This window comes from Lactuca sativa, chromosome 1, assembly GCF_002870075.4.
Source record: "Lactuca sativa cultivar Salinas chromosome 1, Lsat_Salinas_v11, whole genome shotgun sequence".
Lineage (NCBI taxonomy): Eukaryota > Viridiplantae > Streptophyta > Magnoliopsida > Asterales > Asteraceae > Lactuca > Lactuca sativa.
Genome location: NC_056623.2, coordinates 75,434,996 through 75,507,084, shown reverse-complemented (window position 1 = coordinate 75,507,084; position 72,089 = coordinate 75,434,996). Strand labels below are relative to the sequence as shown.

The following is a 72,089-nucleotide window of genomic DNA, read 5'->3' as shown; positions in this document are numbered from 1 at the left end:
TCTTATGGGGCTCCTTATAACACTCTTCATGCGTCATCTGAAGAACGATTTAAAGAAGTAATGATAACTTCATCTCTTCAGTCTTCCGTCTCCACTCTTCATTCAAATTAAACCACTTTCGAGTCTTTCTTCTTCATTTTCTTTCTTTAATTGCAGATATTCTAGTGGAGATGAAGAACAAGATAAAGAAGTGGGGTGGAAGTATGTTCATAGTGACGTGTTCAGATGTCCTCAACGAATGGCGTTGTTTTGTGCTGTTTTGGGAACTGGGACACAATTATTCACCATGTATGAACATATTAAGTTATTAACTCAAGATTACTTCATTTTTTATTTAAATTAAGCCAATAATGTTTATGTTTTTTTGTAAACAGTGTTTGTTTCTTATTCCTTTTGGCATTTTTTGGAGTCATATATCCATATAACAGAGGAATCATTTCAACTTCTCTTGTGGTGTTTTTTATACTTACATCTCCAATAGCTGGATACACTTCTGCTTCATTTTTTAGTCAATTCTCAGAGACTGGATGGGTAAGTAACAAGTTACCATATTTTATGTTGACTTTCAAGGTCAATTTTGACTAAAAGTTGACTTTTTGCAGGAAAGATGTGCTCTTTTATCTGGGATTCTCTACACCGGGCCACTTTCTATCACCATGTTTCTTCTCAATACAATTTCCATGTCAATTGGAGCTACTTCATCACTTCCATTTAGCACAATAATCATGATCATACTTTCATACACTTTGATTTCAGTTCCACTTCTTGCATTTGGTGGAATAATGGGATACCGATTTAGGTCAAAGTTTCAAGCACCTTCAGCTACAAAGATATCCCCAAGGGAGATTCCTTTGTTGACTTGGTATAGAAAGACTCATGGTCAAATGTTGATTTCGGGTCTTTTACCATTTAGTGCAATTGTTCTTGAGTTGCATAACTTGTATGCAACTATTTGGAGCTATAAAATCTTGACTCTTCCTAGTATTTTGTTTATAACTTTTCTTCTTCTTCTTGTTCTTGTATCACTTTTGAGTGTTGGAATGACCTACATTCAACTAACAGTAGAAGATCATCAATGGTGGTGGAGGTATATGTTTTGTATCTACTCATAGAATTCACATGAATTGTGTTGACTTTAAAAGTCAACATAGTTTGCTACATTTCGATAATGGTTGTTAAATCTTGATATTGAATTAACTAAATTCAAATTTTGGGCTTGTGAAACAGGTCTGTTTTTCGTGGGGGATCGGTTGCTATCTTTATGTTTGGGTATTGTGTCTACTACTATTTAAAGTCAAACATGAATGGGTTCATGCAGTCAACGGTTTTTTTCTGCTACAATTTCCTATTTTGCTATGCGTTCTTCCTGATGCTTGCTACAATCAGTTTTCAGTCATCGTGGATCTTTGTGCAGCATATTTACAATGCTATTAAAAGTGAATGAACTTTCATTGTCTTTATCTTTACAACATGAACCCTTATTTATTTTATTTTTTTCTGATCTTCCATTGAATTTTGTAAACGTAGGCCATGAGATTGTGTATTGAGTATACACATTGTCTCTATATCTAAGTTTTGGACTTTTGGTTAATGAAATGAAAATCATAATGTCAAAGTTAGGTTATGATAGTATTGTGCAAATGTAATTTTAGTTTTTAGAACTTAGAAAGGACTTTGACTTTAGCCTAATGGCACTTGGAAATGTCGAAGATATTGTTGGCATATCCAGGTACATTGGTTTTTGTTCGAAAAAAATATCAAAGTATATTGTTGACAATGAACTGATTGAAGTCTTTAGTGAACATGGAACTACCAATTTACAAACTTATTTTGTGAAACCATCTAAGTTTAATAACATAGAAATTGTAGAACTTGATGCCCTCACTCCACCAAAATTGAGCAGAATAATGGGTCATAACTCATAAAATGAGCATGGGTGGTGTTCATCTTGGCCAACAAATTTGTTATTAGAATGGGGTGAGAAATGTTGAGTTGTGGAGTCTGATCTTCCATTTGATCTCATTGTGGCTACAGAGACTAAGCATTGAAGAAGAGTGTTGCTCTTTCAGCCACAAAAGTTGAGTTCATGGCTCTAGTAGAAGCAATCAAGGAGCTTATTTGATTGTAGAACATCCTATCAGAAACAAGAAGATCATGTCATGCATTGTGATAACCACTGTGTTGTTCACCTCGCGGAGAATCCAGGATTTCACAATAAAAAGAAACACATGCATAGGAGGTGTTGCTTTATCATAGAATTGATAAGTGATGGTATTTTGAGCTTCAAGATCTTTGATACTAAGAATCCAGTAGACATGTGTTACCAATGTTGTGATAGCGATGACAAGAAAGTTGAAGTTATGAATGGCTTCAACTAGCCTTCCAGATACACGAAGAGAATACATTGGCCAGAGAGATGGGTGTTACTTAGTTCGAGTTTGGATGTCAGTGGATTGGTTTATCAACCTCAAAGTGTGAGATTATGAAGTTGTGGAGTGGGATCAAGACTACAGGGCAGATGTGGAGTGACTATAGAGTAAGCATACGGGATAGACTGAGGGCAGTTATAGGAATTTCAGAGTAGGTCAGGTTATCCAGCATATCATAATTGTGGTGCTTAATGAGAAAGGATGCATTGTCCTACATGTCGCAACTACAGTATTCAAGCAATGAGCTAGATGAGTCGGTGATGTTTCGTAGCCCTAACCTATGACAAATTTTTGGTTAACTCGTCTATATAAATAGATTTCCTTAGTATAGATGTAACCCTAAGCATAAATCGTTTGTTTTGAAGACTAAATAAATAGTTTATGCGTATAGTGAAGCAAAGTGGGTTGGATATGGTGCTGAAGGAGATGAAGGTTGACATAATAAGTTCTTTGAGGTACTTGACAATGATGAATTTGATAGTCACTTTCACATTAATGATGATTGTGGGAGTCGAAGGAAGAAACATCAAAGCAGGGATCATGATTTTCTTGTTTTAGATGGACCTTAATGCTGTGTAATGCACTAATGCTAATGACAATAATTATTCTTTTATGTGATTATGTTCATTAAACTTAAACAAACAAACACAAACAAGCCCTTTCATGTCCATTTACATTCCCTATTAGAAAACCATATTGAGAAAAATGCAACACTTGATGAATTTGATAGAACAATCTCTCACAACATCAACCAAAATAAGCTTTTATGCAGAGTTGATGAACCTAAATAATACTTATTAAAAAAAAAGATTCAAATGGTTTGATCCTTTTAAGATCCCAAAAAGTTGACAAAACAATCACAGAAAGTGATTAAGTCGTATGCTAGTTTCATTCGGTTGGTCTCTGTCCCAAAACAGGAATGTCCTCATATCGCTTCTGCATAATGATAACAATGTATTAGATATACATATTACATACACATACATACATCTATATATGCACCATATGTACATATGATCATGTGTATATGTGTGCATACATGTCTATGTGTGGAATTTGGACCATTTTGCATTTGAAAAAACAAAACAAAATACAGAAAGTCAACCAAGAAAGAACTGGGCATTACCCCAACATTGTTGTTCTCCCAGAGTTTATGAACTCCATAGTCCACTGCCTGAAACATGTAAATCCACATAACTAAATCAGTCAAGTATATAAAATAACAAATGATTAGATACAATTATACAAACAACCTACGCTAAAACTCAGTAAAAAGAACTTGAACATGTAATTAGACCCATTGATTCAACCAAGTTTTTCTTGCAGAAAATAAAGATCGTATTGATGTGGTTAATAGTTTCTCCAATGTCTGGTGATAATTTTACACTCTGTATTAACATTTTTCAAACATCAAAATCGTAACCATACACTATTTCCTCAATCGTAGGATTCTTAAGAGAAAAATTCATTAATTTGATATGGAGGACGATTCTGTACATCTCCAAAAGAACGATGGCAAATCAGATTCAGGATTCGATTATTAGACACAATCAGCCGTATGGATATATGAAGAATCAAAACTAGTAGCAGGAAATGAAATTAAGATATATGTAAAACAAACAAAAACATAAGGAGAGATCGGAACCCTAACCCGTTCACCGATGAAAGCGCCGGCGATGACGAACGTGACATAGACGGAGTTACGGCGCATAAGGACTTTGTATAGCCCTTCGAAGAGACCTCCGCTTCTGCGAGCTGCCGAATTCATGGCGATGGCGTTCTCCTTCTCTCACGCTTGTTGACGAAATGGGGGAGAAATGCTGTTTCGCCTTTTGATCAGAATGGCGATGGCTCTCGTTGTTCTCTACTTTTAGTTTTACTTTTTTACGAGTATTTTTGAATGATTAAATCATTGAGTAGTATAACTATTTCGGAAGTTTTTACAAAATATAATCTATTTTTCTATTTTTTTTTTACAAAATAACCACATATTCCGGAATGGATCGTGGAACGTATTTCGGATTATTTTTTGGGTGGTCTGACCCATTTCATTGGATTCGGAACGCTTACTCCGGATCAACCGTATATGTTCCGGATCGAAATTTTGAATTTCAAAATCCGGAATATATTTTAAAGCGGCGACTTCATTCCGAAAAGACGCATTCCGATTTTGACGTTCCGACTCGATTCTGACACGCAACTTCGATTTCCGACACCCATCTCCAACACGCAACTCCGATCTCCAACTTGGAAGACGAGTACTACGACCCCATTATTTTATTGGTACGTTATTCATTTTCTCTTTACATAGTTTCCTTGTTTGTTTAAGATGTTTATTTTTCTATTGTTATTGTTCTAGAATTTGTATAACACATCCAGAATGAACTGAAAACGTTCCAGAGTTTAAATTAAAGATGTCATTGTTATAGGACCAACTGAAAAGTAGTTTAGATGTTTAGGTATTGTTGATTTACATCAAAATATCGTGTTCCATATCTTAAAAGTTCAATCCATAAGTCTCCTGAATGCGAGGAACTGTTCCTGAACACGATGAACTCGTCCAGAACATGAGGAACAAGTCCAAAATTGATCCAGAATATTGGTCATTTCCGTTTTGGAATGAAGTGATAACATCTTTTTATTTGTGTAGCACGACATGGTTTTTTATGCATCAATTACACTCTCGTGTAAACCCAAAATCGGTGGCAAATTCTTGCGGCATTCAGAGACAAACCCGAATGCGAGACTATGTTCCGGAATACATGTTTTGGGAGATGGTTAGACATTCATAATGTAGATAGGGATCATTTTCTTCTACATTGCGTCTTTTGCCACGAAGTCTTCACTGACCCCCGAAGCCAAGTACAGGAAATGGTTTTTGAGATTGGGGATTTCGAGTTGTCTTTTGGGAAGAAGAATTTTGTCTCATCATCGGCCTTCGGTTTGGTGTTTAAACATTTACTTAATGAGTTATCGGACGAGGATGCAATACGTGTATGTCTTCTATACATGTTAGAGGAAGGTTTTGATGGACGATTGGCTAAATAGTTTGTTACAAAAGAGTATTTCGCTTTGCTATCTAACCTTGATGAATTCAACAAGTATAATGTTGTCTATTTTATAATTATTGATTATATTACTTATCGTTACTAATATTTTTTTAGAAATTCAATTGTTAACTAATTTTTTATGTGTCAGATATCATTGGGGGAGGATAATTTGATATTAGTTGTACAAACAATTATTTACTATATTCAATAAGGTTGACAAGTTTATACATCTAGACGAACCGAAAGAGAACCAACCTCAAAAATTGACCTACACCCTACAATGGTTTTTATACGCTTTTAAGGTAAATATATGAAGAAAATTTTATTATTTATTTTTGTTTGCTAACATTCTAACAATTTTATTTATTTGTTTGCTAATATTTAGATATGAATTCTTGAGACTTTTCCAGTGAGCAGTTTGTTTGGTACCCGACAACAGAATGTGATCCCTCGTGTTGTTGCATGGTCAAAACCGAGGCCTTTACAAAAGACTCTCTGCGACCAATTTTTACAAATCGACGACATATGGTTACTTTATTATTTAAATATTTATTTATTTTATAATTTATGTTTATTTATAATTTTATAATTTGTTAGCAGGATAATAGACTCGTACATAAGTTATTAAGTTGGAGCCGACAGAAGATGAGATGCGTGCTGAATGGTGGATAGTTAGCTCGACATGGATTAATGGCCCTGATTTTCCCGACGCTGAAGTTCATAGGGCACCTTCCCTAACACCATCACCCAAAAACTCCCCTACCCATGAGCCTCAAAAAAAGAAGGCACAAATAGATGATCCATCTTACCCGCCACCACCACCACTGTCGGTTGTTGACCCATCAACTGACAAGGACCAAATTCTTAGTGACTTGCAAAACGAGGTCCATCAATTGAAAAAAGAGGCATCTGAATGTCGCGGGCAATTGAGGTATCAGGATGAGCATTTAGCAGAGCATGACGCTACTTTAGCCATGGTTAAAACTTATCAATAAGGCTCCCGGAGACGATGATGGTATCTCAAAGGGGACGGAGGTATATTTTTAATTATTTCATAATTTATGGTCGTTATGTTTTTCACCATTTACAAGTATACATTATTGAACCGTACATGGATACTATAATGACAATGACTTATGGGAGCATTATTATGCCTTAAGAACCCCCAAACAGCCATTGAATGAAGGCCTTGAGCAGTCGTAACCGGTTATTCAATCGTCAGATGTAAAAGAGATTTCATAGGATGAATACAAAACACCTTTGCCAGTACCTCTTAGGCGTTCTAAGCACTAAAAAGTTATGTACATATGGTATAAGTCGTCATGGATACACATGAAGAGGAAAGGTGTTACATGGTAACAACCAACATTGTTGGACAATCTTTTAGAGCCTACCGTATACAATGTATATAAAGAACGGGATGGTTTGTTGTTGTTTGGTCACAATTATTTGACAGGTTTTGCTACGCTAGAGTTTTGGACATAATTATATGTGGGTAGTCTTGGAGGATGGTTGTCATGTGATGTAAGTAATATAATTATTTGCTCATTACATACTACGCTTCTAATAACAATACTTACTTTATTGCAAAGAAAATTTGGCAGTACATCATGATGTGGATCTTATTGTTGTTAGAGTGTAGAGCGGATGATGCTCGGTGGACAGTTGTGCCTTCAGCTTTCAACACTGATATATTTGAGGAACATGCTGCGTTTTACTGGGAAGGATCGAACCATGGGAACGAATCTACAGGGCTATCACCTTCTTTGTTCAGATCTTCCAACCTTTTCACAATTACAGTTCACATCGCCTTTGACTAAACTAATCTAATAGAAAGTCAAGGGGCTTGAAAGCTTACCTGATAAAGAAAGATCTTGTTGTTTCTTCAACAATTTCTGATCTCTAGTGGACCTCTCAGTAGGATTCGAACCCAGATGAAATTGTGACCATCTTTCAGAGAAAAAAGAACGAATGGATCTTGTAGGATTCCCAAGAAATTCTTCGATTTCTTCTGGAAGCAGATGATTAATCATATGCTTCTCACATTCCGTGAATATCCGGGACATTGAAGAATATCCAGAAAGGCATTTCGAATTCAATAACTTGAGAGGGTCTCATAGGCATCTCTCTTCGAGCGGCAGTGCAAGCTCGGATGGTGTTAGTGATGGGTTTTGAGCATTTTAACACTCCTATGGTATACATGCAACCCTATAAACCTTGGATCTATGTTTTCTCTATTATACATGCAAATATTCAATATTCCAAGGTTTCATCCTAACTAGCATAATATGAAGCAACTATACTACAAAAGTCTAGTTAAATAACATACCTTTTGATGAAGCTTGAAGTCTTGAACTTTAAGAGTTTAGCCCCAATAGTGTGGAAGCCTCAAGTGGAATCACAAATCACCAAAAACACCTTGGAAAACTTGAGAGAATAGTCACACTAGAAATTGGTCCACTCTTGTTTACACACACACTAGTGTCATTTCATGTGCCAAGGACCTCTTTATATAGTGTGGTGGATTAGGGTTACATTCAAGTAAACCCTAATACCCATGACCTTTCATTTCCACAGGATCCATGGGTTAAAACTCCATGGACTATCCATTCAAGCTTAGCCCAACCTAAATTAACTTGACCCATGCTATATATAAGAGTCCATATTTAATTAGTTCCTCTTGATCACTAAATTAATTCTAAATTAATTCTTGATCAATACTAAATTACCAATTAAATAATATGATTCCATATTAATATATTAGAACTTATAATATATTAATATAAATCATAAACATACTATTCTTAAAAGACTATCCATATGAATTGTTCCGGTGAAGTGCAACCCAAATGGACCATGCCAAATCGGGTCAAGAACATACCAATTATAGTTATGGACTTAGACATTAATCCAACAGTCTCCCACTTGGATAAATCTAAAACTGTTATTATGTATGACTTCAAAACCCGACTAGAAATCGTAGCTCTTAAAGCCACTGTCGAACTCTAACCTTAGTCAATGACTTGTCCATTAGATAAGGGATCATATATTCCTCAATTCTAGATATCATATGGACTGAGACATGGATTATAATCATTCTCTCTATCCATTTGTTGTTTCCCGATTTCCGATTTATGATGACCGACTAATTGAACAAATCACATCAGTCCAGGCATGGCCAAGCACTTTGGGGTGTCATCACTAAATCATCGAAGGGCCCACATATATCTCTTTTATCCCTTTAAGGGTAAAAAGAATGGATAAACTTCGACTCATATGCTTGTTCTAGTACTTGTTGAATCATACACAAAGGCACATTTTATAACATCAAGTTACCAATGCATTTTCATACAATCGATGTATAACCAACTCATAGGCAAAAACTCATATCTCTAGGTTTGAAGAATATAATATATTATCGTCTCATGATCACTCGTGACAAAATCCATGAAGTGATTCAAATGAGCGTGGGTTGAATCCAATACTCAGAACTTATGAGCACTCATGAGTGTTGTAGCAACTCTTGCTATGTCCAACATCTTAGACATCTACAAACCAACTTCATGACAGTCTTGATTCATATCTACTTCCAACATATGACCGACCGTGGGTGGTTTGAATAACTTAGTCACTCGGGAAGAATGACCTAGTTGTTTTGGAAGTCAAAACATGCAAAGTGAAACACAAAAATAATCAAATCCAATACGGTCTCAGAACTTATGAATATACATAGAACACCTTTTATTTATCACCATATTGATTACACATCATTCATTGCATACTGTTTCAAATTATCAACTTTATACTTGAATTAAAACAATAGTTGTCCCATGCTCCAAGCATGTACACTATGTTTTCTAAACACTAGTCATGTCATACACCAAGTATGCACACTATGTTTTTCCAAACATTAGTTATGCCATACACCAAGTATGCACACTAAGTTTGTCTATGATCTTTACTTTGTGAAATAGATCGATTGAACATAATTCCAACGATTCTCATTTCACATTCCCAAATCCTTATCGTAAATGTAAGAATTCCAAATTCTTACCATTTACTGAATTCTGTTAGATTTTAAACTTATATGCACTGATCCTCTATAATGATTATGCACAAAGTCACAAAGACTTGTCAACAGACATTACAGAGTATTCCAATGGAGATCAACTCCATGGAAACGAAGTCTCATATTCAAAGTACATTGCTTTGACCATCCTTCTTGCATTAAGTTTCCTAATCTTACACAGATTGAATAACTTCCATCTATGGAGACATCTCCATATTCCCATTTTGACTATCACTTCTGAACAAGAGTTGCCTCTTTTCAGAATATGTCAATATGGTCCTTCAAAAGTTAACACTACTTCTAATTATCCCTTGTGACAACCCGAAATTTATTCTGTCATTTTTAACCCCTCCTTCCGTTAATAAGCCTCGTTTTATTAAACTATCCGTTAACCTTTTTGATTGGTTAATTAATTTGGGACTTTTATAATGACTTGGTAAGGGTTGAAACAAATTAGAAACACCCTCATAAATCCCTTGAAAAGTTTTAATTTCAACCAAGTCAAAATGCGACCCTTTAATCGGGTGCGACCAAAAGCCCCGTTTAACGGCAATATCGAGTAGATTTCCACTGATCCCCAAGCTCAACCCCTATATAAGGGGTACTGGACTCCATTCACACTCTTTCCACTCTCTCTCTACAACTTGTTTTCGACCCAAAAACACCCATTCCGAGCCCCAAACTAGTAAGTAATCTAACCTAACTTGTTATGTAGCTTAGTTAACATGCAAATTCGTGTTTAAGACATCAAATAGGGGAAAAATTATGTGTTTACGGCCCAAGAACACTCTTGGACCGTGAACACCCTTAAGTGGGGTTTTTAAGCCCCAAAACCCCTTTAAATCACTCCTAGGGCTTAGATATGACTTGTGGACTTACACCTTCGAGCCTAGAACACCAAAATCTTGCATTTTGGAGACTAAACATGAGTTTACAGCCCAAGAACACTCTTGGACCGTAAACCCCTCTTCATAGGTCGTGAACACCTATAAAGGTGTTGGAAATGCCCTCAAACACCCCCTATGGCCTGGGAAAAATGTCTAGAATTAACCATAATTGAAGTAGGGGCTTTAAACATTAAGGAAACATTGGACTTAGGAGTTTACAGTCGTAACACCCCCCCCTAGGATTGGTCCATGGGCCGTAAACTCCCAAAAGGTGGCCAAATGATGCTCTAACACCCCCATTTGACTTGGAATAATGCTTAGAACTTTATACTCTATCATTTAAGGCTTAGATCCATGAAGGAAATGACCAAGTGAGAGTTTACGGCCATAAACTCCTTGTTTAGGGTCGCGAACTCCTTAAATGGTCCATTTGTTGCCTTAAATCCATTCATATGCCTTATATTTGGACCTAGCCTAATTCTATGAGTGAGATAAGACCATTTAGCATCCTAGAACACCCCCGCCATGAGTTTACGGCCGTAAACTCATGGGGAGTTGGTCTTAGGGCCGTGAACTCTATAAAGAGTTTACTCTTGAAGAGTAAACTCCCTATCTAAGCCATACACTCCCTTAGATGTTACCCGGGACACTCCTAGTACTTAACCAAAGTGTTTTCCACACTTTAGGATGCGTATACGTGTTTAATTAGTATTATATTTACTAATTGTATGAAAACATATGTCAACATATGTTATTAGGTCACTAAGTGTGCTCAAGTCTTTATTTGACACCGAGCACCCAACCGGCACCTCCACCCGATCCACTTACAACAGGTGAGTTCATACCCCTAAATTAACCTTTTAAATGTTTTTACATGCTTTTATGGGGGGGGGGGGGAATACAAGTTAAAACATGTCAGTTATCATATCAATCATATGTGATTGATAACCCGCATGCACAAGGATTTATTACACTGTCAGCTGTTTTACCAAGTATAATACTATAAATGGTTTTCCAAAACGTTTTTACTTGTTTAAATCTTTTCTCAAATTATCTCTCCTGTTGTATGTTTTATTTCGAAACCAGTTACAGCAGTATTTTAAACACATGTTTTCTCTACCTATACTGCTTTATTAAGATTACATTCAAAACTTGTTTATGAAAGGTTTCCAATGGATTTCCAAAGGTCTTCAAGCTTATTTTACAAAAGGATAACAAGTCACAATTTTCTTAAGTGTAAAGGTTTTCCAAAGTTTTCATTAAAGTTTTCTTCTATGCTTCTATACTTCTGCTTCGTTGTGCTTCTACTTCGTTAGATGTTTCTACTTCTTTAAATGCTACTACTTCGTTAAGTGTTTCTACTTCGTTAAATGCTTCTACGTCGTTAAATGCATGCCTGTACTTGTATAGTTATATAAATAATGTCTAAAGGACTTAGGAAGGCTTGTTCGCCCTATTTCCTTTTCCTCGTTGGGATGCGGTCTGGTGGGTATCGAATATCCGTCCGAAGGTTGTCTAAACATTAATTATATATCATGTATACATATATGGACAGAAAAGCTCTCTCTCTCTCTCTCTCTCTCTCTCCCTCTCTCGCTCTCGACCATTACATCGCCTTGGGTAGCAAGGGCATCCTCCCACTCGTCACTCATAGATCAAGGACACTAGTAACTATTATAGGAATAGTTAGGAAGCTCTATTCACTCTTTCTAGTATGAGAATTCCACAGAAATCAGTTCACACGTGAGTCTATATCATTTCTCCAGCACCTCTAATAGAATTCAGAAACCGAGATGCATCTTCAAGACACGGATCTCCCTGTTGTCGAGTTGGTAATCAGAGTGTAACAACTCAAATTTTCAAACAAAATTTTTCATTTTTAAAACATAGATATTTTCCATTAAAAACCAAGGCATAAGCAGTTTAATTATTCGGTCAATACAATTATTCAAACTCCCAAGATCATGAAACATTCTTCAGTGTGTATCGATCATGCCGGCGCCTTCCCACGGTCCTCGCTACTACCTGCAACACATACATACATAACAACTGTAAGCATAAATGCTTAGTGAGTTCCCCAATATACAACTTACGCACATACGCCTTCCGGCCCGGACCATTTGGTCCACATAACATTGCCTTCCGGCCCGACCTTCCGGTCCATGTGTCTCAGGGGACTTCCGTCCCTGCTGGGTAAACCTTCCGGCCTTACCCACGCCGACCTTCCGGTCCATCACACATCATATCGCCTTCCGGCCCATAACATACATAGCACATATAACATATAACATACCACATACAGCATACATATCACAGATCATATCCGACCTTCCGGTCACACAGTCAAACCCTTCCGGGTACAGTATAGTGAGAAGACTCACCTCGTAAGTGCTGAAAGCTAGCAACTCCTGAAATCACTCGCGCACAAACCAACGAGCTACAACCCTCCTATAACATTATATAACTCATTAACACTCATATCATCTAAGTGTGACTATCCCTAAGAAGTCAGACGTAGGTCAACTCTGGTCAACGGTCAACTCGACTGGACTCGGCGAGTACCATGGCGACTCGGCGAGTCTAGTCGTCCTCACAAAATCCTGAATATTCCCTTTCTACTCGTCGAGTATCCCACTTGATTCGACGAGGTCCTCGTGGGAGAATCGCGGGGCCACCCCGACTCCACTCGCCGAGTCTGATGAACAACTCGGCGAGTCCCAGTAATTCTTCAAGCTACTCGCCGAGTCTGAAGAACAACTCGGCGAGTCCATGCCATGCAGACGAGTAACTGCTTCCTGAGATAGGTCTCGTCCCGAAGTACACATTCATGGGACCTTCTGGACCTCTAACGGTCCTAATACAAGACTATAGTCGTGGGATAACAAGGCATTACTTCATTAAATCACTAAATGGGTTCTATAAACCCTAATTTCATACATACATCAAAATAACAGATTTGGTCCGAGTTATTACCTGGAATCGCACTCTCTGTGTCCCCCAAATCTCAGGACTCAATCCTCCTTGATATTCCTTTAGCCAAATCCTTCTTCTTCTTGCCTAACCACTTCTTCCAAGTTCCAAAGCTTTCTCCCTTGCTCTAGGCGTCCACAGCGATTAGGGTTTCTCTCAATTGACCAAAAGACTGAAAATGACGGCCTAAGAGGCGTTAAATACGATCCAAACTGAACGGTTAGGGTTTCTGCTGAACAGCGTCGACTCGCCGAGTCCATATCTGGACTCGTCGAGTCCAGTCGCGGACCCGCGACCAAGTCCGCGATCCTACTCGGCGAGTCTAGGCTCCAACTCGCCGAGTCCCCTCTTAAATCACCCCAAAAACATAATTTTAATAATACCTGGGATTCCGGGCTGTTACAATTCTCCCCCACTTGGATTAGACTTCGCCCTCGAAGTCTCATTCTGCAAATAGCTCCGGATGCTGCTCCCGCATTTCGCGCTCCGGTTCCCAAGTCATTTCTGATCCCTTACGGTGTTGCCATTGAACCAACACCAGAGGTACCTCCTTGTTCCTCAGAACCTTGATCTTTCGATCCCTGATAGCCACTGGTCTCTCCGCGTAATTCAGGCTCGCATCCACCTGAATATCCTCCAATGGAACCACTGCCGACTCATCGGCTATGCACTTTCTCAACTGCGACACATGAAAAGTGTCATGGATCTGACCCAACTCCGCTGGCAACTCCAACCGATAGGCTACCCGACCTATCCTTGCAATCACACGAAATGGCCCAATATACCGGGGCCCCAACTTGCCTCTCTTCCTGAACCGAATCACCCCTTTCCAAGGAGAGACCTTCAGGAGAACGAAGTCGCCGACTTGAAATTCAAGCTCGGATCGACGCCTGTCTGCATAACTCTTCTGTCGGCTTTGGGCAGTCAATAATCTTTGTCTCACTTGTTGAATCTGCTCTGTCGTCTGGAGTATGATCTCCGTGCTGCCCATCACTCTCTGTCCCACCTCTCCCCAGCAAATGGGAGTCCGACACCTCCTACCATACAACAGCTCGAAAGGCGGCATACCAATGCTCGAATGATGGCTGTTGTTGTAGGAAAACTCTGCCAAGGGTAAATACGCATCCCAACTACCCCCGAAGTCTAACACACACGCTCGGAGCATGTCCTCCAGTGTCTGAATTGTCCGCTCGCTCTGACCATCTGACTGGGGATGGTATGCGGTACTAAAATGCAATTTAGTACCCAGCTCCTCATGAAATTTCTTCCAGAATCTGGAAGTAAAGCGCACATCACGGTCCGACACAATCGAGATCGGCACCCCGTGCCGAGATACCACCTCTCTCACGTATATCTCCGCCAATCTCTCCGCCGAAGAACTCTCACTGATGGCAAGGAAGTGTGCACTCTTTGTCAACCTATCCACGATCACCCAAATTGCGTCAACTCCCCTAGCAGTCCTCGGCAATTTGGTGATAAAATCCATAGTAATCTGTTCCCACTTCCACTCGGGGATCTCCAATGGCTGTAACTTGCCATGCGGTCTCTGGTGCTCAGCCTTAACCCTACGGCAGGTCAAGCACCTCTCAACGAACCATGTCACGTCCCTTTTCATACAGGGCCACCAATATTCCTTCTTTAAATCCAAATACATCTTTGTAGCACCAGGATGGATCGAGAATTTCGATCTATGAGCCTCTTCCATCAAGGTAGTACGCGTACCGCCTACGAACGGTACCCAAATCCGACCCTGAAACGTCATAAGGCCTCGACTATCCTTGACAAACTCTGAGATTAACCCCACAACTCGCTCTTTCTTCTGCATTTCTGGTCGCACGGCCTCCGCCTGGGCCCCACGAATGGCGTCCAACACTGGAGTCATCACAGTCAGTCTCAAGCATACGTCTTGCAATGAAGTGCTCTCTGCCCTGCGGCTCAATGCATCGGCTACCACATTAGCCTTGCCTGGGTGGTACAGGATCTCACAATCATAATCCTTGACCACATCCAACCACCTCCTCTGACGCATATTTAGGTTGGGTTGATCCATCAAATACTTCAAACTCTTATGGTCCGTGTATATCGTACATCGAACCCCATACAAGTAGTGACGCCAAATCTTGAGAGCGAACACCACTGCCCCCAACTCTAAATCATGCGTGGGATATCTCGCCTCATGAGGCTTCAGCTGCCTCGACGCATAAGCTATCACATGACCCCTCTGCATTAACACTGCACCCAATCCCGAAATCGATGCGTCGCAATATACCACGAAATCTTCCATCCCTTCTGGAAGAGCTAATACCGGGGCTTCGCACAATCTTTGACGAAGCGTCTCAAAGGAGGTCTGCTGATCGGGCCCCCATGAGAACGTAACACCCTTCCGGGTCAATCTGGTGAGTGGCACTGCAATCTTGGAGAAATCCTTGATAAATCTCCGATAATACCCTGCCAACCCAAGGAAACTTCTGATCTCAGAGGGTGACTTCGGCACCTCCCAACTCATCACCGCCTCAACCTTGGCCGGATCAACCAATATCCCTTTCTGATTAACCACATGCCCTAGAAACTGGACCTCCCGCAACCAAAAGTCGCATTTGGAGAACTTTGCATAAAGTTTCTCCGACCTCAATACCTCAAGGACCTCCCTCAAATGCTCCTCATGCTGCTCTTTCGATCTCGAATACACCAGAATGTCGTCGATAAATACGATCACTGACCGATCCAACATCGGCCTGCATACCCTGTTCATGAGATCCATGAACACGGCCGGGGCATTGGTGAGTCCAAAAGGCATCACCACAAACTCATAATGTCCATATCGCGTCCTAAACGCTGTCTTCTGGACGTCTTCATCCCGTACTCTCACCTGATGGTATCCTGACCTCAGATCGATCTTGGAAAACCAAGATGCTCCCTGCAACTGATCGAATAAATCATCGATCCTCGGCAACGGGTAACGGTTCTTGACCGTTAGCTTGTTCAACTCCCGGTAATCAATGCACATCCGGTGTGAACCATCCTTCTTTTTGACGAACAGAATAGGTGCTCCCCATGGCGAGCTGCTCGGCCGAATGAATCCCTTTCCCAGCAACTCCTGGAGTTGCGAGGACAACTCTTGCATCTCTGGAGGTGCAAGACGATAGGGCACCTTGGCAATAGGCGCTGCCCCCGGAACCAGATCGATACTAAACTCTACTTGCCTCACAGGCGGTACTCCCGGCAACTCCTCGGGAAAGACATCTGAAAACTCGCGCACCACCGGAACTTCCTCAACTGACTTCGGTTTCTCAGAAACCTCCCGCGTATCCATCACATACGCCACGAAACCCTTACAGCCCTGACGTAGACACTGCCTCGCCCTAGCGGCCGAACAAAAAGCTGATCCCGAACGGGTACCCTCGCCGTATACCGAAAGAACTCCCCCACTTGGGTCTCGTATAGTCACCAACTGACGCTCACAGTCGATGACAGCGCCGAACCGGCTCAACCAGTCCATGCCCACGATGACACAGACATCCCCCATCGCGATAGGAATCAGGTCAATCTGGAATCCAACCCCGAAAATCTCTAGTACACATCCCCGAAGAACCTCCGTAGCACAAATCACCTTCTCGTCAGCTATAGAGACTCTCAAAGGTCGACTCAACGACTCACGACTAACGCCAATATGCTGACTAAAGGCCAAGGACACAAAGGACCTACTCGCACCCGAGTCAAATAACACTAAGGCAGGCACAGAGTTCACAAGGAAAGTACCTACGCGCATAACAACATAAGCATAACATATCGACATTAAAATAATTACATGAATTACGACATACCTGCCACAACATCGGGCGCAGCGCGGACCTCTTCCGCTGTCAGCTGAAAGGCTCTTCCCCGAGCCCTCGGGGCCTCGGCCTTCACCGGTCGAGTCGCAGTAACTCCGGCAGCAGGTGCAGATCCCTGAAGAAGCTGAGGGCACTCGGCCTTCCTATGGCCAGTCTGGTTGCAATGAAAGCAAACCGAAAATCCCTTGGGGCACTCCCTAGCAATATGCCCCTCCTTGCCACACTTGTAACAAGCACCAGATCGACATACTCCATCATGACTCTTGCCGCACTTCCCGCAAGTGCGACCCTTCGAACCTCCTGTCCTCGAATCAGCGGACTTGGTCCGCTTGGCTGCCGGCTGGAACTGAGCCGGTCGCCGATCCACCCGCTGAGACTCGGCCTCCTCCCTAGCCTGAGTCTCCAACTCGATCTCGCGCTTCCTGGCATTCGCCTGAAGCTCAGCAAAAGTGTGGTAAGTGGAGTTTGACACAAACTCCCGAATATCCCTCCTCAAGACACCCAAGTATCGGCTCATCCGAGCCTGCTCTGAGGACACCAGCTCAGGGCAAAACATCGCCCTCTCATGAAACTTCCGTGTAATCACCGCAACAGAATCGGTACCCTGCTTGAGGGTTAAGAACTCCTGCACCAATCGTTCCCTCTCCACCGGGGGAACGTACTCATCCCTGAACATGGTAGTAAATCCCTCCCATGTCACCGCTGTAATCTCTGCCAACGTGAAATTCGCTGTCACGAACTTCCACCAGTCTTTCGCTCCCAGGCGGAGCTGGTTCAAAGCGAACCGTACCCTCAGGTGCTCCGGGCATGAACAAGTATAGAAGCACCCCTCTATATCTGCGATCCACCTCATCGCAGCAATCGGATCCTGCGTCCCATCGAACTCTGGTGGCTTCGTGTTGCTGAACTCTCGGAACAACAATGAATCACCCCCCTGTGGCCTAGCAGCGGCCACAGCTGCGGTAGCTGCAGCGGTTGCAGCCTCAGTCAATGCGGCGTACCGCTCGTCGAACGTCTCCATCAGGGTGGTCTTGATAGACCCAAACATCTCCGGGATCTCAGCCCGGATCGCCGCCGCCACCTCCTCGTGGATCATCTGACGAATATCCTCGTCACTCATACCGCTCGAACTTGCCCCGTGTCGCGGTCTAACCATGATATCTCTGAAATACAACATAAAACTATCAGAGATTCTACCGAGTATAATCGTACTCGACACGCAACCCTACTCAGTCCCAGATGTCCAGGGATTCTTACTTGGGCCTCCCACTGACCCGGTGTCCTCGGTAATACGGGCCCAATACTACCGACCACACCGCATCAATGTTCATCCCAAGTCCTCCTCCCCAAACTCCAGATAGTGAGTACTCTACTTTTGATACGCTCTATTTCCCCGCATACTAGCAAAGCATCACATATAGGCAACTTCCCTAGACTAAGGCATCACAAATCAGGCCACTCTAGTCCTATCATGAATACCTAGTCTTCTAGCATGCATAACAATTCATATCATATAATATTGTAAGGTATTTTGGGGATCTTTACCGTTCGGGCGCTGACTGATCGTACACACTGCTTCTTTCTTGCTTACCACAAAACCATTTACCAAAGTTTATGCCTTTATTTGAAAAATTTCCTCAAATCCTCGGTTTGAGTTCAGTTACCCCCGTAGGTGTACCCGAATCCCTCAAACCAAGGCTCTGATACCAATTGTAACAACTCAAATTTTCAAACAAAATTTTTCATTTTTAAAACATAGATATTTTCCATTAAAAACCAAGGCATAAGCAGTTTAATTATTCGGTCAATACAATTATTCAAACTCCCAAGATCATGAAACATTCTTCAGTGTGTATCGATCATGCCGGCGCCTTCCCACGGTCCTCGCTACTACCTGCAACACATACATACATAACAACTGTAAGCATAAATGCTTAGTGAGTTCCCCAATATACAACTTACGCACATACGCCTTCCGGCCCGGACCATTTGGTCCACATAACATTGCCTTCCGGCCCGACCTTCCGGTCCATGTGTCTCAGGGGACTTCCGTCCCTGCTGGGTAAACCTTCCGGCCTTACCCACGCCGACCTTCCGGTCCATCACACATCATATCGCCTTCCGGCCCATAACATACATAGCACATATAACATATAACATACCACATACAGCATACATATCACAGATCATATCCGACCTTCCGGTCACACAGTCAAACCCTTCCGGGTACAGTATAGTGAGAAGACTCACCTCGTAAGTGCTGAAAGCTAGCAACTCCTGAAATCACTCGCGCACAAACCAACGAGCTACAACCCTCCTATAACATTATATAACTCATTAACACTCATATCATCTAAGTGTGACTATCCCTAAGAAGTCAGACGTAGGTCAACTCTGGTCAACGGTCAACTCGACTGGACTCGGCGAGTACCATGGCGACTCGGCGAGTCTAGTCGTCCTCACAAAATCCTGAATATTCCCTTTCTACTCGTCGAGTATCCCACTTGACTCGACGAGGTCCTCGTGGGAGAATCGCGGGGCCACCCCGACTCCACTCGCCGAGTCTGATGAACAACTCGGCGAGTCCCAGTAATTCTTCAAGCTACTCGCCGAGTCTGAAGAACAACTCGGCGAGTCCATGCCATGCAGACGAGTAACTGCTTCCTGAGATAGGTCTCGTCCCGAAGTACACATTCATGGGACCTTCTGGACCTCTAACGGTCCTAATACAAGACTATAGTCGTGGGATAACAAGGCATTACTTCATTAAATCACTAAATGGGTTCTATAAACCCTAATTTCATACATACATCAAAATAACAGATTTGGTCCGAGTTATTACCTGGAATCGCACTCTCTGTGTCCCCCAAATCTCAGGACTCAATCCTCCTTGATATTCCTTTAGCCAAATCCTTCTTCTTCTTGCCTAACCACTTCTTCCAAGTTCCAAAGCTTTCTCCCTTGCTCTAGGCGTCCACAGCGATTAGGGTTTCTCTCAATTGACCAAAAGACTGAAAATGACGGCCTAAGAGGCGTTAAATACGATCCAAACTGAACGGTTAGGGTTTCTGCTGAACAGCGTCGACTCGCCGAGTCCATATCTGGACTCGTCGAGTCCAGTCGCGGACCCGCGACCAAGTCCGCGATCCTACTCGGCGAGTCTAGGCTCCAACTCGCCGAGTCCCCTCTTAAATCACCCCAAAAACATAATTTTAATAATACCTGGGATTCCGGGCTGTTACACAGAGTCTCCTGTAGGGAGAGCGGGCATTGTGTGTATAGATCTATACGGGACTGACACTCCCGCACCCTGACTGCTAGCTACAGTCCACAGCCTACCAAGCCAAGGGGTGACAAATGTCACATTTATTCTGACGCTTGCAGGGTGTCAAGTACTCTAGTGTCAATCAGTATGGTTACGAGTATCTCCATGTTTACCTTATAATTCATGGCCTTAAGGTAAAGAGAATTAACATTGTATTTCTGACAAACAACACTCTTAGGATCACTCTTTGTTTTAGACCTTGCTAGTTGTATCTTTCATTTGATATTGTCTGGGGTCTGTGTCTCTTTGTTTTAGACCTTGCTAGCCGTATCGTACATTTGATACCGTCTGGGGTCTGTATTTCCTTATGTTAGACTGAGCCAGGCGTATCATTCATTCGATACTCTCCTGGAGTCTATGATTTCTTTTGCCTTAGTCAGCAGTATTTCCTGCTGAGGCATATGTTATTTTCCCTAATGTTTTTACTAGTGATATTCTCCTAATTCCTTTAAAATCAAATACCGTATTTTGGTAATGATAGTATTTTAGGGAAAATTACTCTTTAAAACATAACTCTGTCGAGTCTTGGTAGAAGACTGCTTTTATTTAGAAAATATAGGATTTTCTGGAAAGGACTCTAATACACCGTTGATTCTAAACTACTACTTTTATAAAGTTATTTTGAATAAAATGCTTACTTACACAAATGACACTAAATACTTATGAACTCACCAGCATTTATAAAAATGTTGATACTCTCTTTCAAAATAACTTGTATTCTTAGGTCAGCAATAGACAGGTACATCCCAGGAGCTTTTGTGGAGACAGCCTAGTACCAAGCTGCACATATATTATTACTTGTATTACTTCGATGTCTATATGTAATGTAACTTATGTAAAACCATTACTATTAATGCAATGGTTGTTGTATTTTGATTACTATACTGCATATGTTGTGATACTTGACATGACGTCATTCACCCCAGAACGTTTCCGCCGTTCCGGTTTTGGGGTGTGACATCCCTGAGCAACCAATCTTTGGTAAACCTTAGATTATCCTTGACAATTGCTTAATCAAAATAGTTATATCCAGTTCTAGTACTTTTTCCCTCTTAATGCTCTAGGCATTTGGAAAAATTTAGAACAGATGAATATTATAGCACATGCAATCAATCCTATATCCGAAGCATATGGGACACGATCCATGATGTCTCACATAAATACATGATACTAGACCAGTCTTTTTCTATAATATTTCAATTTCTATTTGCCATGTTCTCATAATTCAGATTATGAAAAAGGATGTCGTAATCACAATCGAATTTTAGAATGCAAATAATGTTCCCATATAAAGAATTTCCTTATGTTGAACTATTCCAACATAACATTCATATATATACTTGACTAAATTTGATTAAAATCTCACGATCTAAGCTTTTAGATTTGAAATGAAGTATAATTTCCTCTCCTTTAATTATAGCAAACCAACTTTTTTCCAATTGAAACTTTTGTTTTCTATAATTAACATTGCTAAATCTCAACACTTATCATAATTATCATGCTCCCACCAACATGATGATTATTAGCATAACACTTATGCTCCCACTAGCTTTGACATGTACTCAGAAATCAGTTGGACTTCTAGAAATCAATACATTATTGACTTTCTTACCAAAGTTCAGACTTCTAATACGAAATGCTTTGATAAAACTTTATCAAAATCATACACCTTTCCTTAGATAGCACACATGGGTGTCTAAACAATTTCAGAACTATGAAAAGGGATGCCGTAATCATAGTCTCAATTGTTTAGACATTTTCCATTTCTCACAAGTCTATGTTAGTGTGCCGGTTAACCACACGTGCTCCAGTAACGACTTAGAGAATGCAAATATCACAATTGTTATCTACTAAAAATCTACTTAGTGAAAGCGTTTATTCACCATCATTTTCATGAATCGGAGAGAAACCTTATGACACTTAAATTTTATGGTGTATGTGTTCCTATCCATGTGAATTTGTCAAAACCATAATCACAAGACAAGGTTTGTGACAAATCCAAACTCATATGAATTGAACTTTTGCAGTCTTAACTTCTTGCCACCTGGCAGCACAAGGGCCTGTCATTGCTTCCAAGTTGTTATGCAACCAATTGAGAACTCAGAACTCATATGCAAAGCCAACTTTAACTTGAATGGGCACAGAAATAGGAATATGTCAACACGATAGGTTATAAACCTCAAGTTGTGAGCTAGTGATAAACTACAAGTTTTATTCTTGATTAGTTCTTGAAACTCTTTCAGGATCTTTTAGAGTCCCATTGTCCTCTTGACATATAAGAATCTCTTGCCAAGACCCATTCTTTGACAACCAAATATTCAAGAGATAGTACAGATTCTTTATCAAGACAAACACTCTACACAATTGGCCTTAGTTGGTCTTTGTTTTATCCAAAACATCACAACAAACCAATTTTAAATGTACAAGAGTAGAAAACATTTTACTCTTACATTTGACAAGTGTTATAAACCTTCTTTAAGACGTGTCACTCAAGTTACAATCTTGGAGTATAACTCTAAGAATTGTTTTGGAACGAAGTATGACTCATCTTCTTGATTTAACCACTTCAACATATCATGAATCCTCTTCTTAGCCATAGGAATGCACTAAGATGTCCTTAGAGGACCAATTGTGATATGGTTTCTTAATGATTAAGATGATCACAAAACATGATACTAAAGTATTCTCCCATCTTTTCATATTTGAGAAACTTTTATCTTTCTGCCTAATTTGATTCTTCCCATTCGTTCTGCCATACATCGAAACTTTTCCAATACTTCAGAATTATACTTAAACTTGTAAGTATAACCATATTTACTAAACTTTAGTAAATCTTGACGAATAGCCTTATCGATCTTTTTGTGGTGCACCTGGCCAGTGCACAACCAAGTGTACACGATCCCTTTGTCCTTCACTTGACTCACATATACATGTGAACAAGGAATTAGTCTTAATTTTCCAAAGATGAAAATTCTTTTTCATCATACTATACAGCTTGCATGATTCCAAGTTTCGGTCTAATTTAAAACTTAGGTGATGAGAATCTTTCCTTATTTGGTATATTTAGACATTACCACAAATGAAAGAATCAAATTCACATTTCCATTATTGCTAGAAACATACATACATCAATTTTTCATAAATGCCATTGTAAGGAGATATAAAATAAAGCAAAAAAATTATTTATTTATAAAATGCGGAAATTTTTTTCCTTACAATGCAACTTTAAATGAAAACTATGCTATTACATATTTCCTAGCAATCTATCATAACTCCTAAGTAGTAGCTCAAGAATCCGATCTTCGAACCATGCGATTGAAATCCATCTTCACGATCAGATTCAACATACTCTTCCTTTAAGTTTCCTTCCCTTTGCTTGATCCTGCCAAACATCAAAATGTAACCGCGTCACACTTTGTATTAAGAGTCATCAATTAGAAACTTAACAGAGTTAGATAGTGAACTTACCTGAAGCAGAGACAAACTTTTTTTTGATTCTTCCTTCTCTCAAATCTTTCAGGTAGCCACGGTAGCTTCGCAACCAATGCTCCTTACTTTGGTAATAGAAACATATGGACCCTTTGGGAATGGTACACGAGACAATCTCATACTTAGCCTTTCTCTTTACCATTTGGTCAACTGAGTTGACTATGGCCGATCCCTTTCTATTGGGAAAAGAAAGCTTTTCTAGATTTCCAATGTTACCATTGTCAATGTCCATGGTAGTTTGGGAAGTCGATCTTCCAATCAAATTTGCTTTACCAGTGCTCCAAATCATTGTTGATTCAGCAGCATCAAGCAACTAGGTAAGATCATAAGGGTCATGTCATAGTCTGTTACATAGTAGTCCCAAAGGAACTCACTATGTGACTTAGAAAGTGGTTGATGAACCAACTTCCTTGAGACTTTGACACCCAACTCTCCCGGCTTGTGAATATATGTGACTTCATCTCCAAGATGTGAGCACACATAGACATTGCTTGGCAATAGGGCTTGAGTGACCTTGAACTATTCAAGAACTTGTGGGTTAGGGAGAATAATTGGAAGAGGTGGAGGAAGTGAAGTATGATTTTCGGGAAATCATCTTCATTAGGAAAGTTAGTTCCAAAGGATTTAGGATGATCATAGATGTCTAAACCAGACATCTAATATGGGAGATATTCAAGTCAATTGATTTAAGTCCTTAATATATGTAACACCGTAAAAATTTAAACAATTTTTTGCATTTTAAAAACCATATAATTTCATTCACATCCACATTTTAAAACATTGTATCATCATTATCTTAATAAAAAAAACCACAATATCAAAACATATGAACTCCAGTGTGCGTGTGTACGAGTCATATTGGCGTCTTCCCGCGATCATCGCTGGTACCTGAAACACCACACATAACACTGTAAGCATAATTGCTTAGTGAGTTCACCAAAATACCACGTAAACACATATCAGCCACTCAAGGTTGTAACTCTATTGACCCTCTGGTCGAATATCTCTGTGGGACCCTCTTGGTACCATAACTCTGTGGACCCACTGGTCCTAACTCTGTAACTCTGAATCATGCATATCTCATATCACAAAAAATTACAACACATAATAACATGCAAATACACTGGCATATAACTCTAAAATACTCTGTCACATAACTCTGTTACCACACTAGGTAAAGTATAGTGAGAAGACTCACCTCAGATGTCTCGGTAAATCTCTGACTCGGTAGAAATATGATCTAGCGTCCGCCTAATCACATAAAGTAAATATTCTCATAAATATAACTCTCGGGACTAGACTCAACCCTCTCTAGGCACCCTCAGCAGGCAAAACACCATTTTACCCCTCTTTTAGCTTAAAGGCCACAGTGTTGACCAAACCCTAAAAGTCAACAAAAGTCAATGGTCAAACTTTGACCCGACTCATCGAGTGCACTTGGGCGACTTGGCGAGTCTACACGTGTCCACTAACTCTTTAGTCCCGTTTGGCACGTCGAGTTCCTCCCCTTGCTCGACGAGTCACACCTGGCATGAATCACAGGGCCACCCCGACTCAACTCGCCGAGTCTCAAGAACAACTCGGCGAGTTTCACCTTGAACTCTAATCCCTTATGTGTGCTGTTCGGGTCGAAATACACCCCAGGGCAGGGCCCATATTTGCATATCGGGTTGGATTATACCCCAGGGTTAAGCCCAGTTGTATTTTTGGTATGTGGTATTTTGGGGAACTCACTAAGCTTTGTGTTTACAGTTTATGTTTATGGTTTCAGGTACTTCTGGTTCGAAAGGGAAAGGCACGATGGGACTGCACAACATTCCCCAGAGTTTTCCACATTGACAATTAATAATATTACTCTGATGTTTAAATAATATATTCACTTTGATCGGTTTTGGAACAACTCGTTTGTATGATTTATTGTTTTAAAAATAAAAATTTTTACCTTGGATTTTTGGGATGTTACATTACACCTCACTTGAGCTCTCAAAACAAAAGAATCCATCTTGCTTACTAACTACTCTGACTTCGATTACAAGTGTTTATCGCGACTGTATATTGAAGATTTTGGTACGGAATTTCTAATTGATCTAGTTCCCATTCTGATGGGTGATGTATGTGTGATTGTGGGAATGGATTGGTTGAGCCAGTTTGGGGATTTGATTGATTACGAGAGACGGTTAGTGGTGGGTCGTACTCCAAGTGGGGAGAGCTGATCGTCTATGACGAGGGTACTAGAGTTGGTTCGACTTTATACTCTGTCACAATGGTTAGGAAGTATCTACAACATGATTGTTCGAGATTTTTGGCTTATGTGGTTGACATTCTAGAAGAAAAGAATAGATTAGTCTCAGATGTGCCAGTGGTTTGTGAGTTTCTAGATTTTTTCCCAAATGAATTGCCAGGCCTGCCTCCGAACAGGCATATTGAGTTCATGATTTATCTTATTACTAGTGTATCTCTGATTGCCAAGGCGTTGTATCACCTGGCACTACCAGAGATGCATGAGTTAGCTTAATTCACAGCTTCAAGAATTTTTGGGCAAGGATTTTATCCAACCGGGTAGTTTACCTTGTGGAGCACAGACCCTTTTGTTAAGAAGTATGATGGTTCGCATCAGATGTGCATAGACTGCAGATAGATGAATAAACTGTAAGTGAAAAATTGTTATCCACTTCCGAAGATTGATGATTTGTTTGATCAACTTAAAGGGGCATATTGGTTCTCCAAAACTGACCGATAACAATATGTATTACAAGGGTTACAACTATTGGTTGTTGCAAAACTGAATGATAACAATATGTATATGTCTTGTGTGTTTTGAAATATAGCATTTTTCTTAATAAAACTAATTACCAAAAAAACTATTAATCTTCACTGCCCCAACCCTCGAAATTTGTGTCTCTCCACAAGGTACACAACTAGTGTTTAGAATGTACATTTGTTGAACAATCATCCTTATATTGTTGTTTCATTTCAATGTTTATCTTTAAACTAAGTGGAAACGTATTTAATTCATATCAAAAGATTATCACCTCATATGTCATGTCATAAATGGTACTATAAGATCAAGTCAACATCTTGTAACATGTTATAACACGCTATAATTTCTATGTTGTCATTTCTTTTTCTTTGTATTTCTTATTTATTTATTTTTTCAAATTTTTTAATATATATAAAAACAAATATACTTTAATAAAAACACCTTATTTAAATATAAACTAAAAACAAAACTATACGTTAAGAAGTAGTCATTTATGATTTTTATTAACATATATTTATAGATAAGTAATTTTCATCATAGTCTATTTTTTTTAAGAGAATAATGTACATGCCTAAGATCATTTTAGCATAAAACTTATAAAACCCCAAGCAATTGTAACAGGCCAAAATCATTTTAACCTAAATATATTTACTCTTCTAATCATCTCCTCCTAAACCTATATGTGTTCTTGCATCGTTCCCTCATAAAAATCATCTTCATCAAACCTCATTCTTGCTAATATGATCAAAATTGCATACAACAAATGATTGATAAATGTCGATTAATATGGTCAAAAGAGTTGACATCGAAATTTGATTAGATACTCCTCCGGTCCTCCCGTTGCTCATTGTTCTCGTCATAACGGGACTTAGGCGTTTAATGTGTTGACGGCGTTACAACGTCGTTAAGCGTCTCCACGTTAGCCAAAACGCCCCTTCACATAGCTGATAGCTGGATATAATTTTAGCAAGAAATTAATAAGCCGATTTACCAATAACTTAACTAATTCTATTGGTTGGTACGTAACTACAATTTGTATTTAAAATACTTAACTAATTACAAAAGCAGTATTTATTACTTAATTTTACATACACTGCCAAACCAAACATAAAGAAAGTTGCGTCAACCTCTAATTAATACGTAGTTGGATTACTAAACCCTATAGATTACTCCATCAAAGAAAGGCACACAAACACAATACATATATTGGTTTAACGTACTTTGCTACTATGTATCTCTTAGTACGGAACCCAAACAACGTTATCTTCAGGCAAAAAGTGGCAAACTGGGACACTTCCTGGTTTCACTTTCAGCACCTGAAACGCTAAATGTTTTGGGTTCCATTTCGCAGTGTCTGTATGGCAAACCGCCACCCCTTTCACTTTAGTACCATCAACACCCACCAAAGAAACAGCATACGCTTTAACACTAACGGTTTTGTGGCAATAAAATACAGCGTACATGTAGTTTTGCTTATGGCAAACCACAGCTTTATCTGATGCGAGTTTCATGGAGCCCTCGATTGTGTACTTTTGTAACGGAGTACTTCCTTCAGCATTTACCTCTGTCGACATCGCTTTCACTTTTTTACCTAACTTGTTAGTGCTGAAGTCCACCATGGACTCTAACGAGGTTGCACAATATTTTTCCTCGCCTTCAATGCCTTTGCTCTCGCAGACGCTTAGTGTTTGTTTCATGCTTTTGGCTTCCACTGAGTTTGACTTTATCGAAAACTTGTCGTAGATTTGGGGAAGCTTGTTTGATGAAAAGGGTATCGAATCAGCTACATGTCGAGGTAAAAAGGCTGATTTTTGTTCGTCTTTCACGAAATGTAACTTCATTTCTGTACCTTCATGCAAGTCGTTCTCCAAGAAAAACGAAGCTTCGTTTGGATCAACCTTGAGCTCATCCATGGGGACAGAGTATATTAATATTACTGTTTTATGTGTCACCCCTACATAGCGTTTCCCAACTCCGGCGTTGGTGTTCTTCTCTTCTGTTCATTCTAGTAAATCAACGTACTGTTTCTTTGTACCAAATTTGTACGTATGAATAAACAATTAAAAGACTATGAAACAAAGAGAACCTGCAGTGTATAAAAGATCCTTAATTGCTTTGGGCATAGGACTGTTTGGCAACACAGACTTCCAGTAAACTTCAGGAGTCACTGCATGACTTCCTACCATTAATGATAGCTGATCCAAAAAGGCAACAAGAATGAACCATGTCATCAATTGATACAATATTATAACATAAATATAATTATTACATTAACTTTTTATTTAATTATTACATTATTATTTTACTAACTTCGTTATAACCAAAAAAACAAAAAAAGTAATTATTTTACTAATGAAAATACTTTTTTTTATTTTTTCAAACGTATAACATTAAATATGTTAAATAAAACACTTTTATATACTTTTTATATTTGTTGTATGTAATTTATTAAAATCATTTTTATATAAAGTTTTAAAATTACCAATATAAAAAATAATTTTTAGTACTAAGCTAAAAAACTGATTTAAATATATTTAATAAATAAAACATTAAAAAAAAGACTAATCTCGTTTAAATAAAAAGCCCTTAGCTCAAAAGCCCATATTTTGTTAGGTCATTATCTACCTATAAAAGAAAAATAAAACCCTAAAAAACCTTAATCTCTTTACAGCCCCACCGTCAAACCTTCTCGTCACCTTACAACAAAAAACACCGGCGATCACCACCTGCGAATACCACCATTGTTGGTCAGCCAAGAACCATCGTCTGCCGCCTAAGTACCATCGCCAGCCACCCACGAATCATCGTCTCTCTCTCTCTCTCTCTCTCTCTCTCTCTCTCTCTCTCTCATATTTTCGACCTGGTGGCCAGAGATAAGTTGCCGGAGTTGGTAACGGCAGTAGTTAATAGCGACGCTAGGTCGCCGGCGGTAATAATAATGAGAGTGGTCGCCAGAGGTGGTAACATAGTCTTTAACGATTAAAGATTATATTTGTGAAGATATATGTCTGACATTATATAAAAGAAATTGAAGTTACATAGTGGTGTGTAGAAAGAAAGAAAAAAAAAAAAAAACTTTTACACTACATCTTTTTTCCATTCTTTTTGACACTATAAAATCTTTTTTGAAGGTATGAATGTGCATGAACTATGTACATCCACTTCCGAAATTTTGGGTCGTTAGAATCTTGGGTTAACATCGTTTCTAATCATTGCAACATATTACCTAATCTAGAACTGGAAACTATATGAATATTTGTGTAGTTATTACATAAATGTTTAGAACCGGAACATCTTGAACCAATTATGATGCATAAAGACATTAAAAGATTCAGAACTATAAGATTCCAAAAACTAATTTAATGATGATAAGAATATACTTACAGAAAAAAGTGCATAAACATTGAGAAGATTAAACTTCATTGTGGATGATGTATGAAGACTCGGTTTGATGAAGTATTTATAATGGAGTTGAGTAGTAGAAAATGCACCACTCACCGTTTCACCGATAAGATCAACTGGTTTTATTTATGGCCCACTACCAACTTGCAAAGATCAAGTATGACAAGCCCACGTTAAGGAGCGCAAGAAAAAATCCGATCGACAAAATTATAGAAATGTCACTTGTAGTTTATTAAAATTACAACAATTTCGTTCATAATTATATCAGTTTTTTTTTGTTGCAAAGTTGATTTTTAAGTCACTAATCTAAGAGCATTGGGTGTGGGTAACAAGGTGCAACACCAAGTTGTGTCACATCACATGCTACTTAAGCTAATGGTGTTATGACACCAAGTAGAGAAATGGGCAACAAGATACAACACCAACTTTTTCAAAATAAATATTTTTATTTTTCTTTTTTTTTTCTTACTTTTTTTTCCATTTTATAATTTATTTTTTATTTATTTTGATTTATTTTAAATTGATACAAATATTTTTTAAATATAAATAATAAATAAAACATAATGTTTAAAAAGTATAAAAAAAAAAATAAAAATTTTTAAAGATTAAAATTAAAATAAAGACTAAATTACACATAATATCCAAAAAAAAAAAAAATAACATCCAAATTCAAAAAAAAAAAGACAACGCTATTCGTTATTGTTATTGTTACCATAGAAGATATAATCTGCCAAATCCTCTCGAAGTTGTCTGTGTTTATTTGCGTCCTGAATGTCAACAACGCGATGCAAATAATCTGTTGTTCCTGGTTGAAACTGAACGTGTCTGGGCTCTGTTGGGATATAGTGTGCAATATTTCTCCCTTTATCTTCTACTACCATGTTATGCATTATGATACATGCATACATGATATATCGTAAAGTTTCTAAATCCAATGGTCGTGCTGCATGTTCGACTATATGCCACTTCGGCTTCAGCACTCCAAAAGCACGTTCCACATCCTTACGTGCTCCTTCTTGTCTTCTCTTAAAAAATTTGTCTTGTTCTTCAACCGGGTGGCGGAATGCCTTCACGAATGTGGAATACTGAGGATATATTCAATTTGTAAGGTAATACCCATATTTGTATTCGTTTACATTCATCGTGAAAGGAGCATCTGGGGCTTTTCCATTCAAAAGATCGTCGAATATTGGCGACTGATCAAGAACGTTGACGTCGTTGTTGGAACCCGCAACCCCAAAAAATGCATGCCAAATCCATAAATCTTGAGAAGCGACAACCTCTAACACCAATGAAGGTGATCCGTGATGACCACTTGCGTATTGCCCTTTCCATGCTATCGAACAATTTTTCCATTTCCAATGTGTGCAATCAATACTTCCGATCATTCCGGGAAACCCATGACGTTCTTCATGCGCCACATACAATTCTTGCAAATCATGCAACGAAGGTTTCCGCAAATACACGTCTCTAAAAGTTTCAACAACACCCATTGACAATGTATACAAACTCTCTCTTGCGGTTCTTTCGGACATTCTCATATAGTCGTCCATGGTGTCGAGTGACTCCCCCATAGCCATCAAACGAATGGCCGCAGCACATTTCTGCAACGTTGTAAACCCCCGTCTATCTCAAGCATCATATCTTAATTGAAAAAATTTGTACCTAAACATAAATTAACTATAATTTAAAAATATATTGCATATGTTGTAAAATTAAAGAAACATGTAGCACATTTTTATTTATTTGGTATAAAAATATAATAAAAAATGATACCGGCTTTCCAAGGCGTTGACGATTCGTAAGAATACATCCCTACTCAAACGAAATCTTCTTTTGAAGTCCTTCGCCCCGTATACACAATTATCCGCAAAGTAATTGCGATATAGATGTTCGTGTCCTTCCTCGCGATTTCTGTTTAACATCGCACGTCTTGTTAGGAGCGGGGCTGAGTCTGGTTGTAGCAGGTCGGTAGTGTAATAATGATACATCATCCTAAAGAAAATATCGTCATCTGAATCATCGGACGAGTCGAAAGAATCCATATTTTTTTTGAAGATAATTGAAAGTATGTAGAGAGAAGAAGAGAAAGTGTGTGAAAATTTTAATAAAATGAGAGTATTTATAGGATAAAATATATTTTTTTTAATAATTAGCTTTTTTTCTCAAACCGTTGCAAACTCAAATGGTCATTTTCTTCTGTTTCTTCCCGTCGCCACGCCAACGAGAATCACCTCGACGAGATGCAACGAGCAGGAGGGGCGGTGTTCCCCCCGTTACGACGGCGTCGAGAGATGCCAGATCACCCGCGTCGAACCTCGATTGGACCCATACCGACTACTCTAAGTTTATTAAATTTTTTATAAAGACCATTTTGTCCGTGCACCAAATCTTGAAAATTATAATATAACACAATACCATTTTTTGCTCGTATTAACTAAACATTATAAATGAACCATGTAACAAAATTAACTAGGTTTTTAGTGTTTTGTAAAAATAATCATTTTGTTCTAAATTGGTCGACTGACCAAAAATATATAATATGTATTTTTTTTTTAATATTTTCTTTTTAAAAAACTCCTCTAGTTATGTTTTAAAAGTTCGTTTCAAGATGTTTAATATTTTTGTTTTACAATCAGGTATCTGATTCTAAGCTTTTATATCACATATTTTCCATTTGCTATAATGTTTTCAACTTTTTGTTAAATTTATTTAAAAAAAATTTTTATTTTTTTAAATTTCATATTTTGTTGATTGGATTTATACTTGTTTTTGAAATCTCGTAGTCCTTTCTCCAAGATACAAAATTTCAGTATGAAATCTGGAATTCCAAATCCATAATTTCAATCTAAAATTTATTTTGTTGTCAAAAAAATTTTTTTTTAGGTGTTTGGAATGACCTAATACGGACTTGTTAGTGATTTTTCAAAAGAAAATCTATTTAGTCCTTTTCTTTAATATTATCTTAACTGTGGTTAACTAGTTTAGTTATTTTTATAATTTATTTTTATTTACTGTGTTATTTCTCTATTAGTTTTAATTTTTTTTTAAATCTTTAAAGAAAAAACAAAAAATTAAGATGTTCGTTTTTTCGAAACTAAAAGTTTACTGATTACATCTGCACTTATCTGCAGTAGAAGAGGTAGAACAGACATATAAAAAATACAACAAGAAGTATGTTCGTTTTTTAACGTCTATAAGCTGCTGAAATAAACTGTAATTAATCATACAATAGTTAAAAATAATTTTAAATCAAATTTATTTTAGTTTTAAGCATATGTGCAAATTGAATATAAAGATAATTGTGATTATATAATTTTCAAATACGTTTATTTAAAATAATTAAACATAATAATTGGTAAATAATAATAACTTAGTGAACAACATGTTCATTTTGTTAAATTTTCCAAGCGATAGTTATTTCTGCGATTAGCTTTAATAGATTTGGTAAGTTTTGTGATTAAATTTATAGTTTATTAATATTTGGTTATAGATAATGTAATACAAAAAAAGTATTTATATAAATTTTATCAAATGGATTGGAAATTATGTAAAGTATACTTGAATTATTTATAACAACATTAATAATATTATTAAAATAATAAACATGTTGTTGAAAAATTAAAACAAATATATGTTGAATAAGTGGTTTGAAGACGAGGGTCCAGTGATGCACCGTGCAGCACACTCGCAACAATCTTTAAGTTATAACTCTTTTAAAAAAAACATGTGTGAAATGTCAGGTTATGTGTGTGTTCTGTGTGGCGCAGCCATAGTGGTCAAAAGTAATTTTAAAAAAATAAATAAATGCGTAAATCTTATCTATCAAAGAATGAAGTCTCGTGGTATTTATTAATCTAGATATCAATCTTCGATGCAAGAAGCTACGGTGACGACTCCAATGGTTTCAACCTCCATTATGACCCATCTTGTTTATTAGATCCACAGTTGTTACAATATGATACCCATTTTGTTTATTGAATCCATAGTCCAAAAATCGTCTTCAACAGTCTTCTTGATCTTAAAGATATACAAAAAATTATTCACAATTTGAATGAACATAAGTTTGGGACATGATGAAAAGTTGGAGAAAATACTGGAAGCGCTACCAGCAAAGTTGATGATGTGATCCTAAATATTAATTTGGACACTATGTCCCTATTTTGGCCACAACTAATTCACTGCATGTCCAATTGGGTTGATTTAAAAAACTACATAAAGGTAACTCAGTTTCTCACAACTCATATGATATCCTCATCTTCCTATTTGTCATAGATTTTACCCAGAATTTCATACAAGACAGATGATAACACCAGAAATGTCCATTTGCATACCTTGTCGGTGTTTTAGTCATAAGTTAAGCATCTTAACTCACATGCAGTTAACTCCAGGTTACATGGAAAGCTTATTCAATTTCTTATAGTTATCATGTTTAATTGTTTCTTCTAATTATTCACTTATTCCACTCATAAATCCATCCAAAATCGATGAAATTGTTACAAAAAACATGATGTTTACAAATTTTGACATCTAAAGATGTTTACATGCATCACCAACTCGTTCTCATCCTCTCGCCACGTTAAATGTTATTGCACCTCTAACCTCCAAGTAGTTGTTCTTAACCACTTCTTGCATTTTTTATTTCCCATAGTACATATTTATATAATTTAAACCCTTCTTACCACATGCTATTACCCTACGCAAAAGTGTTGAGTACATGAAAAAAGGCAAAAGTTCACTTACCATATAATAATATGTAAATGTAATCATTGCAACCAAGGCATGTAAGGCATGCTAAAACACTCATGTCACCTTCATCGCTAAAGCACGTGCAATTTATGTTTAATAAAAATTACGATGTTACATCATACTCCCTTTTTGCATGTCTATAGTGCTTCTGCATCTCTCTATTCACCAAGCACGACATATTTCACAAAATATTACTCCCATTTACAATTCATAAACCCATTTTGAGTCTAGGTTTTAAGGTATAATATATAAACACATGTCACATAACACATGGTATTTCTCACACTTTTTCTCATTTTCACCTAGCACATGTTAATACCCGGTCTTCATCTTTGATTCTGAGGAGGTTGTGGTACGGTCCTTGGAATGGTATTATTCGTATGCTAGGACAATTGAGTCGCCGGGGTTTTGATTTTTAGTCGTTTTCTCTAATGAGGATTAGAGATGGGAGACTTGCTCCTGGTATGATTTGTAGGTACATGATTTTCCTCTTACGGTGGTGTATCATCGGATCTTCGCTCTTGACAATCATATACATATTTCAGTCAAATATCGTGTGTCCTTAGGTTGGGAGGTAGAGTTTCTTCGACATGTTTTCAGTATTTTCTATCAGTGCTTACTTGGATAGTAAGATGTTGATTTCTGCAGGTAGTGAAGCTCAATGGAGTAATTTGGTTCCTATCAAGTTGAGTATTTTTTTTGTTGAGAGAGAGTCTTCAGATCAATCCTACCATAGAGAGACTTTCTTATAGGGGCATTGAAGTATAGCCATTTTTATGTCCTGTTTACTCATTGGCAGTGGAGTGAATTGATCATCTTTTCACATGTTGTTTGGACCTTTCTTAGGTTTTGGTTCGTATTGCACTTTGGTGGGGTGTGAAGCTTCCCAAGCAGATTTCTATCCATTCTTTGATTTCTTGGTCGAGCTCGTGTTGGTTGGTTGGTAGCCAACACAAGGCATTTGATGTGGTGGTTTTGACAGTTTTTCGGTGTTTGTGGAATTTTCATAAATGCATTGTTTTTTGGATGATTTTGTCTAAGAAATCATTGATCTTTGATGATGTGGTAGATATATCATTTTTGTGGATTTTCGATAGGTGCTCTAAGGATAGGCTGAGTTTGACTTCTTGGTTACAAAATCCACATTTTGCTTTCTTCTTTTGACATGTTTCTTTTCTAGCTCTTTGTTAATTTTTTAATAGATACTCGTCATTCCAAAAAATATTAGGCATTCTAAGCTTTAATAAATGAAGAAATCGGTGAACATTACAAAAAAAGACGTGTAAAGGGAAAAAAATATGCATGTTTATGAGGATTTTTTTATAGATTAATAAAAAAATGAATTTATTTGATAACCGGTTTCAAGCCTTTGTAATCATAACTTTATATATGTAAATATAAAAGTTGGTTATTAGGTTACTAGAGTTCGGTTAGATTCGAACTAGTTCTTTATCGGATTTTTATATAAGATTAATCTGGCTAACGTAAATAAACAAATAACCATGAAAAAAAATATCTCATAATGAATTCGAATAAAACATAAAAAAAACTAATAAAAAAAATAAAACTAAATAAATAAAGCAGTAATAAATATTAAGATAAAATAATATAGTTTAAATAATTAAATAAAAAATCAAAAGAAATCAATAATTATATTATTAATATAAGCAAAAAAATAGAACAAAAAATAGATGTCAATAATATGACAAGAGGGTTTTTTTTAAAAGATTTTTGGAGTTTTTTATGATATCATTTATTATAAATAGTAGTAATACTAATCATGGGAATAAATATATTTATAAAAATTAGATAAAATTTCACAAATGATCATAACGAGGTTTTTAAGCTACGTGTTGTGGCGAAAGTTTGTAGAATAACTTTTTTTGTTATTACGATATAATATATTTTTTGATGTATTGTGACATAATTACACTTCAAAAACGCTATAAAATTGAATAAAATATGATTTATTAAGATTAAATAAACATTTATCTTACCTCCTTTGGTGGATATATGTGAATTTCTTTAATAGTAGATGACGTAGATGCAATGTTCCCACAACCCCTCACATAAACACAGTTCAGGTTCATGGTGATTGGAAATGAGAGCAGAGACAAGACGAGGCTACATTTCAGTTGAGAATGGTCAGAAAGGGTAGGAAATGCATGAAGTGGGATTTTCTTTTAAACCTTAAATAAGAAACTGAAAACATATGAGATTGAGGTTATGTTTGAAAATGAGAATATGAAGGGGCTTTTGAACCCCACACTATCAAACTGTTTTTGAGATTTCACTTTAAGTGAACATTTATAAAATATTGTGTCTCATGAAGCCTTGACCCAGTTTACTCGAAACCCGTTGGGGTAACCCGATTAACACGCCTACCTATGTCATTAACATGTACAATACTCTAATAAGAAATAATTATAAAATACAATAGCGTAATAAAAATATTTAAAAATATAGTGCCCTACTAATAGCTACATAGCAATGTCATCAAAATTACAAAGTATTTTTATTGATGTAATCAAATAGATTTTTCAAAGTACGCTGACAATAAGAAAAAAAATGTAAACTCTTATAAGCAATGTATTTTATCTTTTACTCACCTCAAAGAGAAAGAAAGTGGAAACTCTCACTATTTTATACTTCAGGTACCGGTCTTTGTGGGATTGATTTTCTTTTGTAACTTCTAAATACATGTGTTGTTGCCTCCTTCCAATAGAATTGCCACTATTTTCCATGTATTTGATGTGTTTACATACCCAAATAAAAATTTTCACCAAAATTTGCTCAAAAGAAGTATATTTATAAGTAGATGTCAATCATTTTAGCAATTAATGGGTCATACATATACTCCATGTGTTTTAACAATTTCAGTCAGCAATTAAAAATTGAGCAAAATTTTTGAAATTAGTCATGAGTCTGCAAAAAAATAATAATAAAAAAAAAATTGTAGTTTTGTACCTCAGGCAGATGAAAAGCAATTTACAAAACTTATTCGTATATTTTTGGTTTACCGTCAAATAAAAATCAATGTTGTTTTTTTTTCACTAACTTGTGATAGCTAAAATGTCCATTTCTTTTTTGTATTCCACTTCCTACAATCTACATAGTAATGAGCAAAAACCAAGGCATTTTAATGTACCTAGGCTTGTCTCTTGTGAACACTTAGAACAAGAAAATAATTTAGATTTCTTACAAAATATATAGTTTAAACATTCCAATAATACCATTGCTACTGTCCTACATGCTACTCGTATCTTTAATGTGCATAATATGTAGACTTTTACAATAAAATCATTACATAAAAATAAACTATTTATATGTTTTCATCAAAAATTGACTGTTTACATCATGAAACCTGTTAGGTTTATACACAAACCTATAATAGTATTTGCTTATCAAGAATAATTTAGAAGGTAATACTTTTACAAAATGACAAAAAAATCAACCTACAAAATTAAGTAAGTAATTAAATTATATAAAAAAAGATTAATTACTATTTTATTTGTTAGTATATTGGTTAAAATTAGATTGATGACTTATAAATTGTAAGCCGGAACATATTTATTATGGGCTTTCTTGTGTGTTGAGAAAGAATGTAGAGCATGCCCTCAAGTCTTTTAAATATGGAAAAATAAAAATGTAGTAAAGCATAGTAATATCACTATAGAGTGATGTGCTCTTATGTACAGGAGACTAACATTTGTTAAATGTTAGAGTTTATAATTCTTTTTGTTTTTTTTCCTAATATAGTCCTTATGAAACTTTTTTTTGCATGGATGGTCATTTTGGAGCAAACCTTGCACGCAAATGGTTCTTATGACTAACTTTGTTAACTCGTTCCGTTAAGTGTTTGTGAAATGACGAAATACCCTTTGTTTTTACACAAATATAGTCATTATGGCTCCATATCTATCTCTCTCTCTCTCTCTCTCTCTCTCAAAAGAACACAGACAATAAAAAAACTCACACTCTTTCTCCTTGTTCTTCCTTCCCCTTCGTTCCGCCCTCCCAATCGTTCTGAATTCCTTTGTTTTTCTCTAGTTACCACCATCCATCATCGACACTATCGTTGACCCACTTATGGGTTTGGGGTTTAATGGTGATGTGCATGACACTAGGGTATGTTTAGAGCCCGAGCATGTCGATTCTGAAATAGCCAATGTTGTAGAAGGTGGCTTGAAGGGAACAAATGTGGAATACAACAACATCAAAAAATGCCCAAACTCTAGGTAAAAAAATCGACCATGGCTTGAAGGGAAAAATCCATGGTCGATTTATTATACGACAACATGTGTACCAGGTTGTTTGATTGTGAAGGCGCATCTATCAACTCTAGGTCAAAAAATGCCCAAACTCATAATGGAGAAACCAAACCCAAATTCAAACATCAAAAACATATTGGTTTGTTGCATCGATTTTTTTATCCACCAACAAAACATATTGGTTTGTTTAATCGATTTTCTTATGGGATTTTTGCATCACAAACCATTACTAGAGTTTTTATGGAAATAAGGCTGCGATGAGGGGGCAGTTCGACATGTTTTCTTGTGAGATATCAGACTCCACCCCCCCCCCCCCCCCCATCATGATTCCCTCTAATGAGTTAATGTTGTTCCACCGGTAACCTACGATTTCATCACCATTAACCCAAACACTACCACCAACTATTCCCTCCAACCCTAACCCTTAGTTGCGTTCTTTGTGATTCCCCCACCCATTGTCGTTGGCAATCCATAGCCACCACTGAACACCTTTGTTCTCCACTTATGTTTGCATGTAATAGATCTACATTAGGATGAGCAGTTGTAGTGAACTTAACGCCGAAAAGGATCTGCATCACAAGGTTGGGGAACACATAAATGGATGTCTATTTTGTTTCAATGGTGAATCAGGTTTTATTTGATTTTAGAAACCCAATTTGATTTTGGTGTTGGTTTTAAATTTTGATTTGGTCTAGTTTGTTTCAATGGTGAATCGAGATTTATTTTGACATTGTGTTAACGTTTTATAAACATTTTGATACAATTTTGATGTTGGTTTTGGTTTTAATTTCATCATTTTTATTTGATGTTGAGAGAGAGAGAGAGAGAGAGAGAAAGAAAGAGAGAGAGTCATAAGGACTATTTATGTGTAAAAAGACAAAAAATATTTTCATCATTTCATGAGCACTTAACATAATTTGTTTACAAAGTTAGTCATAAAGACCATTTATGTGTAATGTTTGCTCCAAATGGACCATCCATACAAAAAAAAGTTTCATAATAATGGAGGGTGTACCCATCTTTCATCACTTGCTTTTTTAGAGTCACATCAGTTTTCCATTCACTTATCTTTTACTCACCAAAAGGCAGAAAATCGTCATCTTTCACTACCTTTCATTTTTTTTAAATAAAAATAATTTAATTTTAAGCTTTATAATTCAAAAATAAATATAATTCCTTAAAAATGATTAATAAACATTAAAATTAATTAAAACTAGTAAAGAGGCCGCGGCTACACCGTTTTTAGGGTAATTTGGGAAAAATCGGCAAACTTTAAAAGATATGTGCTGAAATTGTAAATCACCACAAATAGGGGAGAAAGTCGACAACCCCTAAAATTAGATTTCAAAAGTGTACAACCAAAAGAATGGACACTGCTGGCGAAAATTCAAAAATGTTGTGGCAATAATGTTAAAGTTGCCAAAGTTGGGAAAATATGGTGACAAAATTCAAAAGGAGTTTTTTTTAATGTCAAAATGTAAAAGTTTTTAGTACAAGGACGAAAAGCGTTAAATTCATAAAAGATTTGTGGCAAAAACATCAAAAATGTAAAAATTTTGACTGTAAGGACTAAAAGTGTCAAACTCACTAAAGTTTTGTGGCAAAACCCAAAAAGCAGAAAAATTTAATGAGAACGCAAAAATATAAAAGTTTTGAATTTAAGGGCTAAAAGTGTTAAATGCACCAAAGATTTGTGGTAAAAACCTAAATGCCAAAAAGATACTATCAAAATCTGGATATTAACACAAAATACCCAAATATACTTGAAGGACCATTTTTGCCAAAAAATCCACTTTACCATTGCTAAGAATCATCTCCATAATATAATATATATATATATATATATATATATATATATATATATATATATATATATATATATATATATATATATATATGTATATTAATAAAAGTATTTCATTGCTTAAAAATGTAAATAAATAAAATATCAATATTCAAAAGAAAAACAAGATTCAAAAAACACAACCTAGATTTATAAAAAAAACATAGAAAACATAATTAAAAATTACATAATATCCAAAAAAAATACGTCATTATGAATCGTCGTCTTCATCATCGTCATCGCCATCCTCGCTCGAATCCTCCACAAATATATCTAAATCTTCATTTAATTCGTCAAACAAATCATCGTTCCAATACTCTGACTAGGGTTGTACGTGAACCCTGTAAATGTGCTCCACTAAATCCACACGAAGGGAGTGATAAATGTCGTGATCATGTGCTTCTCTTATATTTGACACATACTCTTGTGTAGCAACAGTTACTCATTTGATGTTTGGCAAAACTTCGTTTTCATCGTATCGACATATCATTCTCCCTTCATCTTCTAAAATCATATTATGTAATATGATGCACGTGTATATTATGTGTTGCAACCTTTTCACTTCATAAGATCGTTCCCCGACTTATAGTATTTGCCAACGCCACTTGAGCACACCAAATTTCGCTCCACGTCCTTCTTAGTTGACTCTTGTGCATGCTTAAACTTTTTTACTTTTGCATCGCTCGGACATGTGAATGATTTCACAAAAACATATAAGGTGGGACATATCCTGTTAGTAAGATAGTACTTGCGATTATATGCTACCCCATTTGCTTCAAACGGTACATCGTGCGACGTTCAAAGGTAAATGTCGTTGAATATCAGCGACTGGTCTAGAACATTGATGTCGTTGCTTGCACCAGCTGGACCAAAGAATGATTGTCATATCCAAAAATCATATGATGTGATTGTTTCTAAAACAATCGTTGACTCTCTATAATTGTCTCTCATGTATTGACTACGTCATGTGTTGGGGCACAATGCCCAAGACCAATGCATATAATCGATACTACCTAACATTCCCAGGAGCTCATGCTTATTTTCATGCACCGTGTACAATTAGTGGACATCGTTGATGGTTGGTTTACGCAATATTGTTGCTTGTAAATCAAAGTAATAGTTTCGCAAACTTGTACTTACTATCATGTGTGGTACGCTCAGACATCCGTAAATACTCGTCCCATTTGTCTGCCCCCAAGTCGTATACTAACTAAGAATTGCAGTTATGCATTTTTGAATTGGAGAAAAACCTTGTTTGCGTCTCGTATCTCGCTTCCATTGGAAAAATTGAAATCGGTCTTCCAAATCTCCAACAATACATAAAAATAACTCTTTCCTCATCCGAAACCTTCGTCGAAACTTTTCAGCGTACACGATGTTGTCTACAAAATAGTCTTCTATAAGACACTTATGTCCGGCTTCACGATTTCTCCTCAACGGAGGTCTTCTTATTTAAGGTCGTGAACGTGAACTTTAACCTTGTCGGTTTTGGAAATACATCATTGTTTTTGCCATGATGAAACCGACAAATAATGTCTCTTCATGCGCCATCGAATGATGATGATGATGACATTTTGGTTGAGTGAATATTTTTAGAGAATATGTAGAAATAAGTGTGAAAATTATGTTAGGTTTGTTTGGTATTTATAGAGTGGTAAATGTATTAAAAAAATAATTTTCAAAAATTTATTGTTGTAGTCATTGAAAAACAAAAGTTTTTTCTTTTAATGTTATCGTTGGAAATAAAAATAAAAAAATAAATAAATAAAAAGACCAATGAAATGAAGAGAAGAGGTGGGGTAGCCTCCCCTCACTCTAATCTTGCATCACCTTCCCTACAACGCTCGTGTTGTATCCCGACTGTGTTCCAACCCCCGTACCACCTTCCCAGCCACGCACCATCTACCCTAAGGAGTATATTAAAGAAACTAAAAAAGAATTAGAACTATTTGTGAAATTTTGTCTATAGATTATTCGAATTTCTAACTCACACATCATTTAATCTACTTATAAAATTGATTTATAGAATTAGCACAATACCCCTTGGACATATAAATCTTATTTATACTAAATAAAATGGTTTATTTTAATATTTAAATTATTATTGTTGTTTTTGTTTTTAATTAAAAAAATAATAATAGTAATGACATAACTCAGGTGAGATTTTATGAATGGTGTTTTGATCATAGTATAGAAAAGAAACACTTAAAAATGTTAAGACTAAAAATGTAATTATTCGTTTTCGTAAAATAAAAGAACTTAAATGTGAACTTTTAAACGTAACTTTGTTATGAAAATTAAATTTTATGTTTAATGAAATTTTAGTTTTTATCTTTTTATTATTGTATACTATGCGATTTTTTTTGGATACCCACTTATTTTTAGTGGCTTCATTGCCTTAGTAATAAAAAAGTGGAGTTTAATATATGCAACTTATATACAATAATTTTTTTAAAATGTATACTCTATCATTTCGTCTACATCTTTAAATTTTATAGAATAAATAAAAAGTCATTTTATTATTTCTACAAATTTCAAAAATTCATCTTTCATTCTTGTCGACTTATAAATTTTAAAGAATAGTTTATCATTTTACTCTACAACCTTTTAAAATACTAAAGCATAAATAAAATACTAAAGCATAAAGTGGCATTATGGTAGGATAAGTGGGGCGTTTGTTTAATTATAATAACAAATATAATAATAGGAAAAGAAGAGATAAAAAATGAAAAGCAAAATCTTTTTATTCCACATATGGAGATATGTAATGAAAAATCTTCCATTGATTTTGATATCAAATAAAGTTTTATAATTAGTACTATGGTTTGAAAAATATCTTATTTTGAGAATTTTCATGGAAAACGAAACCTCATTTGTCCTTATGGTTTGTAAAATTTCATGAATGTCCTCTTATCATTAAATCTAACCTTTTAGCTATTAGACTTTATGAAAAAAAAAAAATTACCATTGTACCAAATTTACGATATACTACAAACCTCAAAGACCATTTGTGTAATTTTGTAAATTTAAAATTTTATATATATATATATATATATATATATATATATATATATATATATATATATATATATATATATATATATATATATAATTTTAGTTGTTTATAGTTTTTCTAATATTTTTTAGTTATGATTCGAGTAAATGAAAAAAAAACTTTAGTGTAAAATATCGTAACAACGTATTTTGTTGAGTCCAATTCTTATTATTTTTTTATTTTTATAATTTTTTATTTTTTATTTTAGTCTATTATCAAATTGAAAAATATTATCCTGAATTTAAACTATTGATATCTCATATAAAAATAAGATTTAATTTGCAAGTTATATTTTAAAAATATTAGCTAGTTTTCCTATTTTAATAATTATAAATCGCAAATATCACACATTGAAAAATAAATTCTTAATAGACAAACCATTTGATTTTTTAAATTCTAAATTGTTATAACATATATAAAGTAACCACTAAAGAAGTAAAAAATATAAAGAAAAAATGACCGAAATTACAAATACAAATATAATTTTTTATTTATTTGAATCAAAATAAAAAAAATATATATAAAAATCATAAATAACCAAAAAAAACTAAGAAAACTCAAACACCAAAATTATAATATACTCCAATGTATTCATACATTTTACACTTTTTGAAAAAGATCAAAAAAATTATCATATTGATGAAAAATAAAACGAAAGAACTGAAAAATAAAAATGTGAAAAAATTAAAAAATAATACGAAAAAAAACCAAATAAAAAATGAAAATATTTAAAAATAAATTAATATACTAAGAGTATATTACAATTTTTGTGTTTGAGTTTTTGTTTTTCTATTTTTTATTATTTGAATCAAAATAAATAAATAAAATAGAAGAATAATAGATAACTAAAATTATTTTTAAAAAATAGAAAACAAAAGGTGAAATACTGATAATAATAAATGTAAACATAAAGTTGATAATGATATTAATTATGGAGCATCTAAGTAAAAAACATGAACAGTAAAAATAAAATAAAAATAAATAAAAAAAACATTAACGCTTCAATTCACAAATAAGAAAAATTAAAAAAAAAAACGGTTTCGACATGGTTTATCGAATTTAAGTTTATTTATGTGAATCAAAATAAATAAACCATAAATAACTAAAATTATAAAATAAAAATAGAAAACAAAATACCATAAAGATATAAAAAAAAAGTTATCAATTACACAAATGGTCCTTGAGGTTTGTACTATAATACAAATTTGGTTTTCTATATACAAAATTTCAAATTTATAAAATTACACAAATGGTCCTTGAGGTTTGTAATATAATACAATTTTGGTATAACGGTAAAAGAGTTTTTTTTTTTCATAAAAATCTAACAACTAAAAAGTTAAGTTTAACGGCAAGAGGGTCATTCATTAAATTTTGCAAGCCAAAAGGACCAATGACGTGATGTTTTTTCATAAAATTCCTCAAAATGAGATATTTTGCAAACCACATGGACCAATTATTCAGACTCTGGAGGATATGTTGCGTGTGTGCGTGTTGGATTTTGGTGGGAGTTGGGATACGTATTTTCCATTAGCGAAATTTTCGTATAACAATAGTTATCACGCTAGCATTGATCGACCTCTTTTCGAGATACTCTACGGAAGGAAATGCATAACCCTGATTTGTTGGGGCGAGGTCGGTCAGTGAGTCATGGGGAGTACCGAGGTGGTGCTCAAGTTCACTGAGCTGATTTAGCAGGTTTGAAGTAGGCTTCAGAAAACTCATAGTCGGTAGAAGAGTTATGCTGACAGTCGTCGGTCAGACTTGGAGTTCCAAGTGGGAGATATAGTTCACCAGAATGTGTCACCTCGGAAAGGTGTCATTCGGTTCAGGAAGCGGGACAAGCTAGTCCCCAATTATATTGGTCATTTCAGGGTTTTGGCATGGGTGGGCCAAGTTGCATATCGTCTTGATCTTCCAACCAATCTTAGTCAGATTCATAGCACATTTCATGTCTCTCAGTTGTGGAAATGTTAAGTGGATGATTCCGCACCTGTACCTTTAGAGGATATTAATAGGAGTGTGCAAAAAACCCGCAAAACCAAAAAACCGAGCCGAACCGCCCAATCCGAAACCGAAATTATATTGAGAGGTCGGTGACAATTTTAGATCGAAGGATGAAACCCTTGAGCAATAAAGTTGTGGAGTTGATAAAGGTGTCGTTGTAGCACCGTAAGGGGTCAGAGTGGATGTAGGAGCCTGAGGAGGAGATGGGGGATCACTATCCAGAGTTTTTTCGGGACAACGGATTTCGAGGACGAAGTCTGATCCAAGTGGGGGAAAATTGTAACGCCCTATGGTTCCAAAGTAGTATTCATTTTTAATCATGTATTTAATTATTTTAATCATTTAAGTTATTGTTGGGCTTTGAGGATTGGGCCTTCATGAGTGGTCTTCGTTGAGGTCGTACACTGGGCGTAAGCCTGGTTGTAACGTCCGTAGATATGGGCTAGTCAATTTAGAGATAATAGGGGTCGAAAACGACTTTTCGACGAAAGATTATTTAGAAAAAATAATCTTAACCAAGTTTTATAATATGTCTCAAAGGTTCCGTACATATAAAGAACGCCGAAATCCGAGTTATAACGAAGAAGTTATGACCCGTCGAAGTTTTACGGCAAAACCGGCACGACACCGGGAGACGTAAGTAGTGAATTTTTGATAAACGACTTTTTAGCCTTACCGATCCAAATAAAAATTGTAGTATATGTTAAACCGAGAACATACAAAAAAAAGAACGCCCAAATCTGACTTCGTATGAAGAAGTTATGAATTTTCTAAGATTTGGATAGCAGTGCACGGCCCGAAACTCGAATTTTAGTTCGAGCGGTTTTTGGCTTACGCAACCTTATTGAGAGTTGAAGATCTCATTAATAGGAACTCAACGGTAAAAATACAGACGAAAACGGAGTCCGTATAAAGGAGTTACGAATTATTCGCAGTCATTTAACAGTCTAAACTCCTCCTACTGTTAAATTTAAGATCGGTCGAGAATTAGCTGACGGAGTCTAAATGAAAGTTGTAGATCTTGTTTCTACCTACGCTTGGATATAAATAACGTCAAAAACGGAGCTCGTACGCGAAAGTTATGAATTTTTGAAAATTGGTTGTTTTACCCCTGTATGCGATGCCATGTGTCAGCACCAGGCTGCGCCTGGCTGTAGCCAGTCTGGCTCACGATGTGAATATTAAAAACTCACGACGTGAACCTTCCTCCAGCCCCTATAAATAAGTGGTGATGCCTCCATTCATTCCTCACACCTCCCCTCACTTCCCTTTCTCTAGAACTTCTCTCTAGCCCCGACACCCCCCGAAAAGCCTAAGGAACCTCCCTAGCACGAGGCGGAAGCCTCGGAGTACCCGACGGCTCTGAGAAGAAGAGCCTTTTGGCTCGGGAACGCTACTCCAGCAGCGCCCGGTTTTGAGAAAAAACCCACTGTAAATAAGCTACGCTTACGCTATTTTTAATATAGCTTTTATTTAATTATAGTAACGTTATTAAGAACTTATAATAAGTAATTGGGCTATTATTATGGGTTATATAAGTATTATTTAACGCTTATATAATAGTAATAATAGCTAGACTATTAATTAGTCTCGGCGAATAATAGACTAAACTCTAGTCGTAATAATACTAGGTTTCGTCAAAGGAAATTATTTTTTTAGAAGCGAAGCGCTGTTCGAGTTCGGAATCACCACCTTATCAAGTGAATGCATAGTCCATTTCATGAACATGATTTTAATACGAGTATTGGTTGAAGTATTAATTATATGTTTATGTGCGAGTTAATTGATGTTGCATGAAATACGTGTTAAAGAACATACCTGGTTATATATGATGATTTAGGATAAATAGTAAACCTAAATTAATTATAAGGAATATTGGGTAGTATTTTCTTACGAGTATAAGTGAGTTATACTCAAAGAATAGAACTTTAGTATATGTCATTGATCCGGGAGCATGGATCAGACACAATCATTGTCCATAGTCTGAGAGTATGGATTGGACATAGTCAACTGTCATTAATCCGGGAGCATGGATTAAGACATAGTCAATTGTCCTTAGTCTGGGAGTATAGATTAAGATATAGTCAGTCGTCCTCAGTCCGGGAGTATGGATAGGACATAGTTATTCGTCGTTAATCCGGGAGAATGGATTTACACATAGATACTTGTCCCCAATCCGAGAGTATGGAATGGGCACAATTATTAATCCGAGAGCAGGAATTAGATCCGAGATTATGGGTTAAGTGTAACGCCCGCAGATCCGGGCTAGTCAATTTAGAGGCAATAGGGGTCGAAAACGACTTTTTGACAAAAAGATTGTTTAGAATAAATAATCTTAACCAAGTTGTAGAATATGTCACAGGGTTTCCGTACATATAAAGAACGCCGAAATCCGAGTTATAACGAAGAAGTTATGACCCGTCGAAGTTTCGCGTCGGAACCGGCACGGCGCCGAGAAGCGTAAATAGTAAATTTATGATAGAGCGAGATTTAGATTTAGCGCTCTAAACGAAAGTCGTAGAATATGTTAAACTAAGAACTTCGATAAAAAGAACGCCCAAATCTGACTTCGTATGAAGAAGTTACGATTTTTCGAAGTTTCGGATTAGTAGTGTACAGTCCGAAATTCGAATATTAGATCGAGCGATTTTTAGCCGACACAACCTAAACGATAATTGAAGATCTCATTATTAGTAGTGTAACAATAAAAAGACAGACGAAAATGAACATCGGATGAAGAAGTTATGAGATTTTAACGGACCAATCCTGTCCCGACCTGTTAAAAATATAACTTTAAAAATAAAGTCAAAATTAGCCGACGGAGTCTAAATGAAAGTTGTAGAGTACGTCTCCACCTACGCGTGGATATAAATAACGTCAAAAACGGAGTTCGTATGAACGAGTTACAAATTATAATAACATATTTACGTATTAAAATAAAGTATAAATCATATATACGTACACATATATATACATATGTATATATCATTAGAAAGGTATCGACGATGCGGTCATTATAAGACTAATGTTGAGTTCTTTCGACATTAGTTTAGTGCAAATATCATTAAATCTATTTAAAATAGTATTATAAAGGGGTGTTTAGTTGTTTATATAACTATAAGGTCATTAAGTAATTATGGAGGGTAGTTTTTGTAAATTCAATTACTATAAATAAGATGCTTGGGCTCTCATATTTCTTGCACCATTCTCTTGATTCAAGAGTCTTTCTCTCCTTATCCCCCGAGCATTTCGGTCCCTCGTGATTCGACTTTTCTTTCTGTAGTTTTAGTATAGTAAAGTGAGCGCTGAAGCGCTGCACGAATCTTTCTTAGAAAGATTCAGCGACGAAGTTCTGCCCCTACAGAGCCCGACTCCTAGCTAAAATCCCCTTGTAAGTAAGTTATGCTTATCCTATTTTAAATATAGTTTATATTTAAAATTAGTATTGTTATTATAAATTTATAATAAATATTTGAGCTATTATTATGAATTATATAAGTGTCGTTATAATATCTTTTTAACTACTCGTGGTACGGGGAATCTGGTTTAAAGGGCCGCATAGGGTTGTTGAATTTCAGAAGTGCTATATGCCAAAATGGTCCTGCCCTCCGGTGTTTTATGTCTGGCCCCTGTCTGTACATAGTGGTTGGAAAGTATTGTTTAAACGCTTATATAATAATAATAATAATAAGACTAATAATTAGTCACGGTAAATCTTAGACTAAAATCTAGTGGTAATAATACTAGGTTTCGTCGAAGGAAATTATTTTAAAGTAAACGAAGCGCTGTCCGAGTACCGAGTCACCACCTTCTCAAGTGAGTGCATGGTCCCTTTCATCTTACACATAGATATGAAGTATTTTAATATAAATTACATGTTATGTGTGCATATTGTCTTAATACTTGCTGTCTATGCTGGTGAAAGATTTTTATACATGTTTTAAATGATTTAAACTGTATAAAGTATTTTATATCTACAAAATATGTTGCATAAAACATGGGTAGATGAATGATGAGGGATAAAAGCTGAAATAGAGGAACATTAGTAGTACGGACCTAGTGCCCTATAGGTAATACATTGGCAGCAGTGGACCAAGTACCCTATAGATGAGCACTGGCAGCTGCGCCACAACCCGTAGATGTTTTAGATCTACGGTAAACGTCCTAGCAGCTGCGCTCTAAGGACAGTATCAACAGCTGTGCCTAATAGGGAGCCTTATGACCATGACAGTGGCGTTAAAAGGTCAATACCGGCAGAAGCGCCTCATAGGAAATGTCCCAATTCTGGCAGCTGTGCCTAAGTGACAAGATTAGCAGCTGCGCTTGACCAAAGTGTCATTGGCAACAATGGACTTCATGTTGTTTCCTTAGGATGATCCTTAGGAATGAATGAATGAGAAATAGCTGATTTTTAGGGTAGATCCTTAAGAATAAAGAAGATAATGGGGATGGGTAATTGGGTTGATTATTTGATTGTTTAAACATAATAATTATATTATTGTGGGTTGAAAACCCTATGTACTCACCAGGTTTCCCAACCTGACCCACTCAGTTTATTTATATCACAGGTGTTGATATGAAGTGACACTACACTGAGAGATTTAAAGAGATGTAGATCACTAGTGTAAATAATTGTAAGTTCTGTTTATGCTTATGTTATTGTATTAACGATGACATCCCAAACGTTTTAAAATGAAATAAATACGTTTCTTCGAAAATGTTTTAATAACGTATTTACCATGTTTTTCTGGGAACAAATTCCGCAACATTTTTATAAAATGAAGTACTCTGATTTTTATAAAGCATAATCAACATCGGTCTTTTCTGGCCGTGAAAATGGGGATGTCACATTAAGTAAGAGGTAAAATTTAAGGTCCGAGAGTATGGATAGTCTTGTTGTAAGGATTAACGGGGCGGGGTAAGAGTTGCTTATGTATATATGGGGAAATTGTATATTTTGTGAGTTCTAAATTATATATATGATATAACATTATGTGATTGAAATCCTTATGTACTCACCAGGTTTCCCAACCAGACTCACTCGGTTTATTTATATCATAGGTGTTGATATGAAGTCACATTACACTGAGAGATTAAAGAGATGTAGATCACTAGTGTAAATGAATGTAAGTTATGTTTATGCTTATGTTTCTGTATTGACGATGACATCCGAAATGTTTTAAAATGAATAAAAATATATTTCATCGGAAATGCTTTGATAACGTATTTATCATGTTTTACTGGGAACAAATTTCGCAACATTTTTATTAAAAGAATCACTCTGATTTTTATAAAGCATAAACAAAAATCGGTCTTTTCTGGACTTGAAAATGGGGATGTCACACTGGTGTACACGGGGCGTAGATGAATCAAAAGGATCGCGGAGGCATGCACGTATGTGCAACATACAAGGTGGTACGCACAACTTACGTGGTCAGACCAAAAAAAAACCCTAATTTTAGGGTGCAAATCCTATATGATATCATTAGGTCCTAACTGTTAGACTCCTTATCAGCCTCTTATGTCCAGAAACCCTAAAATCGAGTCATATCTTCCATTGTTAAGTGTGTGAGCTTTTAGAGAGCTTTCGGTGTTCATTTTGTGCATCTTGAAGGAGTTGAAGAAGATAGAAGTTGCTTAGCCTTAAAAGGAGGTCTTGGATCCAAAACCTCTACCAATTTTTAATAAGTTTGAGGTATCAAGTTCTTATCTTGGTTGCTAGATGTTTAGATCTTCTTATTGGTTAAATAGTTATGTTTTTAGCCATGGTTTGGATGGATGTTAGGATTAGGACGTTCTAAAGGCTTATTCCTTCAGATCTAAGGTCTTCATGGACTCCTTTGGCATAAATGTGTCAACTTTATGGAGTTTAGGGGCTTCATGCATCCATTAAGTCCTTCATTAGGTCCTTTTTTAGCTTTAGATCTTCTTATGGTTATTCATGGACGTAAAGTTAGCAACTTTACGTGGTATTTTAGCTAAAATGGTTAGTTGGGCCATCTGATTTTGGTAGTTTTTGGGCCAAGTATGTTATTGGGTCTTGGACTAAGTCCCATGTGAAGGAGTTGGGCCCAATTGGAAATTAGGCCGTATTTTGGGCCTTGATGGATTGTTTAACTTTTGGGCCCACTGGATTGTAGTTACGGGCTTCATTCTTGGACCAAGCTAGATTAGGGGTAAAATGTTCTTTTTACCCCAAGTAGAGATTTTTGGTTATGATGTAGATCTCAAATGTTAATTAGTTTTTATGTGGCAATTGATAGCTCGGGGAGCTGTAGGACCAGCAGTCAGGATCACTCGTTTTATTCGACTTTTTGAGGTGAGTTTTCCTCACCAGGTTTAGCGGGTCGAAGGCACCAATGTTGGCCCATGTTTATGCTAGCTGTCTGTGTGACTCTTGCATGTGTGATGTGTTTATATGCTTTCTGGGCGGGGTCCGATGACCATTGTATGCTATGTATCTCTATGGTTATTGCATGTGTATGTGATTATTTGATATATGTTCTATGTATGTTGGGCGGGGCCCGATCTATTACCGAGCGGGGCTCAATGCCGGGTGGGGGCCGATGTCGGGAGGGGCTCGATTCCGAACGAGGCCCGAAGACAGGGCGGGACCCAATATATGTTTATTGTGTGTATGGTATGCAGTACTTTGAGGAACTCACTAAGTTTTGTGTTTATGGCTTTTAGTTTATGTTGCAGGTACTTCCGGTTCCAAGGAGAAGAGCTCAGGTTGACTGTGTCGCACACACCATATGGATTCTGTTTATGGGACACTCTAATTTTGATGTTGTTTGACATATTATTTGATCGAGATGTATAAACAATGTTTTGAAATATTGTTTTGCTTAAATCAAAAATGAAATTTTTGGGTCATAATTTTTGAATGTTTCAAGAACTTACTGGCAGAAGTTTAGGAGACTCTTAACCGAAAAAGAGTGGTTGTCAGAATCAGTAGCCGGAAATGAAGAAGAAGAAGGAAGCAAGAACAAGGTTATTTTATTTTATTTTATTTATTTGCAGGTGATGCGATGAAGAAGAAAATGAGGAAGTGGGTTTTTTCCCGATGTGTGTGATAGAGAAGGCGTACGATGGGTTGGTGTAGAAAGGGGGTAGGTGGATTTCGTTAATTCTTATTCATTAAAATAATAAATTATAAATAAAAAAGGGAAAAAAGAAATGAAAGGAAAATTTGTCTTTTTTACATTCATCAGGGACCTATTTCATGGGAAATTCTTAATTTTAGGACAAAATTCACAAAAAAATCCTAATTTTGGACCTTCCATGCAAGTTAAGAACTTTTTGGACATCATCCTTTTTTTTTGCAAACTACAATGACCAATTTTGCAAAGCAGAACGGGCAGTTCAATATTGAAAAACAAAATGTTCATAAGCAAATTTTCTAACAAGAATACCTCACCAATCTGCATAGATGGCGACGACTTTGTAAATGAACCACACGAAGAAGGTACCGTTATAGTTTCTTTATGTTTGACGTAGCTCATTCAATGTATTTTATTATGTTTGTTTTTTGAGAAATTTATGACCTTGAACCATAAAAAAAATTCAAGAATGCGAATGTAAAATGAAATGATATAAATTAATGAGGATAACACGGTTTGGCTGAATTATATTTAGAATAATACTGAAATATGAATACTAATCAAATAAAATTAGGACCCCGATTGCTAAATTTACATACTTTCTTTCTTTGAAAATTGTAGGGAAAAAACAAGAGGGTTGTCTTTCATGAGGAAGAACAAATAAAGAGAAAGAAAATACACGAAGGATCTGAAAGTAGAAAACTTGTGGATGAAGAAGAAAGAGACTAATTAAGAGATATTTAAAGAAAAGTAAAACCAATAACACAGTAGATGCTTACAAGAAAGTGGATGATGAGTTTAGCAAGATAAACAACAGATGTTACCAAACTCATTGTACCTAACAATGAAGTCATTATCCGTTTAACAAATAAAATGTTAATAAATATTGGTTTTTTAGGGTTGTTGAACATTCAAATGACAACATTACCATTGTAGCTAGCTTATTACTTGGTGAATAAGTTCGATGAAGAAATATTTTCTATAAGGGTGGAAAGTGAGTGTTTACATATAGACCAGGAAACAATAAATGCAATGCTAGGATTACCATTAGGAAATATAGATTTCAAAACACTTTCTGATTGTGATATCGTTGATGGTAAATATCACGAATGTAAAAAAAAAAATACGAGGAAAAACTCAATAACGAGAATTACCTTAAAATATAAGAGCAATAGGTAAAGCAAGCAACACCTTCTGAGTAAATTTAATTACGTAGTTCATGAACACCTTTGCGGGATCATGATTGAATGGATCATCAAATATTGCTTTTGTTAGAAAGCTAATAAAAGTTCTTGACTGAAAGACAGTTGATTGGTGTGGATATATGCTACATTGCTTGGAAATAAGCAAACTAAAATGGAGAGCTTCGACTGTATATTGGTCCATTAAAATTGTTGTGTAAAGTAATCGTAAATATAATGTTTCATGTTATTATAATGTAAATAACAATGCATATATTGTGTAGGAATATAATTTAATAAACAATGCATATAAAGTAATCGTAAATATAATATTTCCTACCAAGCCAGATGCTACAACTTTCTAGAAAGATTTTAAAGAAGTTGTTAATGGATAAAAATATCAAATTTCCTAACATGCAAGCCTTTAAAATAATAAACTCCAACCCTAAATCTAAAACAAGCCCAAAAAGGCTAGAACCTTCTTGCGTGGCTCAAAGAGAGTTTGAGCATGCCCAATTTTCACCTTATTGAGTCTAGAAAAGCCCCCCCCCCCCCCCCCCCCCCCCCCCCCAATCAACCGCTACACTTGGAGTTCTCCAAACTCCAACAAGGATACAAGTAAAAAGGAATACAAGAAATAAAGACCTAATAATGAGCCTAAAATGCATATTATATAAGCAAAATATGATAAATATTCAAACTTGAATACTTATAGAGCACAATATATATAACAATGAAGCTTAAACTCTTTTGGATCTAGATTCTAGTGTACAAAATCACTTACTTCTTCTTTAACATCACACCAAAAGCACCAAGAACACTTAAAATGAGGATAAGAGGATAGGGTTTAAGCTATATGATTTCCGAGAGATGGAGGATGGATGAATGAGAAAATCCTAAAAGTTAGAGCCTTTAAACAAGGTCAAAAAGCCGAGACCTGGGGTTTTGGGTTGTGGTGGCCACGCGTTGTAACCCACATAAGGTTGCATCGTGACTAATACATTTGTCATGCGTTGAAACCAACACCTTGTCGTATCGCAATGCCAACCAAAACCAAAATCGTATTTCATTAAGATAAATACATAACATACTTGGAAAAATGGGTTACAACTTGTACATCAATAAGTTCATCCACGAGTTACTTCATTTATATTCTATGACAAATGTATCTATTTTCTCTATTCCTCATCAATCTAAAGTTCATTTAACAACATCCATGTCAGATCCTCTCACTAAATCAACTTCATACATATAACTTATTAATAAGCTTCACTTTCTTATGCATACCAGGTTGGACTTTTCCTATGATATCTAACATTTGAGCCAATTTAATATAAAAAAATCTTGTTAATCTCATTGCAATGCAACCTTGTATGTTTTAAGATATATGAAGGGTACACTTTCTTAAGGTATATTCTTCAACAATCAGTCTACTTTAAACTTGGAAGCCTATTATGGTCCTCATTGGGCTGTATGCCTTATATCTTGCAGATCTATTAATAAGTATTTTATTTTACTTGGTGGCACTCCCATTTAATTGGAGTCAAAGAAACAACTCAACAAGTCATTGTTCCTCTTTTATCCGTTAAGGTTTGAGTATAAATCAATGAAAAGAGTTTGTGCTAAATTGTCATTGTCGAGTACACTCTTTGATGAATTACAAGCTCAATATTTCACACCAATACATCTTAAATGTCGAGTATACTCTTTGATGGATGATACATGGTACTAGTACCGGTACCGACATACCGAATCCTGAATTTTGTGTATTTAGAGTACCAAGTACCGTCCCATATTTTTAAATTCGGTACGGTTTGATACCGGTTTCAGTATGTTATCGGTACGAGATCGTGATTTGGAAAAAATTGTTCATCCCTAAGTCTTTAATAACCCAACCAATTGCAAACACATCACTAACCTATTGTACTTTGTTTTGAACTACTAAAAGATTGCAACAATAAAGTCCTTGTTAAAATGCAACAATTTTATATTTAGCCCGACTAATAATAAGAAACGCAACCAATAAAATCCGAAACCTGATCGAATCGACCAATAAGCTATCTATCCTACAATATACATCAACCTACACATCAACCTAGAAAGAGTATAATGAACAAATTGATATAAAAGAAATTGGGCCGATAAGTATTAGATTCCGGGCTTCCGGCCCAATAATATGATTTCGAGTGAAGAGTGAATACTTCCACAACCCAGGCCCAATTAGGGTTTCGCCTCCATATTAAGTTCATTTGGATAGCTCGGCCGCTGTTTCCCTTTGAACTTCTTCGGCACTGCTGCTACCCTGATAGGGTTCTAACAGAAGGTAAAGATCTTCCTTAGCCTCTCAATTTCATTCTCTCCTGTTATTTGCATCTTGATCTTATCATAATCGATTTTGTATGCTCCATTTCTTTGTACATTTGGAGCAGACGATGATAAATATTATGTAGTATACGATTGATGACCGGTTTAGGTTTTTTTATGTTTGTATGTAGTATACGATTGATGATGAAATTGATAGTTTATACTATGTTTTATGTCTGTGCAGAAGTGAAGTTTAAGGCAGCAACAGTTAACAACCATGAGGTATGTGTGTAGATTCAGCCATTTGAGTTTTTCCTTGTTTCAAAAACTTTTTACCTTCTATGCGACTCATGCTATACAGAGATTTTAACATTTGTTGCGAGTTTTTAATAATCGAATCAAATTTTTATTTGCTTAATCAAGATTATGTTTGCTTTCTGTAAGTTCTATTAACTTTTAATTCAACAATTCCTATAGACGTGTATTATTCTGGATCCATAGGAGATTTATAGTGTTGCTCTTCAAATTGAAACTATTTTCTCTCTGTTTCTATGCCGATTCTTATAAATGCGCTTCATTTCAAAACTAATTCACATATTTCAGCTGATTCACAACTAATTCAACAATTAATATCTCAATATCTGATTTCACAGTAAGCTTCAGAGTGAAGCCCTAAGAGAAGCCATTACTCAAATCACCACAGATGCAAAAGAGAAGAAGCGTAATTTCACTGAAACCATTGAACTCCAAATCGGACTCAAGAACTACGACCCACAAAAGGACAAACGTTTCAGTGGAACAGTGAAATTGCCTCACATTCCTAGGCCTAAATTGAAAGTTTGCATGCTTGGAGATGCCCAACATGTTGAAGAGGTAAGCCCTTGTTCTTTCTAATCTTTCAGATTAAACTCTCATTATCTCAAATTAATCTCTTTGAAGTTTCATTTAACATGTTCTTGAATACTTGTATAGGCACAAAAGATTGGACTTGAATACATGGATGTTGAAGGGCTCAAGAAGCTGAACAAGAACAAGAAGCTTGTGAAAAAGCTTGCAAAAAAGCACCAAGCTTTTTTGGCTTCTGAATCTGTCATTAAGCAGATTCCTCGTTTGTTAGGCCCTGGTCTTAACAAAGCAGGTAGAGTTTTTTTTATAAACATAGTTTTAAACTTTTTATAACATATGAAATCTTTTTTTTTTACTTATTTTTGTATTAAAAATTCAGGAAAATTCCCAACACTTGTTTCTCATCAAGAATCCCTTGAAGCAAAAGTGAATGAAACAAAAGCAACTGTGAAATTTCAATTGAAGAAGGTTTTGTGTATGGGAGTTGCTGTTGGAAACTGCAGCATGGAAGAGAAGCAGATTTTCCAGAATGTTCAAATGAGTGTTAACTTTCTTGTTTCATTGTTGAAGAAAAATTGGCAAAATGTGAGTTCTCTTTTTTAATAATTTATTTTTTTTTTAAAAAAAGTTTTTGAAACTAATTGTTGTTGTTTGGATGATTGATAACAGGTGAGGTGTTTGTATTTGAAGACAACAATGGGAAAGCCAGTGCGTATTTTTTAGGTTGTTTTTTTTTTGGGATTTGTTTTTGTTTGGAGACAAAGATTAGTGTATTGAGTACTTGGAAGCAATTTTTGCTTTATGTTTTTTTGGTTTTGTTGGATGTTTAATTTTTAAATGTATTGGATTTTGGTAATGAGCATTATGTTTTAATATGGTCTACTTATTGATAAAGTTAACATGAAGTAGCTTATTTAAAAGTGTTTATGTATCTTGATAAACATAAGCGAAATTTGTGAAATTTAAAAAAGGTAAAAAAGTCAGTTTTAATGAAATTTTCAGTTATGCATTAAAACTATTGTGCATCTAAATATCGATGGGTTTTCCAAAACTTTATATTATGATACAAATAAAAAAGTATTTTAAAAAGTAAATCAAATTTCTTGTAAGAGTTGTGAAAACCATGGCTATTTTTGAAATAGTTTTATTTTTATATATGATAAAAAATCATTTAAAGGAAACACCAGTTATTTTAGTAAATTTCTTTACGTATTAATTGAGTGAGAAAGAAGGTGGCTTTGTTACGAATAGACGAAATGAAGAATACCTATTAGTCATGGCTAAGAGCCACTCAATCATTTGTAGACTTGTAGGGCCCTTTTTTAGCTATAAAAACCTCTTATGTGATCAATTTAGACTTTGGGTCTTTGGTTCTTCCAATTGAATTAATTTAGTAAAAGTATATTAATAATAATTAGCTGTGTGAAGCATATTATTAGATACTAAATGAAAATTTGTTAGGAACTAACATCAAAGCTCGATTACAATGATACCAATGTACAAAAAGTACAACAACAACCTTTTACCAAAAAATGTTACATTTTTATGGAACAATATAACTGTTGTATGAAAAGAAAAAGCACACTTATAAAGATTAATGTTATATAAGAGCATAATTGATCCGAGTTTAGTTTTAAGGCGATATAGATCTTTATTATACCAAGTACAGAATGTTGAACACGAAGTATCATATAACAAAAGATAGCCTTATACGAATCCAACTGTAGTCACGAGCTTAATGTGATCGACTACTAAATATTACTTTATTTATTAGCAATTCTTTTTCTCTAAACAAATTATTCCTTATTGAATGGAGACAAACTAAAACCTTGGAGTTTGTGGTAAATTGCAATAAAATATATGACAGATGACAATAATTCATATAACCCCCTGAAGTCTATACAAAATAAACAAGCAATACTAAACATTATATATTTAACAAATCTTCTTGTTCGAGTTGTAGTTTCCAAATGTTCAAACTAGACCTAAAATCAAAATATATACTTCGAGGGCAACTCATTCGTTAATATATGAGCACATTGGTGAGAAGACACGACATCTACAACTCTAATGTGGCAAAGGTCATGTAATTTTAAAATTAAAAAGAAATAATAAATTGTACCACTTGAACTTCCTACATGTAGGACCAAACCAACCTCAGGTCCAATCACATGGGGGATAAATCATGGAGCGCTAGTGATATGTTAGAAAAACAATGTTTGAACCTTGAACTCCTATATGGAATTTCGCACCTCGACTGATAGGTTCCTATCGTTTGGGTTACAATATATACCACAAAAGAATATCGTTGCACAAGACAAAGGGATTAGAAGTTAAAGAAGAAGATTGTGAAACCAAACAGCCTCTACAACGACAACATCGTAACATTCAAATTTGACACCGAAACAAGAGACAACTTGTTATCATCAAGAAAGACACAATAAACATATATAGATCGATGTGTTCATGACATCCCACTAACTTTATGTCGATGTAAGAGACCAAACGAAATACCACTCACGGATGAAGTTGAAGACAATGCCTGAGAGTGCCTTGAAGATAGCAAATGATGCATTTTAGCACATTCATATAGTGCTGACGTGGATCATGCATATAGACGCAAGCTTGGTAGACCACATAAGTTATTTCAGGATGAGGAAAGTTCGATTCGAATAGGAACACCAAATGGGATACAATAAAGAGTTGTATTTGAAAGTAGTTTACTGTTAGAGGGAAATGTGGATTTTATGTTTGTATGTGTTATGAGGATTGCACGAGAGCACATTCAAATGTTTTTGTATTACCATAAAACACATATTAAGAAAGAAAGAGTCTAGAATTTGAGGGAGGTCATAATTTGGTTAAAATACAAGAGATGACATAAGTTAGTAATTGTAAATTTGATTGAAAGGAAAGAGATGAAAACTTAATCATGGTGAATGATGCAATAAGAATAATGTCATTAACATGGAGAAGTAGATAGATAATGTCATGCCTGTGATGAAACATGAAAATGGAAGTATCGAATTTGTTACCATGGAAATGTAAGGAAGAAAGATAAATAACAAACCGGTGATACTAACAACGAGATGCTTGTTTGAGGCAATAAAAATCTTTTTTAAGTCGACTAACATGTTTTAGAAAAGAGGAATGAATATAAATTGGACATTGTTGATCAGGTCAATATTCATGAATGCATTTTTAACATCATGCTACCATATCAGCCAACAATGAGAGACAATAAAAAAGAATTGATACTCGAAACGGTTTGCTTAACATTAATCTGAGTGTTTTGGACTTATCGGAATTCATTGGTCTTCAGAAACGAGAAGTTTAGAAAAGATATGATGTTTGAGTCTGAAAAGTTTACAACGTCAAAACACTCTCACAGGCCACATTGGAGATTCGATGTACCATCATCGAGTAACTTAGGTTGTGTTTGGCGCGCCACAACTAGCTTATTTTTTGAGCGTTTTTATGTTATCATGTTTGATAAGCCAAAAAGTAACTTATAAGCTAACTTTTTGAAAAACTACTTAGAATTGCTTTTTAGGAGCTTTTTTTAAAATTTCTCAACTACACCCTTAATTAATTATAGAAACACATACTCTTACATCCTTTTATATAATTTTATATATTTCAGCTAGCTTTTCAGTTAGTTTTATCAAATATTATTTTTTATTAGGTAGTTTTTTATTTAACAGTTAACTTTTCAGCTAACAACTATATTTTCAGCCAGTACACCAAACATAGCCTTAGTATTAATATGAAATATAATTGAATAGTTTATTTGAAAACTTTTTATTTTTTGTTATATAATTTAAAGGGAAAAACAAAACTTATATTTGTATAAAGTATAAACAAAGATTTAACTCTTTTTAAACAATTAAAAAAAAAAAGAAAAAAAGAAGCGGCGAGTTTGTCTGTGCAGTTAGGGTATCATTTGGTTTAACTCAATTCTTCGTCTCTCTATAGATGCCAAACGCCACCTTCCAAGTTCCAACCCCCTTCTCCTCTCTATAAATAAACCCTCCTTCTCAATTTTGCATAAACCTCGATTCCTCCGCTTCATTGCATTTCTCTCCCGTAAGTATCTTCAAATCCTGTTTTTCTCTGATCTGTTCTTCTTATGCTATTTTTATTTTCGTCCAGAGATCTTCATAGTTAATGCCGTAGTTTTCTGTATTATGTGTATCTGTTCATGTCCTTATGGTTGGTAATTAATTCATGTGTGTTCTAATCTTAGATGTAAGTTGATATCGTCATGAAATTATCATCCGAGTTTGATTAGATCTGTTTCAGCGGTGTTCCTTTTCGAATCGCGTGTACTGTAGCTTTTTGCGTCAATCGATACTTCGACATATAGCGAAAAAAATTGAACTTGATTTGATTCACCTTCTAACTTTGGAAGTAGAAATTTACAAAATTGGGGAAAACTTTTTGTTTGCGATGAGAGCTTACATGCATGAGAAATTACTTGTTGAAATCTATAAAGGATTGCGAAATCTACATAGATCATGTCTTTGATACATTCAATTGTTATCATTTACATAGCGAATTGAAGCCCTAAGTTTCGAATGTTTTTCAGGTCACAAAATGTCGGCCATCAGACTTACTACCCCAACCACCATCATAACCACACGCAAAACCTCCACCACCCCCAGCGCTTTCCTAAAATCCCCCTCCACTCTTCCATCAATCAAGAGCATCTCAAAAGCTTTTGGCTTGAAATCAGGGTCGTCTTTCAGGACGACAGCCATGGCGACATACAAAGTCAAGCTAGTTGGACCAGATGGAGAAGAGAATGAATTTGAAGCACCTGATGATTGTTACATTCTTGATTCAGCTGAAAACGCTGGAATTGAGCTGCCATATTCTTGCAGAGCTGGAGCGTGTTCAACCTGTGCTGGAAAGATGGCTACTGGATGTGTTGACCAGTCTGATGGGTCTTTTCTTGATGATAATCAAATGAAAGAGGGATACTTGTTGACTTGCATTTCTTACCCTACTTCTGATTGTGTGATTCATACCCACAAAGAAGGTGATCTTTATTGAGTTTGGTATGTTTTTCTGATTATGTTGGTTCTTGTTTATTATCTGGATTTTGAATTGTTTGTGGTAGTAGGTTTTGAAACTTTGTTGTCTAGAATCAAATGTGTTTTTATGATGCGGAATGTTAGTTTTTGTTGTTAGTAATAACTGATTAAGTGAAATTAAAACTTGTTTCTGATCTTGAATTAAGGTAAAGAAATATTATTTTCTTAATGCATATCTATTCCTAATATTCCAATAAGGACACCTTAATGGTTATGGAATAACATCAGTTTGATCATCTTAAAATGTATGAAGTTCAAAGTTGAATAAACAATTTGTAAGTAACAATAAATTTGGTGTTATGTTATTTCGAAACAGTGTAAAAATGGCGATGAATTTGAGCAATTTTACATTTAAATTTCATGTAAAACTGAAATTTGGTGTTGAGTTGACTAGTTGAGATACCTAAGCAACAAGTGCGACATGAAAGCGCAAGAAGAATCCAAATTGAGTCATTGTAAGTTTAGCTTGGTGTTTAGATTTAAACTTGAAGAAATTCAATTAATTAGCTCAAATCATGTTATGACATGGGTTTGCCTACCCCTAAAAAAAATTGTAGATTTAATGAACGTTTTCATATAATCAATGCATTTGGGAAGTTAAGATTCCATTACCATGATAAATAATATTGATCTTATTACAACTATTTATGGGTCGACTTGTCTTTAAAAAAAAAACAAAGAGATTTGCCCTGTTTATGTAGAACTAGATGTGAGACATGTATATTATACGGGTTGATTTAAAAAATGATTAAACTTAAAGTATAAAAATGAAATATTTTTTAATGTACAACTTTAAAATAAGAAAGAAAGAAACGTATTTATTATAATTTAATATTATATATATATATATATATATATATATATATATATATATATATATATATATATATATATATATATATATATATATATATCCCTATACTAATAAAAGAGTAGTCATTTTGTCATATGTCATTATATTAGACCTCTTAATTAATATGATGCCACTTGGCAATCTATTAGTTCTTCATTTTAAATTTATTAGACCTCTTAATTAATGTGATGTTATTTGTCAATGTATTATTTTTCTTCATTTTAAATTTTAAATTTTATATTATTGTTTTCATTAATTCACAAATAAAAAATGTCTAATATATATTAAAAATTAATTATATATATTTATTTAAATCAACGATTATAATTTCACAAAACTAATAAAAACATATCGTGATTAATAATTTATTTAAAATAATTAATTATTAATTTTGAGGTTTTACTATAAAATTTCAATTAATTTTATAACCGTGGTTTCCACGGGTTATAAACTAGTATATATATATATATATATATATATATATATATATATATATATATATATATATATATATATATATATATATATATATATATATAATACTTTACATTTATAAGTATATGACTTTAGTTAAAAATTAAAACAAACCAAAAATTGATAAGTGGATAATATTTATTTCAAAATTACCACAAAATGACAAGTGTCAAAACTTATGAGAAATTGACAAGTGACAAAAAAACCTTCATTCGTTAAGGAGGATATGAGTTATATAGGAGTGCTAAGCAGCTGAGAATTGAAATGAATTGAACACATGGGTTGGTCTGATTGGGCCTGATTGGGCTAGGCCGGTTTTGTATCAGATACTCTCAGTAGAAGAAACATTTCTTGTGGTTTGGACTCAGTGACCAGTAGTCTTTGACTGGGCCGATGTTTTTATTGGACCAGCCCGATATTGGGGGAATTCTATAAAATTGATTTTTCGTCTTCGTCTTGTAAAATATACTTGAAACTAGCAGTGTACAAACAAACCCATTTGAAGAAAAACGAGGAAGTCGAACCAGACTGGTTTATGGAAAAGCCGGTTTGATAGAAATCAATTCAGTTTCAAACCGAACCGATTGTTAGTATAATTTTGAGTGGATTGAAATTGCTTTTGGTTAAAACCGTGTTAAACAATCCTGAATGCAAAGAAACATTTTTTTTTAAATGTAGAAAATGTCGTTGTGAACCTCTAAACAAACCTGAGTGTCCGAAAACATTACTTCATGATGTAGCAATAAGTTTTTATTTTGATCAAATGTGATAATTTTGTCTAATTCAACCAATTTTCTTTATATTTTGATCAATGTGATAATTTTGTCTGATTCAACCAATTTTCTTTATATGATTTTTAACCAATCGTAATGGGTTCTATATGTCACAAAATGGCTATGCTTATGGAATCATCATTACTTGAGATGCTATTATTGTTGAATTAAGTGTCTAAGTCCATAATTATAATTGATATGTACTTAAATTGATAGTAACACAGTCCTTTTGGGTTGTCCTTATACTAGCAATTGAACATGATGACTTTTGGAGAAAGATGTTGAATTTATTATTTGATTAATAAATTGAAATAAATGATTTATTAATTCATTATGAAAATAATATATTAATTAGAACTCATATTATTTAATTAATAGTTAATCAAAAATTAATTGGAATTAATTTTATGATTAATTGTATTAATTAAAAGTACATGGCTGTTTGGCAATTTATTGATAGTTGAGAAATTGAGCTCTAGAACCCTCCTATAAGGGTTGGACGAAAACTTCTAGGAAGGACCTAGAATTTTCGTCCAAGGCCTATTGGATGGAAGTTCTTGGGCTGCTTAGGCCTTAAGCTAAGGAATTAAGGTTTCATCCTTAAAACCCTAACTTTAGCTCTAAGCTACCTTAGTTATATAAAGGGCTATACCCCTTCATAATTTCGACCACTCTTAACCCTAGAAGAATAGCCGAATTTGTCAAGCCTTCTCCTCCTCTATCCTCTCTCATCCTTTTGCTTAGTGTGAGTGTGAGCCATTAGAGGTGTTACACTTGTGACACTTGCTCTCAAGTTTCAAGAGATATTGGATTCGAATTGTTATTACTACATAACAATTAAAGGTATGATTACTATCTCTTGTTGTGATTTTCGAAAACAGTATATGCCTCATAGGGTTTTCCTTTTGATGTTCAATACTTGTATGTTCAATTAGAGAAAACATAGATCCAAGAATATTAGGGTTGCATGCACACATAGGGATTGTTTGTTATGCTCAAAACCCATCTACTATAAGGTGGGACAAGTATATATTAAACTCAATACCTTGGGTTAGGATGAAGAATTAGCCTACACTGGTTACAGACTAGCTAATTCAAATGATATATCATTGTGCCCGAACTTTATTATGTGTGATTGTTATGCTATAAGATGAAGATATTGATTCTATTGAACATATATTTGTTTCTTGATCTTTAGCATGACAACTATGGTGTAAAGTTAGCATCTAATAAGAAATCCAATAACCAAACTTTACTACAGCTAATGGATGGTTTATGTGGGTGGATCAAACTCGACTAAAGAATGAACAAATATAATTATTGATGATGTTTTTCTTACAGTTTTTTGGGTCATATAAATTTATCAGAATGCTTGCCTCTTTGACACCAATAAGCCAAGACATAATGATTTATACGATAACATTGTTTTTCAATCGTTTTCTTTACGGTTTTACTGTGACATCCCCAATTTTCACGGCCAGAAAAGACCGATTTTGTTTATGCTTTATAAAATCAGAGTACTTCTTTTCATAAAAATGTTGCGGAATTTGTTCCCAGAAAAATACGATAAATACGTTATCAAAACATTTTCGAAGAAACGTATTTTATTCATTTTAAAACTTTTGGGATGTCATTGTCAGTATAGGAACATAAGCATAAACGGAACTTACATTTATTTACACTAGTGATCTACATCTCTTTAATCTCTCAGTGTAATGTGACTTCGTATCAACACCTGTGATATAAATAAACTGAGTGGGTCAGGTTGGGAAACCTGGTGAGTACATAGGGTTTTCAACCCACAATAATATAATTATTATGTTTAAACAATCAAACAATCAGCCCAATTACCCATTCCCCATTATCTTCTTTACTCTTAAGGATTTAACCTAAGAGTCATCTATCCTGCATTCATTTATTCCAAAGTCCCTTACTTCTATGGTCATAGGACTGAAACTAAATCCATAACTGCCAATGTTCGTTCGTAAAGCACTAATTCCATAGCTGCTATAGTCTACTCATCGGGTACTAAATCCATAGCTACCAGCGTTCATCTAATACGTACTAAGTCCATAGCTACCAATTCCTAACATGTACTAAATCCATAGCTACCAATTCCTAACAGGTACTAAATCCATAGCTACCAATTCCTATTAGGTACTAAATCCATAGCTACCAACGTCTAACAGGTACTAAGTCCATAGCTACCGGTGTTTGTCCAATAGGCACTAAGTCTATAGCTGCCAACGTATACTCTCATCATCTTATATCTCTCATCGTTCATCTACCTATGTCATACCCAACATATTCGTATAAAATACGTATACAATTTAAATTATTTAAAACATGTATAAAACGTTCATCCAGCATAGACAGCAAGTATTCAGATAATATGTACACATAGCACGTAGTTTATATAAAATACTTCATATCTATGTATAAGATGAAAGGGACTATGCACTCACCTGAAAGGTGATGACTCAGCACTCGGACAGCGCTTCGATACTTTCAAAACGATTTTCCTTCGATAAAACCTAGTACCAATACCACTAGGGTTTAGTCTAACGATAACCGCGACAGATTAATTAGTCTGACTATTATTAAGCGTTAATAACACTCAATATAACTCATAATAATAGCCCAAATAATTATTTTAAGGACCTAATAACATTCCTATAATTATTTGAAAGCTATATTAAAAATTGCGTAAGCGCAGCACACTTACATCGAATTTTATTGAAAATCGGAACTTAACTGGAGCAGCGTTTCGAAACCGAAAGGCTCTTTTTCTCGGGACTCCGGGAGCCTCGGGGTTTCCCTTGGGTGCTAGGGAGGTTCCCTAGGGTTTAGAATTGTTTAGAACACTTAGAGAAAGAAAGAAGTTAGAGAGAGAGTGAAGAAAGGTGTGGAAAATGCGGAACCCTCGTCCTCCTTTTATACCCAGCGAGGCCTCGGATTACGCTGGGCGTAGTCCTTGGCTACGCTGGGCGTAGTGCTCGGATAAGCATGCCACCTCGGTTCCAGCTGTCTCGCACACCGGTCGGATAGAAGCGAAGGTACGCTCGGCGTACTAATCTCGGACGCTGGGCGTAGCGAAGTGCGACGTGTCGCAAATCCGAAGCGAGGCGTGATCAGCAAGCGACGGTCCAGATGCCGCCACGTCATCAGCTTCGCACCAGATTCGTGATTTTCTACTACGACTTCTAAAAATCATATCTTTCGCATACGAGCTTCATTTTCGACGTTCTTTATATCCACACGAAGGCAGGAACGTACTCTACAACTTTCGTTTAGACTTCGTCGGCTAATTTTGGCTCGATTTTAAATTTTATATTATTAACAGGTCGGGACAGGATAGGTCCGTTAAATTCTCATAACTGCTTCATCCGACGTCCGTTTTCGCCCATCTTTTTCTCGTTACGCTACTCTTAACGAGATCTTCGATTCTTGTTTAGGTCGTGTCGGCTAAAAATCGCTCGATCTAATATTCGAATTTCAGGCTGTACACTGCTAACCCGAAACTTCGATAAATCATAACTTCTTCATACGAAGTCAGATTTGGGCGTTCTTTCTATCGATGTTCTTAGTTTAACATGTTATACGACTTTTGTTTGGATCGCTAAGGCAAAATCTCGCTCTATCATAAATTCACTATTTACGCTTCCCGGTGTCGTGCCGGTACCGTCGCGAAACTTCGACGGGTCATAACTTCTTCGTTATAACTCGGATTTCGGCGTTCTTTATATGTACGGAAACCTTGTGACATATTCTACAACTTGGTTAAGATCATTTATTATAAATAATCTTTTCTCGAAAGGTCGTTTTCGACCCCTATTGCCTCTTTCTTCCTTCTCCTTCGACTATTCTATCTACCTGCAAGGTTGTCTCTTTCTCTGTCGCACAAAAGGGTTTTCTTGTTTGCAATTCCAATCGTGATGTGTGGTTTAACATTTGGGATAAGATCTGGAAGTCCCTGTTCTGAAATGTATTTCATTGATTCTTCCTAGAAATGGTTTTAAAATATTGATTTGTGTGAATTGTTGGTGATTTTAATGTCACCATGTCGTTTTATGTAACTGGAACTGACATGTGAGCTAAGGGGCTTCATAATTTGTACTCTAATATATGTACGGGTTCGTGCGGAGTGCACGCATGTATAAGATCAAATTAGAAGTTGGTTCAACTACATGTCGGAGGTTCGGGGGCAGCGTCCCTCAGTCCGGGGTTTCCAAAGGGGCGGGGTCTAGGGGCAGCGCCCCTAGCGGGGTCCAAGGATTATTATGGACTTTGTGACCAAATTACCCAAGGCAACAAATGGATTAGATACCATATGGGTAATAGTCGACAGGTTGACAAAATCCGCTAATTTCCTGCCAATAAAGGAATCATACAAGATGGAACGATTGACGAGAATCTACATCAAGGAAATCGTAAGACTCCATGGAGTACCAATATCTATCATCTCAGATTGAGATAGTAGATTTACTTCACGCTTTTGGCAATCGCTTCAGAAAGCTATGGGAACACAACTCAACATGAGCACTGCTTACCACCCACAAACGGATGGTCAAAGTGAGCGAACTATTCAAACGCTTGAAGATATGCTTCGAGCATGTGTGATATACTTTGGAAGGTCGTGGGATACCCACTTGCCTTTAATTGAGTTTTCGTACAACAACAGTTATCACTCAAGCATAAAAGTTGCTCCTTTTGAAGCATTAAATGGGCGTAAATGTAGATCACCGTTGTGTTGGACTGAGGTAGGTGGCACTTAGCTAGCAAGAGGACAGACACCAAACAATGCATTAACATGACCATAAATTACACGCGAAACAATAAAGAAGATAGTTCAAATCAGATCTTGACTTCAAGCATCACGAGACCGACAGAAGAGCTACGCTGATAGACAACGAAAGCCCTTGGAATTTCGAGTCGGGGATCAAGTGTTGTTAAAAGTCTCTCCCTGAAAGGGGGTGATTCGTTTTGGGAAATGGGGAAAACTAAACCTATAGTACATTGGACCATTCGAGATTCCTGCCTGAATCGGTCCAGTGGCTTATAGACTGCAACTACCTGCCAAGCTCAACAGTGTACACCCCGTGTTCCATGTTTCCAATTTGAAGAAGTGTTTATCCGACGAAACTCTCGTCATCCTATTGGAAGAAATCAAAATCAATGAGAATCTCCTGTTCATCGAGGAACCAGTTGAAATCATAGACAGGGAAGTGAAGCGTACTAAGAAAAGTCGCATTCCAATTGTGAAAGTTCGGTGGAACGCAAAACGTGGACCAGAATTCACATAGGAATGCGAAGACCAGATGAAGCAAAGGTACCCTCATCTATTCTTGCATTCTCAAATCTAGCTTCAAAAATAATTTCGAGATGAAATTCCTTCTAACGGGGGGATGATGTCATAGCTAGGAATTCTAAGATTTTTGTAAACAATAACAAGAGTACCATTTGTGACTAAAACTTGAAAGTACGCATGATGTTTATTCAATAACAACAAAATTCCATCAAACACTCTATACAAACACTTCAAATGGTCAACAAAAGATTGAAAACCCTAACAATCCCGGTTTAAGTCCATTATGGACTAGGATTTCCTTATTGGGTCTAATGGACCAATAAGCTTCCAATTTGACTGTTTTGGGCTTAGGACCCTTAAATGGGCCCTAATTGGACCCACTCTCATGAAACTTAACATTTTGGGCCATAATGGATCCAAAATGAATAGGTTTACCTTAATGGGCCTTATTGGGCCATAACAAACCTAATAAACTTCAATGGGTCGTGAAACCCATTCTATCCTTTTAATTACGCCGTGAATTATTTAAGGAGCCCAATGGGCCGAATAATAATATTGGACTTATGAAAATTCAGTCAAATCAAAAGTTGGGCCCAACATCACTCTCTTCATGTCTTTATGCCCATTCTCGGCCATATAGATAAAAAAAGAAGTTTATGGAGGATAAATGAGAGTTAGACACCTCAACATTGTTTAATGGATAATTAAGCATTGTTTAACATATAACAATGCATAGTCTCAAGTTTCCATGCAATTTTCCTTCCCTCTCCCTTTTTCTTCTTCTTGGTCGAGACCACACACCCACACCACCCACATTCTCTCAAAAATATTCTTCAAACATTCAAGAATACTCTCCTTCCTTTCATCCTAATTTTCGAGAATTAGAAGCATTCCAAGGAATTTTTCATCCAAAAATCACTTTAAATTTCATTCTAGTGGTAAGATCTCACAAACTTATGTAACACATTTTCTTTCTACATTCATTCACTCCTCTTACCACCTAAATTTCGTGATTTAGCCACCAAGAACTTCTTGAGTTCGAATCCGTTCAAGAAAGCTTGCTAAAGGCCAAGATCCCTCCATTTCTTCCTTAAAAATCGAAAGAACAAACCCAAGGTGAGTTCATACCCCTTGTTTTTGGTTTTTACATGATTTATGGGGGAGAATACAAGTAAAATGTGTAGATCCATGTGTTTTTGTATGATATGTGTGATTTCTTGAATTTATTTGATGAATATGTGTTAGGAACTTAATCTATTCGAGATTCATAACCTTGTTAAGGAAATATGTGACCTAAGATATCATATACATATTATTATCAAGGCAAAAGTATTATACAAGTTGAAACTAAGTAAAACAAAACACAAAATTCTATTTACGAACCATTTTTGACAAATAAGCAAAAGATGGAGGAAATGATGTCATTTACGGTATTTATAAGACTCAAAAGGGTCAAATCACTTAAAATATGAGTTATTATGAAAATCATGATTTTTAAATGACTAAAAGTGTAAATTTTAGCCTAATGGGCTAAAGTTTGGGCTTTTCGGCTTTTAGGCCCAATTTGCAAAAAATATGAAACTTAAGGGACTGAAATTGCAAGTTTATCAAAATATGAGTAAAAAATATAAATAAACAAATTTCAAAGGCTGGAAATGTCTTTAATACCAAATAGGACTAAAAATGCAAAGTTTTTGGATTTTGGGCTAAAATTGTAAAAATTGCAAAAATTTGGACTACAAGTGTAAATCTTTTTAATTAAAGGGCTGAAACTGTCCAAAACCTTATTTTGGGCTGAAATCATGATTTAAATGAGTGTTTGGGCCGAAAATGTCAAGAAACATAATCTAAGGACCTAAAATGTCATTTTTCATAAAAAAAAAGGGGTAAAAATTTGTCATTTTTACTAGAAATGGGGCTGAAATGGTCAAACAGTTATTTCTGGGCCAATTATGTTAATATTAAAATAATTGGTTCAAAAATACATAATTTTAATAACTTATGGATTTAAATA

General features: G+C 35.7%; 6 protein-coding genes and 1 long non-coding RNA gene across 7 annotated transcripts in view; 4 read left to right on the top strand and 3 right to left on the bottom strand.

Annotated features, from left to right (window-relative positions):
* LOC111918490 (transmembrane 9 superfamily member 5) overlaps positions 1 to 1,624 on the top strand; it is a 2,808-nt gene extending 1,184 nt beyond the window's left edge. The window contains exons 3-7 of the mRNA XM_023914148.3: positions 1 to 57; positions 157 to 288; positions 375 to 531; positions 603 to 1,087; positions 1,228 to 1,624. The exon at positions 1 to 57 is cut by the window's left edge and continues 538 nt beyond it. Of these exons, the coding sequence (XP_023769916.1) occupies positions 1 to 57; positions 157 to 288; positions 375 to 531; positions 603 to 1,087; positions 1,228 to 1,444 (1,048 nt within the window). The 3' untranslated portion in view covers positions 1,445 to 1,624. The remainder of the gene's footprint in view (positions 58 to 156; positions 289 to 374; positions 532 to 602; positions 1,088 to 1,227) is intronic.
* A 1,501-nt stretch (positions 1,625 to 3,125) lies between these two features.
* On the bottom strand, positions 3,126 to 4,306 carry LOC111918491 (cytochrome b-c1 complex subunit 9, mitochondrial). The gene is made up of 3 exons (XM_023914150.3): positions 4,081 to 4,306; positions 3,556 to 3,603; positions 3,126 to 3,365 (listed from the first exon to the last, which is right to left on the bottom strand). Exons 1-3 carry the CDS (start codon positions 4,195 to 4,197, stop codon positions 3,318 to 3,320), a joined length of 213 nt encoding a protein of 70 aa, XP_023769918.1. The 5' UTR covers positions 4,198 to 4,306; the 3' UTR covers positions 3,126 to 3,317.
* A 23,560-nt stretch (positions 4,307 to 27,866) lies between these two features.
* On the bottom strand, positions 27,867 to 30,317 carry LOC111918492 (BURP domain-containing protein 3). The gene is made up of 3 exons (XM_023914151.2): positions 30,198 to 30,317; positions 28,900 to 29,008; positions 27,867 to 28,809 (listed from the first exon to the last, which is right to left on the bottom strand). Exons 1-3 carry the CDS (start codon positions 30,234 to 30,236, stop codon positions 28,052 to 28,054), a joined length of 906 nt encoding a protein of 301 aa, XP_023769919.1. The 5' UTR covers positions 30,237 to 30,317; the 3' UTR covers positions 27,867 to 28,051.
* A 587-nt stretch (positions 30,318 to 30,904) lies between these two features.
* On the bottom strand, positions 30,905 to 31,789 carry LOC111918485 (protein ALP1-like). The gene is made up of 2 exons (XM_052765992.1): positions 31,352 to 31,789; positions 30,905 to 31,300 (listed from the first exon to the last, which is right to left on the bottom strand). The coding sequence occupies exons 1-2, from the start codon at positions 31,787 to 31,789 to the stop codon at positions 30,905 to 30,907; spliced, it is 834 nt and encodes a 277-aa protein (XP_052621952.1).
* Positions 31,790 to 49,395: 17,606 nt separating this feature from the next.
* Positions 49,396 to 50,774, top strand: LOC128126568 (uncharacterized). The gene is made up of 3 exons (XR_008224537.1): positions 49,396 to 49,532; positions 49,885 to 49,953; positions 50,706 to 50,774. It is a non-coding gene; the product is annotated as an uncharacterized LOC128126568 (long non-coding RNA).
* Positions 50,775 to 56,623: 5,849 nt separating this feature from the next.
* On the top strand, positions 56,624 to 58,446 carry LOC111918493 (60S ribosomal protein L10a-1). Its single transcript, XM_023914152.3, has 6 exons — positions 56,624 to 56,744; positions 56,970 to 57,007; positions 57,379 to 57,598; positions 57,698 to 57,863; positions 57,951 to 58,156; positions 58,241 to 58,446. Exons 2-6 carry the CDS (start codon positions 57,003 to 57,005, stop codon positions 58,292 to 58,294), a joined length of 651 nt encoding a protein of 216 aa, XP_023769920.1. The 5' UTR covers positions 56,624 to 56,744; positions 56,970 to 57,002; the 3' UTR covers positions 58,295 to 58,446.
* Positions 58,447 to 61,500: 3,054 nt separating this feature from the next.
* On the top strand, positions 61,501 to 62,738 carry LOC111918494 (ferredoxin, root R-B1). The gene is made up of 2 exons (XM_023914153.3): positions 61,501 to 61,657; positions 62,160 to 62,738. The coding sequence occupies exon 2, from the start codon at positions 62,168 to 62,170 to the stop codon at positions 62,624 to 62,626; it is 459 nt and encodes a 152-aa protein (XP_023769921.1). The 5' UTR covers positions 61,501 to 61,657; positions 62,160 to 62,167; the 3' UTR covers positions 62,627 to 62,738.
* Positions 62,739 to 72,089: the final 9,351 nt, after the last annotated feature.

Excerpts from the sequence above, each read along its gene's own strand:
- LOC111918491 (XM_023914150.3), bottom strand. The coding sequence starts at position 4,197 with ATGAATTCGGCAGCTCGCAGAAGCGGAGGTCTCTTCGAAGGGCTATAC. Across the intron at positions 3,604-4,080 it reads GCGCTTTCATCGGTGAACGG|GCAGTGGACTATGGAGTTCA; the intron begins GTTAGGGTTCCG and ends TACATGTTTCAG. Across the intron at positions 3,366-3,555 it reads GGGAGAACAACAATGTTGGG|AAGCGATATGAGGACATTCC; the intron begins GTAATGCCCAGT and ends ATCATTATGCAG.
- LOC111918492 (XM_023914151.2), bottom strand. The coding sequence starts at position 30,236 with ATGAAGTTTAATCTTCTCAATGTTTATGCACTTTTTTCT. Across the intron at positions 29,009-30,197 it reads ATGTTTATGCACTTTTTTCT|CTATCATTAATGGTAGGAAG; the intron begins GTAAGTATATTC and ends TTTTTGGATCAG. Across the intron at positions 28,810-28,899 it reads GGATCTTTTATACACTGCAG|AAGAGAAGAACACCAACGCC; the intron begins GTTCTCTTTGTT and ends TAGAATGAACAG.
- LOC111918485 (XM_052765992.1), bottom strand. The coding sequence starts at position 31,789 with ATGGGGGAGTCACTCGACACCATGGACGACTATATGAGAATGTCCGAA. Across the intron at positions 31,301-31,351 it reads ATGCTCCTTTCACGATGAAT|TATTCCACATTCGTGAAGGC; the intron begins GTAAACGAATAC and ends ATATATCCTCAG.
- LOC111918493 (XM_023914152.3), top strand. Across the intron at positions 57,864-57,950 it reads CCCTGGTCTTAACAAAGCAG|GAAAATTCCCAACACTTGTT; the intron begins GTAGAGTTTTTT and ends TTAAAAATTCAG. Across the intron at positions 58,157-58,240 it reads TGAAGAAAAATTGGCAAAAT|GTGAGGTGTTTGTATTTGAA; the intron begins GTGAGTTCTCTT and ends GATTGATAACAG.
- LOC111918494 (XM_023914153.3), top strand. The coding sequence starts at position 62,168 with ATGTCGGCCATCAGACTTACTACCCCAACCACCATCATAACCACACGC.